This window comes from Panthera onca, chromosome C1 (assembly GCF_046562875.1).
Source record: "Panthera onca isolate mPanOnc1 chromosome C1, mPanOnc1 haplotype 2, whole genome shotgun sequence".
Classification (NCBI taxonomy): domain Eukaryota; kingdom Metazoa; phylum Chordata; class Mammalia; order Carnivora; family Felidae; genus Panthera; species Panthera onca.
Genome location: NC_138346.1, coordinates 115,512,186 through 115,581,765, shown reverse-complemented (window position 1 = coordinate 115,581,765; position 69,580 = coordinate 115,512,186). Strand labels below are relative to the sequence as shown.

The 69,580-nt window shown below is 46.6% G+C and overlaps 2 protein-coding genes and 1 non-coding gene across 11 annotated transcripts in view; all 3 read left to right on the top strand.

Annotated features, from left to right (window-relative positions):
- The window catches only part of CGN (cingulin), a 23,934-nt gene extending 6,471 nt beyond the window's left edge, over nt 1–17,463 (top strand). Inside the window, exons 2-21 of one of the 2 annotated variants that reach the window (XM_060622801.3) lie at nt 1–572; nt 1,254–1,354; nt 1,508–1,577; nt 1,700–1,792; nt 3,921–4,048; nt 4,648–4,780; nt 5,115–5,327; nt 5,776–5,924; nt 6,135–6,267; nt 9,222–9,422; nt 9,753–9,959; nt 10,318–10,575; nt 11,538–11,708; nt 12,980–13,141; nt 14,584–14,673; nt 15,131–15,214; nt 15,325–15,443; nt 15,747–15,855; nt 16,244–16,407; nt 16,717–17,463. The exon at nt 1–572 is cut by the window's left edge and continues 305 nt beyond it. In XM_060622801.3, coding sequence (XP_060478784.1) covers nt 1–572; nt 1,254–1,354; nt 1,508–1,577; nt 1,700–1,792; nt 3,921–4,048; nt 4,648–4,780; nt 5,115–5,327; nt 5,776–5,924; nt 6,135–6,267; nt 9,222–9,422; nt 9,753–9,959; nt 10,318–10,575; nt 11,538–11,708; nt 12,980–13,141; nt 14,584–14,673; nt 15,131–15,214; nt 15,325–15,443; nt 15,747–15,855; nt 16,244–16,407; nt 16,717–16,855 — 3,296 coding nt within the window. In that variant the 3' untranslated portion in view covers nt 16,856–17,463. The remainder of the gene's footprint in view (nt 573–1,253; nt 1,355–1,507; nt 1,578–1,699; nt 1,793–3,920; nt 4,049–4,647; nt 4,781–5,114; nt 5,328–5,775; nt 5,925–6,134; nt 6,268–9,221; nt 9,423–9,752; nt 9,960–10,317; nt 10,576–11,537; nt 11,709–12,979; nt 13,142–14,583; nt 14,674–15,130; nt 15,215–15,324; nt 15,444–15,746; nt 15,856–16,243; nt 16,408–16,716) is intronic. The other variant, XM_060622802.3, reaches the window with a different exon arrangement.
- Nucleotides 17,464–19,687: 2,224 nt separating this feature from the next.
- TUFT1 (tuftelin 1) lies at nt 19,688–69,039 on the top strand. 8 transcript variants are annotated; one of them, XM_060622807.2, is made up of 13 exons: nt 19,688–19,835; nt 41,559–41,633; nt 42,028–42,129; nt 45,724–45,810; nt 46,352–46,441; nt 47,936–48,010; nt 50,501–50,614; nt 54,139–54,267; nt 54,850–54,944; nt 56,675–56,780; nt 58,308–58,391; nt 59,444–59,544; nt 68,767–69,039. In XM_060622807.2, the coding sequence occupies exons 1-13, from the start codon at nt 19,776–19,778 to the stop codon at nt 68,789–68,791; spliced, it is 1,143 nt and encodes a 380-aa protein (XP_060478790.1). In that variant the 5' UTR covers nt 19,688–19,775; the 3' UTR covers nt 68,792–69,039. The 8 variants fall into 8 exon arrangements, with proteins under 8 accessions (XP_060478790.1, XP_060478789.1, XP_060478792.1 ...); XM_060622806.2 differs by lacking the exon at nt 68,767–69,039 and adding an exon at nt 60,114–61,683 and having other exon boundaries at nt 45,724–45,792; XM_060622803.2 differs by lacking the exon at nt 68,767–69,039 and adding an exon at nt 60,114–61,683 and having other exon boundaries at nt 19,689–19,835.
- Nucleotides 23,438–23,542, top strand: LOC132674007 (U6 spliceosomal RNA). The gene has a single exon (XR_009608335.1). It is a non-coding gene; the product is annotated as a U6 spliceosomal RNA (small nuclear RNA).
- Nucleotides 69,040–69,580: the final 541 nt, after the last annotated feature.

Here is a 69,580-nt window from a genome sequence, read left to right as displayed (position 1 = left end):
CGGAACCCCCGGAGCACTCCTACTCTCACGCCAAGGAGTTTCCTGCACGCTCACAAGGCAGCGTGTCTGATGAGGAGTCTGGGGACCACTGGAACGGAAGGCTGCTCCGATCCCGCTCCCAGGCTTCACTGGCAGGCCCTGCCCCTGTGAGTCCGAGCACCCGGAGCACCAGCCTGCTGGAACTGGCCCCTCAAGGAGCTTCCGCAGAGACCATCGACACCGCTCCCCTGTCTTCAGTGGACTCTCTTATCAACAAGTTTGACAGCCACCATGGGGGGCAGACCCGGGGCCGGACTGGCCGACGCATGCGGACACTGCCCCCCGAACAGCGCAAGCGGAGCCAAAGCCTGGACAACCGGCTCCCACGGGACACCCTTGAGGAACGGGAGCGTCGGTCCCCCAACCACTGGGCCCCTAGCACAAAGCATGACAGTCACATGGGCAGCTCCAAACAGTCGGTCCAGAGCCAGAGCCCACTTGGTGGCTTTAGCCGTTCCCGTCAGACCCAGGACTGGGTTCTTCAGAGTTTTGAGGAGCCACGGGGGAGAGTCCAGGACCCTGGCATACTACAGGTCAGACCCCAGTTCCCTGTGGCTTCTGCTTCCTGACCCACTAGCTGCAGGACCCATTGCTGATTCAAATAGCTAAAGGCAGAAGGTTTCTACTTTTGTCCTCCACTATATCCTTCTACTAAACAGATGATATTCTCATGAAAATGGAACAAACTATGAAGTCAGCCTTCACAAGCATGAGAGTTACTTATTACTGCCTGGCAATTAACTGTGCTCGGCCACTAGCTTTTGCTAGGTCTGCAGAGTTAGTAAGGCGGGCCTGGTAATCGAAGCAGCACCCAGTGCTCCTGTCACAACTCCCGGCTTTGTCTCCCACTCAGGAGTGCAAGTGAGTCGGGGAGCAACTTCGTGCAGACGCAGTTAAGCCTGTTTTAAAAGTAACTCATTTACAAATTCTAGACCTGAACTATCATTAGTGACAGATAACTTGTGACACAGTTCACAGCTGGTTGAGGTCTGCTTGTCAAGGAAAATGTGGCTTGTGGCAGTAGTGAGAGGCATACTCTGCTCAGATGTCTCCTGGGCTTCCTGCTCAGGCCTCAGCAGTCTCCTCTTTTCCCCACTTCAGGCTTGTTCATCGTAGTGGAGGGCCCCGTCTCCCACCTGCCGCTGCTGCGCCATCTGAACGCCACACACGCTCCTGGCTTAATCTTCCTATTTCTCTGGGTTTATGTTTTGCAGTTCAAGTCAACTCCAGACCTGCTCCGAGACCAGCAGGAGGCTGCCCCACCAGGCAGTGTGGACCACCTGAAGGCCACCATCTACAGCATCCTGAGGGAGGGGTGCGTGGGGGCCCTCCCAGCAGGGCAGTCACATACTTCCCTGCTCCTCCTTCTAGTTTCGTTCCCCATCTTCCTTGCCCTTAGCTCCCCTTTCCCTCATCTCTGCTGCCTCTTCCCTCCCTTAAGCTTTGCTTCTGTTCTTTCATCCTCCAGAAGTTCAGAAAGCGAAACGTCTGTGAAGAGGAAGGTCAGTTTGGTGCTGGAACAGATGCAGCCCCTGGTGGTGAGTGGCTGCTTCCTGGGGGGGGGGGGGGGGGGTGGGGGGGTGGGGGGTGGACAGGGCTAGGGCCTTTGGGGACTGGGGTCTGGATGTGGACTCATCCCTTCCCACCATATCCCTGGCAGATGCCTTCTGGTTCCACTAAGGCCCTGGGCGGGCAGAGGGAACTCACCCGAAAAGTGGAGGAGCTACAGCAAAAGCTGGATGAAGAGGTGAAGGTGAGGGGAGATTGGAGACGCAGGGGGAATGCGGGACACGGGAGAAACCGGGGCCTGGGCTGCTCTTCCAAGCAATGGAACAAGCATTCGTGTGTTCTGTGACACCAGAGGCAAGAGTGTGTGCTGGGCCCGCCAAGGACGTCTGGGGTTCTCTGGAGCTTAGGGACAGGGGTGCAGTCATCAGGGCTCTGACCACCTTCCACCCGTTTCCTTTGGAAGTTCCTGTCCCGGCTTTGCTGCGCACTGGCTGTGTATGCCTTGAGCAGATTACTTACCTGAATCCTTTCCATTGACATTATAATGATGGCAGTATGCAATAGCTGTCATTTATTGAGGATAACTTCTTGTAGTAGGTACTGTCCCAGGCAATGCGTCGTAATTATAGGGATCTCGTAAGGTAGGTATTGTGAACCCTTTCATGATGAGAAAACTGAAGATCAGAGAGGTTAAGTGTGTTGTTCAAGACAGTAAGTTGCAGGGGCGCCTGGGTGGCGCAGTCGGTTAAGCGTCCGACTTCAGCCAGGTCACGATCTCGCGGTCCGTGAGTTCGAGCCCCGCGTCAGGCTCTGGGCTGATGGCTCGGAGCCTGGAGCCTGTTTCCGATTCTGTGTCTCCCTCTCTCTCTGCCCCTCCCCCGTTCATGCTCTGTGTCTCTCTGTCCCAAAAATAAATAAAAAACGTTGAAAAAAAAAAAATTAAAAAAAAAGTAAGTTGCAGAGAAGAATTTGAAAATTCAGGTCAGTCTTATGCTAAAGGTTATGTATTAAAAAAATATAGACTGCTTCTACCTCTCAGGGTATTGCCCTGAATGTAGTTGGTGCTCAGTAAGTGTTGGATTTTAATACCCCTTGTTTCCTGGAAAGCAGTATAGTGTCCTGGTTAAGTGGTCAGCTGTGGAGTCAAACTGAGTTCAAATCCTGATACCTTAACTTGTTGGCTGTTACCCTGACCTTAGGCAGGTTCTTTAAATGTTCAAAGCCACTCTTTCCTTAACTGTAAAGTGGGAATAATAATTGTACTATATTACTTACCTATGGCTGTGTAACAAATTACCTCAAAACTTAACAGCTTGAAATAATCATCTTCTGGTGTCTGAGGGCCCAGAATCTGGAAGCAGCTGAGCTGGGTAGTTCTGCCTCAGGGTCTATTATGAATTTCCTGGCAAGGTATTGGCTGGGGCTAGTCATGAGAAGACAGTGGGTGTTGGTTGGAGGCCTCACCTCCTTGCCATGTGGACCTCTTCATGGGGCCACTTGAGCGTCCAATATGGCAGCTACCTTTCCTCAGAGTGAATGATTAAGAGAGAGGGTAAGGATTGGAGGCTGCAATGCCTTTTTAGGACCTGGTCTCAGAAGCTACACATCACGTCTTCCTTTTCTGTTTGTTAGAAGAGAGTCCTCAGAGTGCCTGGGTGGCTTGGTCGGTTGAGCGTCCAACTTCGACTCAGGTCATGATCTCACTGTCTGTGGGTTCAAGCCCCACGCTGGGCTCTGTGCTGACAGCTCAGAGCCTGGAGCCTGCTTCGGATTCTATGTCTCCCTCTCTCTGCCCATTCCCTGTTCATGCTCTGTCTCTCTCTCTCTGTCAAAAATAAATAAACATTAAAAAAAAAGAGAAGAGAGTCCTCAAGTCCAGCCCATACTCCAGGGAAGAGGCTTCACCTTTTTTTAAAAAAATTTTTTGTTTTTTTAATGTTTATTTATTTTTGAGACAGAGAGAGACAGAGCATGAACGGGGGAGGGTCAGAGAGAGGGAGACACAGAATCTGAAACAGGCTCCAGGCTCTAGGCTCTGAGCTGTCAGCACAGAGCCCGACGCGGGGCTCGAACTCACGGACCGCGAGATCATGACCTGAGCTGAAGTTGGATGCTCAACCGACTGAGCCACCCAGGCACCCTGAGGCTTCACCTTTTGAAAGGAATGTCGAGGAATTAGTGGATGTACTTTAAACCATCGCAAGTCCCAAGGCTTGTGAAAAGTATTAAATGCAGATAATAAGCACAGGGTCCCTAGTACAGCGCCTGTCATTTAGGGAGTGTCATTAAATGTTAGACGTTCCCATTACTCCTCGTCCTTCTGAGAGGTTTTTCCTACTCTCCACCTGTTTTTCTCTCCTTGCCTTTTCCAGAAGCGACAGAAGCTAGAACCCTCCCGGGTTGGGCTGGAGCGGCAGCTGGAGGAAAAGGCAGAAGAGTGCAGCCAACTGCAGGAACTGCTGGAGAGGAGGAAAGGGGAGGCCCAGCAGAGCACCAGAGAGTGAGTGCCGCCAAGTATGCACGTGGGGCTGTTTGGGGACCAAGGCCAGATGGAGGTTGCCCCTGGGTGAGAGAGACAGGGGGAAGTCTCTAAAAGCAGACAGAGACAGTTTAAAGATAGGACCTTTCTCTTTACGTTATTGGTCATGGTGGTGGTGTCTGAGTTGGGTTACCTGGATTTGCCTCTCTGCTTCAGGCTCTAAATCTGTAGAATGGGTTAATAATAGTACCTACCTCACAGGATTGTTCATTCAGCACATGTTTTGCCGTGAATACTGTGTGGCAGGCAGTGATCTAGATTCCTGGGGTACATCAGCGAACCGTTCAGATGAGGAGCACTGCTCTCCAGAAGCAGAGCTTCTAGTGGGAAACAGGGCAGACCGTAAATAAAGAACATATTAGGTAAGTACATTTGCAGCATGGGAGAAGGTGATAAGTAGAAAGGTTAAAGCAGATCGGTGGGCCGAATGGTGGAGGCACAGTGGAGGCCTCATTAAGATTTGAACAGAGACTTTAAGGAGGTTTAAATGAAACGATACACATAAAGTATTTAGAAAGCTGGCTGACACCTAGCTTGATAACGTTATCTATTGTTATTAGGCTCCAGAACATGAAGCTCCTTGTGGACCAGGGTGAAAGGGTACGACACAGGCTGGAGACCCAAGTGATGGAGCTGCAGGACAAGCTGAAGCAGGCCCAGGGGCCGGAGCCTGCTAAGGAGGCGCTAATGAAGGTGGGGGCAGGATGGCTCCCCCTGCCTCTTCTTCCTGTCATCTGGAGCACCTTCAAATCTGCTCACTCACACTTTCCCCAACGCATGGGCAGTAGGTAGCTGATTACAGGTACCCCTTAGCGTGCTTTCAGACAGACTCAAAGGTGGGCTGGGGTTAGATCCCAGAATGGTGAGTTTCCTTTTTCCTAAATAGGCATCTCAGAGGCCCCTCACACCTGGTACTGAGTCTAACATGTACAAGGTGCTCAGTCAGTGTATCTGATCGGCTGACTGAATGAATAGCAAGGCAGATCCTATTACAGTCACCCCTGTACTTCCACCCTCATTTCCCCAGGACCTGCTAGAGACCCGGGAGCTTCTGGAAGCGGTCTTGGAGGGCAAACAGCGGGTAGAGGAGCAGCTGAGGCTGCGGGAGCGGGAGCTGACAGCCCTGAAGGGGGCCCTGAAGGATGAGGTGGCTTCCCGTGACCAGGAGGTGGAACAGGTCCGGCAGCAGTACCAGCGAGACACGGAGCAGCTTCGCCGGAGTATGCAAGACGCAACCCAGGCATGTGGCCAGAGCAGGGGCCACCAGAAGTGGCCACTCCCCGCCCCAAGAGGGGCTGCCGTGAGGCCTTGGTATTTTGAGACTTTTCTAGTTGTAACTGCAACTCCTTCTAAAAGATACATGTGAGGTGTAGTGAAAACCTTGGCCAGGAAACCTGCAAGGGCAGAGAGAGGGAGTGCAGGGCAGGAGTACTGTGAGGGTGTGTGACCCAAGTCCCATGGGGAAATAACTGGGGGGAAGGGGGGGCTTCATCTAAACAACAGTGGGGTGGACTGTGGCTTGGGAAGAGCTTTCTGCTAGCATCACATCAGGCACCGCTGGGGGACAAGGGTGTGCAGCTGGTGTGGTGCCCTGTGTGCCCAAGCCTCCCTTTCTACACACTTACACTTTGATCTGAAGTGCATTTTTCCCTCTGAGCCTCCTGGCCCCCAACTGTCCCCTTCTCTAGGATCATGCTGCATTAGAGGCTGAAAGGCAGAAGATGTCAACCCTCGTGCGGGAACTGCAGAGAGAGCTGGAGGAGACATCGGAGGAGACAGGGCATTGGCAGAGCATGTTCCAGAAGAACAAGGAGGAGCTTAGAGCCACCAAGCAGGAGTGAGAACTTTGCCTCTTTCCCGGGAATGCTTATCCATGATTCCTACATCCTGCTTCCTTTCTACCCCTGCTGTGCCCTTCACTCTGCTGACAGTGGGTGCCCAGGCTCCTGGCCCCTGGGGAGGTGGTTTGCATTGTCCTGCTAACCTCTCCCGGGCAGGTGGTCTGAACTTGTTCCTTTTCCCTTTTCATTCACCTGACTGGGCTCAGACTCCTGCAGCTGCGGATGGAGAAGGAGGAAATGGAAGAGGAGCTTGGGGACAAGATGGAGGTCTTGCAAAGGGAATTAGGGCAGGCTCGGGCTGGTGCTGCAGACACTCGCCAAATGGAGGAGCTCAGGAAGGTACTTGGAGGGGTGCCTGGGTGGCTTAGTTGGTGGAGTATGGGACTCTTGATCTCAGGATTGTGAGTTTGAGTCCCATATTGGGTTCAGAGATGAAAGAAAAAGAAAGAAAGAAAGAAAGAAAGAAAGAAAGAAAGAGAAAGCAAGCACTTGGAATTGGAGTGTGGAAGGGCAGGTTGGGCTGGCAGACACTGACCGGGCCTCTACACTGTTGTGGCTGCCTCCTATGTGCTTGGTTTTTAGGACCTGTTTGGCCGTATCTCTGCCCCACACATTCTGATCCAGCCTGGCTGCTCTCATTAGATATACAGGTTTCTAATGTAAAGGACTTTTGGTGGCCAGATTGGTGGCTGCTGGCTACCTCCCAAGAGACCTCGTGGGGAGCAGCATTTAGATGGATTTGTGAAACTTCAGGGTCATTTTTGCAAGCTTGGAGTTTGGTCAGATAGCAAGAGTTGCTCTGTTTTGGAGCAGTGGGGGGTGGGGGGGGTGGGATATGGACTCTTTACCTACATCTATGAAACAAACATTTATAGTTAGAATGCCAGCTTATTAACTCGTAATGTGAAATGTTGTCACACAGACTGGAATACTTGTATTGGCATGGCATGCTGGCCTACTTGGGAAGCCAAGTTGTAATTTGAAGGCTGCTTAGAGAGTATAGCATCCAGACCAAGGGAATTAGATGTTTTATCATGCACGGATGTTTTATAAATGATAAAGTCACCAAATTGAAGTAAATATAAATAATTTCTTCATATTCTTTGTATTAGTTTATGAAGGACAAGAAAGCAAGTAATTATTTTGGATGATTTAGAAACTTAGAAAATATTTTTGCTAGTATAGAGAACTGGCATTTATGGCCTCCTGAAGATTCTTCTAGGTTTATAATCTTTGATGCACTATGCTTGATATGTAGTTGGTGCTTACTTAACAAGTATTAATTGATCAATGCTTGTGTATCATGCCTTTACCGTAAGACTGCCTAATTTTAACCAAAGTAACCGTATTAGAGTAAAGAAGTATAGTTGTGATGCTTTTCCAGGTAAATAAAAGTCTGAGCTTACACACATATTTGGTAGAGAAAAACATAATAAACCAAAACCAAATATACTTCGGTGGCTGTGAAATGAAAAGTGCTCTTAAATTTTTACTGTATTAATATGAAGTTAACAAAAATTAAGGATAGTCTGAAGTCTATTTGCTATATTAGTCTACATAATTCCTCTGGACAATCTCAGTTCATTGATCATGCTAGATAAAGCTAAAAAGCTAAAAAGTAATAACCAGAGCTTCACTTACTCATATGTGAAGTATGTTTTATCTGTACTTAATCAATAACAAAGTATATACATTAGGAAAACAGACCTTGTCCAATGTAGACCATACACTGTGCTGTTTTTCTCTTTTTTTCAATTTTTTAAAGTTTATTTATTTATTTTGAGAGGCAGAGAGAGACAGAGAGAGCGAGTGGGGGAGGGGCAGAGAGAGAGGGAGAGAGAGAGAATCCCAGGCAGGCTCTATACTGTCAGTGAAGAGGCTGACGCAGGGCTCAAACCCACAGCCTGCAAGTTCATGACCTGAACTAAAACCAGGAGTCAATGCTGAACCGACTGAGCCACCCATGCGCCCCTGTTTTTCTTTTCCTTTGTAGTTTTGTTAGTGTCTTACATTGAAAACTCACAATATATTATATAACCTTTCAGCCTAATTATGGTAATTTCTGAATTTCAGAAGTAACAGCTAAAGAACTAGAACCAGAGTTCATATTTTAATTTTTTTCTCCCACCCCTCCTAATTTTTTTAAAGATTTTTATTTTGAAATAATCTCTGTACCCACTGTGGGGCTCAAATTTACAACCCCCAAGATCAAGAGTCACATGCTCTGCTGACTGGGCCAGCCAGGTGCCCCAATATTTTAATTTTTTAAAAAAGAAGTAGGGGCACCTGGGTAGCTCACTTGGTTAAGTGTCTGACTCTTGGTTTTGTCTTAGGTCATGATCTCACAGTTTGTGAAACTGAACCCCACATTGGGCTCTGTGCTGATAGCATGGAGCCTTCTTGGGATTTTCTCTCTCCCCTCTCCCTACCCCCCCCCCCACTTGTGCTCTCTCTCTCTCTCAAAATAAATAAACCTTAAGATTTTTTTTTTAAATAAAAAATAAATAAAAGCAGCCCCACTATTTATTGTGTTGCATTTTTTGGTTTTCAGTATATTTTCTTTTGTTTTTGAAACAGCCAATCCTGTTTTGTTCACACCCTCATCTATTCCATGTAATTTTTTTTATGGAGATTTATTTCACATACCATAGAATTCACCTTTTAAAGTGTATAGCATAGTAGTTTTTAGTGTGTACACAAAGTTATACAACCATATTACTATCTAGTTACAGAACATTTTCATCACCTCAAAAACGAACCCCATATCCAGTCACTTGCCCCAGCCCTTGGCAGCCACTAATCCATTTTCTGCCACTATGAATTTGCCTCTTCTGGCAAATCATATACATTACAAATCATATACATATACATTGCATGTCTGGTTTCTTTCACCTAGCATAATGTCTTTTAAGGTTTACCCATGTTGTAGCAAGTGTCAGTACTTCATTACTTTTTATGGCTGAATAATATTCTATGTGGATATACCACATTTTGTTTATCTATTTGCCAATTGATGGACATTTGGGTCATTTCTATATTTTTAGCTCTCATGAAATAATGCTGCTATGAACAGTCATATAACATGTTTTCCCAAAAAATGTTTTCAGTGCTCTTGGATATATACCTAAGAATGGGATTAATGGGTCAACTTTTTGAGAAACTGCCAAGCCACTCGGCCAAGCGGCCACACCGTCTTACGTTCCCCCAACAATGTATGAGAATCCTGGTTGCTACACAGTGTCCTATCCAAGGGTGGCTCTCTCTGCCCTGTCACCGTTCCCCTTCCCTTCTAGGAGCTGCGCCGGACACAGCAGGAACTTAAAGAGCTAAGGGAAGAGCAGCAAAGCCAGGAGGTGGCTGGGCGTCACCGAGAGCGGGAGTTGGAGAAACAGCTGAGGGTTGAGGTTGATCGAGGCCGGGAACTGGAACAGCAGAACCTCCAGCTGCAAAAGACCCTCCAGCAGCTGAGACAGGACTGTGAAGAGGCTTCCAAGGCAAGGGGAGTGGGCACAGGGCTTAGGAGGTGGAGGCTGAGGGGTCTGGAGGGCTGAGGAGCCAGAGGGCGAGGAAATTACCTACCCTGGGTATGTACAGACCAGATCCTTGGTCATAAGTGTGCGGTGAAAAGCAGCCAGGGGTTGGCAGGGGGAGGCAGGGCTGCACCTGATGGCACACACCACGTCTCCGTAGGGGTGGGGTTCTCAGGGGGCACTACCACTGTTGAAATCTGGCTCTTGTGGGCTCTCTTTGGGGTGGCTTTCTTGGTGATGGTCGGTGGCCTTGAGCCCTGGGGTCTGAGCTGCCACTCCCCCAACTGGCCGCAGGCTCAGAAGGCAGCAGAGGCAGAGGTGGAGGTGCTGGGGCAGCGGCGGGCAGCAGTGGAAACGACGCTTCGGGAGACCCAGGAGGAAAATGACGAATTCCGACGGCGCATCTTGGGTCTGGAGCAGCAGCTGAAGGAGGCCCGAGGCTTGGCGGAGGGTGGGGAAGTGGCGGAGGCAAGGCTTCGCGACAGGGTGCAGCGGCTAGAGGTCAGTGCTTCTGCCCACCTTGGAGGCTTCCTCCTGGCCCTCTCTCCCCTCACCCCTGGCTAAACACTCCCTAGCAAAATCCTCAGCTACCAGTTTTCTTTTGCCCCGAGCATGCTGGTTTTTGCCTTCCCAACAACCCTCTGTTAAAGTTAGGTTTATTTTCTGGAGTGTGCTTTGGTATGAATGTCTTGGCCTTTGTACTAGTATTTTTGTCTCTTATCTCTCACCCTGTGCTTGTCCTCTGTGTCTTAATTCCTTTGCTGGTTCCTCTGAGCCCGTTTGCATTACCCACCTTTTTCATAAACCTCTTTTTCTTCCCTCCTATCTACTCCTCTCCAAATGGCTTTCCCTCTCCCAGGCAGAGAAAACGCGGCTTGAGGAGGCCCTGAACACAGCTCAGGAGGAGGAGGGGAGCCTGGCAGCTGCCAAGCGGGCACTGGAGGCCCGGCTGGAGGAGGCCCAGCGGGGGCTGGCCCGCCTGGGGCAGGAGCAGCAGGCCCTGAAACGGGCCTTGGAGGAGGAGGGGAAGCAGCGGGAGGTGCTCCGGCGGGGCAAGGCTGAGCTGGAGGAACAGAAGCGCCTGCTGGATAAGACTGTGTGCCAGCTGAACAAGGAGGTGCGGCACGGGGTGGCCCAGGCTCTTAGGAAGAGGCGCAGCTCTTTCAGAAGCTTGCCTGAGCAGGGGAGGAGGTCAGAATGTGTGGTTTTGCTTTCCTCAAGTTCATTGCTGGGGAGGCCAAGGCCAAATCTTCAGAGAGGGTGTCCTTTCTACTCTTTCTCTGTGCCCTCGACCTCCCCTCTATGTCCCATTTCATTGTGGTCTTGATCCTTGGAGAATGTCTCCTGGGATTCTCCCTGAGACATCTTTAAGACCTGAACATAACAATCTTCATTAGTAGAATTTTCTATTTGGGGTAGGGAAAGGAAAGCTCTATAATCCCTCCCTAGATGTCTTTAAGACCTAAATACAGGAATTTTCGTGGGTGGGATTTTATATTCGGGGGAGGGCAAGGAAGAAGGAAAAAAAAGAAATAAATAACTTTTTTTCAGGTAAGGTTCTCTCCTAATCTCTTTGTAAAGCTAGAGCAAACACCTAATATATTTCGTCAGCTCTAAAATGTACTCTGAAGTTGATTTGCATTGTATAATTTTGATGGGATGTTACAGTTCAAGTGGCAGATTTTTCTTCCTTAGTCGTATATCTTGTAATCATTGGCCTCTTGGGTTTGTTGAAATATGGTCAATTAGGTTTACTCTGTGTCAGACACTGTTGTAAGTACTTTACATAATTAGCTATCATAATTCTCACAACTTTGTGATGTAGGTACTATTATTTTCCCATTTTACAGATGGGGAACTGAGACCCAGAGAGGACGAGCTGTGGTCACACAGCTAGTAAGTGGTAGAGCCAGGATTTGAAGCCAGGCAATCTGTATATTACTACTAGCCACTCTAGGGACCTAGGGCCCAGGGGAGAGCAATGGAGGGCTGCTTCGGCAGGAAGGAGGGTCTGGGGTGTTTGGGCCCAGAGAAGGGACAGAGGTGCAGTGCTGAAAGGCTGTTTTCTTTGCATCTCAGCTGGAGCAGATTGGAAATGACTCTAAGCAGGCCCTGCAGCAGCTCCAGGCCCAGCTGGAGGATTACAAGGAGAAGGCCCGGCGGGAGGTGGCAGATGCCCAGCGCCAGGCCAAGGAGTGGGCCAGTGAGGCTGAGAAGAGCTCTGGGGGGCTGAGCCGGCTTCAGGACGAGGTAGGGACAGAAATGGCAGGAGGGTGGGAACTCTCCCAATGTCCTTGATTTGCAGGTCATTGCCTCTTAACTAAACCTGGGGCCAAGGGATCCTGGGACCCCGGTTTAGGTCTAACCACTTAGAGTGACATAGTGAGGTAGGGAGTTGTCCACTCTAGGTACCAATAATGATAGGAGGTGCCTTGTCTGTAGAGCAGTGACTTTTTTTTAACTCTAATTTTTTTTATTTTAGAGAGAAACAGGGTGAGAGAGAGTGTGAGTGGGGGATGGGGCAGGGAAGAGAGAGAGAATCTCAAGCAGACTCCAGGCTCAGTGAGGAGTCCAACGCGGGGCTCCATCCTACAACCCTGGGATCATGACCTGAGCTGAGATCAAGAGTCAGACTCTCTGACTGCTGAGCCCCCTGGGCGCCCCTGTAGAGCAATATTTAAACTGCTGCACATTAGAATCATCTGGGGAGATTAAAAAAAAAAATCCCAGTACCAAAAAAATTTCAACACTGCAATGTTAGTGGAAGTATGGTATCAATACAGAGGCATGTTTGACGTACAGTAGATGCTTTAAATATGATTGATAGTTGTAGGGGCGCCTGGGTGGCTCAGTTGGTTGAGCGTCTGACTTCGGCTCAGGTCATGATCTCACAGTTCAGGAGTTCAAGGCCTGCATTGGGGTGTATGCTGACAGCTCAGAGCCTGCAGCCTACTTGGGATTCTGTGTCTCCCTCTCTCTCTGCCCCTCCCCCACTTGTGCTCTGTTTCTCTCAAGAATAGATAAACCTTAAAAAAAATGTAAATATGATTGCTAGTTTTAATGCTTCACAATCTTTTACAGAAACAATGTGTTATAAACTTGTGTTTTGTCATGACATTAAACCTTTTTGGTTAAAATACCTAAAATCCCAATACCCAAGCTGCAGCTCGTATCACTTAAATCATAACCCCTAGGGCCAGGACCCGGGACGAGTTTTCTAAAAACCACTTAGGTGATTCTAACTTCTGTAGGGCGTTAAAACAATAAAGAAAACGGACCAGGAGCTCCTTTCTGCCGGCTAGATAGGATGTTGCCCGGATCCCTGAATGGTTGAATAAAACCCACCAGATCTTCAAAGAAAAGAAAACAAACTATAAGTCAGGCTGCTTTTGATTATCACCTGCTCTGGAGGTTCTAAAGAACATCAGTGATGAAACATTTCTCTCCGCAGGGGCGGACTGCTCCCACCCCTGAGTCCCCACCTTACTTCTCCGGGCTGTTCCATTTTTCCTTCTGTCCAGACCCAGAGGCTGCGACAGGCCCTGCAGGCATCCCAGGCTGACCGCGACACGGCCCAGCTGGACAAGGAGCTGCTGGCCCAGAAACTGCAGGGGCTGGAGCAGGAGGCAGAGAACAAAAAGCGCTCCCAGGATGACAGGACCCGGCAACTCAAGGGTCTTGAGGTAATGACATGGGGGGGTGGGGGTAGGGGAGGGGTGTCCAGGTCCTGGAGCTGGGACTTCTGTGGGGAAAGGAGCCGGGACACGCCAAGCCCCCTTTCTTTTTTAAAAAAAATTTTTTTTTTTCAACGTTTTTTTATTTATTTTTGGGACAGAGAGAGACAGAGCATGAACGGGGGAGGGGCAGAGAGAGAGGGAGACACAGAATCGGAAACAGGCTCCAGGCTCTGAGCCATCAGCCCAGAGCCTGACGCGGGGCTCGAACTCACGGACCGCGAGATCGTGACCTGGCTGAAGTTGGACGCTTAACCGACTGCGCCACCCAGGCGCCCCAAGCCCCCTTTCTATGCTAGGGATCGAAAGCTGGTAGCCCACTGCTGATGGAGTTTGACTAAGGTGGTATTCATTTTGTTTCCTTTCGTGTTTTCTTTTGTTGTTGTTGTTGTTAAACATTTTTAAAGAGAATTTTTTTTTAATATTTTTTTTTGTTGTTGTTGTTTCTAAGGGGTCTCTATACCCAGCGTGGGGCTCCACCTCCCAACTCCTGAGATCAAGAGTTGCATGCTCTCTGTGCAAGCCAGTCCGGTGCCCCTGACTGCAGTGTTTTAAATGGCTTTGAATTAATTGCCAGTGTTTAGAAATGTACACGTCACATAAAACCTCTGGCTTCGTTTATACGTTTGGAAAATTCTGTAGCAGCGAGCTTCTGATCCTGAGTTATCTGCATGGCAGCAGTTGGCTGGAGGATAGCAGTGGCTCCTCTTTAGAGGCAATAGTGCTCTCAGGTTGCCATATTTGGCAATAATAATAATAACAAGACAATAACAGCAGCAAACACATATTATGCTATGTGCTGGGCACTTCAGACTTATTTAATCTTGAGGATAAATAACCCTGTGGGATAGGTGGTCTTGTTTTCTCCATTTTATTGTTGAGGGAAGCTGACACACAGAGAGGGTAAGCAACTTAGCCATGGCCCCTCTGCTAGGAATCTGATTTTCAGACCCAGGCGGTTTGGCTCCAGAGACCATACCCTTAGTATCTACATGGGACTGCCTGGCTTGAGCATGCTTCCTTAGTCTGTACCCTGGCACTTTGGTTTCTGACTCTCTCCATCCCAGCCTTGGCTCGGGCACTTTGCTTTCTGTCTGCTTTCCCATTAGGGAAACAGGGGTACCCCAGTGAGGAATAGATTCTGGGGTTTGTCATCTTGCAGGGAGACCAAGGCTAGAGCAGGTGCCCTCTCCTTCTTTCCCTTGATGCCATGCCTGGTCAGCAGAGGGTGATAGCTTTATGGTGGCTCTGGGCAGGGGCAAGGACCAGCTGCTTATGGGGACATGTGAGACAGGTCTGTGGAGGCGGGGCCTTGAGAGGGTCCTGGTTGGGTTTGGTATCCTGGTGTCCAGCATGTGGGGCAGAAAGAACCTGTTGTTCCTCTGCCACAGGAAAAAGTCTCTCGGCTGGAAGCAGAGTTAGATGAGGAGAGGAGCACTGTGGAGCTGCTGACGGAACGCGTGAATCGTGGCCGGGACCAGGTAAGCCCTTCCTTACCCGTCCCCTGCATCCATCCCTGACTACAGAACCTCTCGGCCCTCTCAAAAACACCTCCACCCTCCCATGTTTCATAATCTGGAGAATTCTGGCTGCAGAATCTGTGCATGGCTGGTGCTACTTCAGGGTCTCCTCTGCTTCAGGACGGGTGGAAAGAATCCAGGGATTTGAGTGGAAGAAGGAATCCTGGTGGCCTGGGATTACTCTCTGCCCTGAATCCAGGCTACTTCCATTCAGAAGGAATGCTAATTCCTGGTGTGATGGAGGAGGCCCTGTTTAAATTCTGTGGCTCGTCCCATATGAAAAGGCTGATTTTTTAGTCGCCTGAGAATTGTGGGGATTCAGAGAGCATCCTGCAGTTTACTCTGCTTCATGTGGTTTAGCTGCCTAGTTCATTGTGAGCGCTCCCCAAATCTGGCTCCTCTCACCCCTTCCCACCAGGTGGACCAGCTGAGGACAGAGCTCATGCAGGAGAGGTCAGCTCGACAGGACCTGGAGTGTGACAAAATCTCCCTGGAGAGACAGGTGAGCTGGGGAGTGGGGAGTCTTGGGGACAGACCCCAGGAGGCAGGTGAAATGGCCATAGGAGGGGTTGGAAGTGGAATATGACTGTGAAGATTTTCTGCCCCTTTTAGAACAAGGACTTGAAGAGCCGGTTGGCTAGCTCAGAAGGCTTCCAGAAGCCCAATGCCAGCCTCTCTCATCTTGAGTCCCAGAATCGGGAGTTGCAGGAGCGGCTGCAAGCTGAAGAGAGGTGACGTGAGCCCTTCTTCTCTCCTTCTGGGCTTTTCTCCTCTGAGGTTCCCTCCATCTTGCACTTCAGACATGGCCAACCTGGCCTGAAATTTAGGGGGAACTTTTTTCCTTGGTAAAGAGCAAGAGAGTTGCAGGCCTTCTGAAATATGAATGACCTCTTCTCTCCTGGTTCTTTGGATCTGCCCTGGATCCTTTCCAGTGTGATGTGACTGAGAAGAGCTCATGGAGGCCAGAAGGGGCCAAGCTGGTGTTCCTTTAGAAATGGTGACAGCCATAGACACCCCCTTCCACACCCTCTTAGGGAGAAGACAGCTTTGCAGTCCACCAACCGAAAACTGGAGCGGAGGGTTAAAGAGCTGTCCATTCAAATTGATGACGAGCGGCAGCATGTCAATGACCAGAAGGACCAGGTAAGGAGGGCAGCCAGGGCCAAGCAACCATATGGCAAGCATGTATGGAGCATTTGCTTGAAGGCCAGGGGAGGACCTATCTCAGAGGTCTTCCCAGCTTCGACTCTCCTTGTATAAGGGTGGAGATGAGACTGGAGGGATTGGATCAGAGCAGTCACAGTAGCACATGCATCGAGTGCCTGTGATGTGCTAGGTTCTCTTTCTAAGTGTTCTACATGTATGAACTCATTTCATCCCCCCAAGCAAACCTGTAAAGTTAGGGAACTTACCCATGGCCATAGCATTTTTCTAGGGCAATGATCCCTTGTCAAAATTGCTACAGGGGAGGGTCCCAGCCCACGGTAGCAGCAGATGCTTTTCTAATGTGGGGACTTGGTATCCTGTCCAGCTAAGCCTGAGGGTGAAGGCTTTGAAGCGGCAGGTGGATGAAGCAGAAGAGGAAATTGAGCGACTCGATGGCCTGAGGAAGAAGGCCCAGCGTGAGCTGGAGGAGCAGCATGAGGCCAATGAACAGCTCCAAGCCCGGATCAAAACCCTCGAGAAGGACTCCTGGTAATGGCTGCTTTTCTGACCCCTGCTCATTTGGGGTTGTGGTGCAGGAAGGGAATGGGGTCTCCTGGATAGGGAGGAGGATCCCTAAGGTGGTACTTGGCAGTCACTCCTTCTGTCTGGAAGCCTGTATGATTATTCTTTAGTATCCAAGCCCCTGGTCTATATCCCATCTCCCCAGATCTCAGATTAGTGGGCGATCTCGTGAGTACCTAGAGGCCTTAGAACAACTGGGAATTTCCTTAGCATGATAAGTGTGGCTGTCTCAATCTTTGTCTCCCTCCCTTACAAGTATTCCTCTCTCTGACTCAGGCGCAAAGCCTCCCGGTCAGCTGCTGAGTCAACCCAGCATGAAGGGCTGAGTTCAGATGAGGAATTTGACAGTGTCTACGACCCATCCTCCATTGCATCACTGCTCACGGAGAGCAACCTGCAGACCAGTTCCTGTTAGCTTGGGTCCACAGGGGACCAGAAACCACACTTGAGGCCTGCCCTGCCATCCTACTCTGCCCTGCTAAGCCTCAGATTCCTCATTCCTGTGGGGAGAGAGGGGGACACCCAATTATTCAGCCCTAAGACTGGGAGGGGTGTGAGTGATGGTGATAAAAAAGTCATTAGCACTAAGCTGGTGCATGGGCTTTCCCTCTCCTCTGGAGTAGTGGGTATTTTAGGCCAACTGAGCCCTTCCTTTAAGTGCCGACCCTCCCTCTTCTCCCTCATAGCAACAGGATGGTCAGCATATGGACCAAAGAGGATTGAGCAGGATAGGAAGGAATAGATGTTGCCATGTATATAAAGCTTTATTTCTTTAGCCCTTAACCTTCAGGCTCAGGGAAAAATACCTTTTGCAGTTCTGCTCCCTCGACCCCTGCAACATGTTTTCCTCCAACTCTGGAGCAGGGTGGAAGGAACATTATGGGTAATGTACACACTAGTGTGGCTCTACCCAGTTCTTGGATGCTTCTCTTTGCACAGTCGTGGGACCTATATGGTAGTCCCCACCTCTCTCCACTCCCATGTATTTTGTCTTTCCTAAGCCAGTGGATCCAAGGGATCTGTTCTCCCCTCCCATCTTCACCATTCCTACCTTCCTTCTTTCCTTTTGGTGCCTTAGCCAGGGTGAGGAGATAAGGATATTCTTCTTGCCTTCTATACCCACACATTCATACCTCTCCAAGGGCCAACCTTTCCCCAAACAGGGCCCTCAGCCTTTCCTGCTGCCCCAGTGAATGGTCTAGAGAGCTGCCCTGGGGGAGGGACTTTGGTAGGACCATGATAAGGTGGTGGGGCTTGGTTCTGCTCAGGGTTTCCGTCTTTCCTCCTCTCCCTCTGTGACTATGCATGTGTTCATAAGGGGGTTGCATCTGGGAACCCTGATAACTGCCTACATGAGTCTGAAAAGCAAAGGTCTTCCTTGTGGTTTCTCTGACCCAGATGTGCCCAACCTTAGTAGGGAACCAAGGGACCCTCATTATCTCAGGAGCTTGAACCTGATACAGGGCTTCCTGCCTAGGGCTAAAGACTGACTCTTGGTAGAAATGAGAAGAGGCAATGGAGGATTTATTCCTCCCTTGGGTCCTGGGGAGAGCCCAGCCCTGGTGGGGAAGAGGTAAGGGAGATGATTCACCTCTCTAATTTCCTAAGCAGGCTCTGTAAGGAGCCTGGGGGAGGGAGAAGGCTGTTTTCACTAATGACTTATAATTTCACGATTAAAAAAAAAAAACAAAACTTCTATTCTGCAAATTAGATATTTTCCCCCGAATGAATCCAGCCTTGATTTTATTTTAAATTAAATATTAAAATGATATATCTATACCAAAATCCTTGACTTCTCATTCTTTTTCCTGGCTTATTTGGAGGTCTGTTTTATGAAGAAACCATTTTAATTTTAGAATTTAGAGGCTGAAGCTGGTGTTTTCTTTACCTCACTTTTTAGAGGCCTTTACAACAGGTCAGATGGAACCCAGGGAACCTATGTTTCTAGCACCTCCATTCTCTCCTAAACAATCTTCTGGGAATAGAAGGCCAGTAAATGCCATCTCTGAAGGTTAAAAGAGACAGACTAGAATTGGGTTTTATTCCCTTGGGGCCCAGGGATAGCCCCACCATTCACCTCCCAGGTACAAAGTCACTCATCCCTTCCACCTGGTATGGGACTCAGTCCCTACCTGGGAGGTAGCAAAGTTTCTGTCATTCCTGCTTTTGTGTTGCCTTGAAGAGGGACCTAGCTGTTCATCAGAGCCTGTTGCCAAATTCAGGGGTATTGAGTGGGTCAGACCTCCCGCGTGATTTCCATGTGGACCACAGCCCAGGGGAGCCGCCAACCTGAAGAGAGAAGCTGGGCTGGAAGAGACCCCATCCTTGTCCATCCTCTCCTCTAGGTCCTTAAAATGCTAGTCTGGGCTTTGGGAGCAAATGCCACTGGAGAAGTTGAGGTTCATCGTTTCTCAAGAATACAAAATCCTTTTTTTTTTTTTTTAATTTTTTTTATTTTTTTAACGTTTTATTTATTTTTGAGACAGAGACAGAGCATGGACAGGGGAGGGGCAGAGAGAGGGAGACACGGAATCTGAAACAGGCTCCAGGCTCCGAGCTGTCAGCACAGAGCCCGATGCGGGGCTCGAACCCACGGACCGCGAGATCATGACCTGAGCCGAAGTCGGCTGCCCAACCGACTGAGCCACCCAGGCGCCCCTACAAAATCCTTTTAAGGCAACGTGTCCCGCCTTTCCAGACCATATAAGGGCAGCTTTAGTATAATAGCTTCTACAAAACAAGCCCCACCCAGAGCCAAGCTGGCTTTGACTTTGGCCTGGGCCTCCTGCCAGGGCAGGGCACCTGCCAGACTGGCTTAGGCCAGTCTGAGTGAGTTGGCCTTTGGTGCCTGCATTTCTACGGTGATGGAGGAAAGGTTTGCTCAGCTACACTAAGGTAGCCTTATATATGGGGAGAGGAGAGTGTAAGGGAAGTTTTTTCCCCAACTATCCTCTGAGGGGCAGACAGGGTGATTCTCTTTTACCAACACTGACCTTGCAATTGAAAGAGAAGTGCAAGACTAATGCATGTTTGAGGTACAGCCACGCAACGCTGGACAAAATTTCAGTCAAGCAGCCTCGGGTAGCCTCCAAGCCCCACCTTTATGTAAATCTAAGCGAGGGCCGGTGGGCGTGTCCCGGTGCTTTCTCGGTAACGCCCACCCTGCTCTTTAGCTCACTCTCATTGGCGAGCGGCATCTTGGGGGCGTAACCAACTAGTAGTCCCCGCCCTCGACGCTCCTATACAGGGGAACGGTTCCGCGCGCGCCTGCCTAGTAGGAGCCAGACCGCGGGGCGGGTGGTGGGTGTCCGCGCTGCTACCGCCGCGGGAGTAAGATGAACGGGACGCGGAACTGGTGTACCCTGGTGGACGTGCACCCAGAGGGGCAGACCGCGGTAAGACGGAGCGGCTACGCAGCCTCCCCCGCCCGGTATCCTCGCTTCCCAGTCCCGCCCCTCCCGTGCCCCGCGCCGAGTTCGCTGACATCACCTGGGGCCGGCTGGGGGCCGTCGGCTCCTCGCCGCGCTCGCTCCCTTTTTTTTTTTTCTGCCGTCTGGTGGCGGGCAGCGGGGGTCCGCGAGGGCTCGCGGGAGGAAGGCTGTTCGGAGACTCGGGGCGTACCTGCCCTTTAGGAGGACACTGCGGCTCCTGCCGGCGACTCCGCGCGGCTTTCCAGGGCGCGCTACTCGGGCGTCCTGCGGGCGGTGGACTGGGTGGGAGGAGAAATGAGCTCCTGGGACAGGATCCCTGCACTCTTGGGACTCTGGGTCCCCGAGGAGGGGCTCAGGCATTTCTGTGGGTCCTGGTTGGGTCTCCGACGAGGGGCTCAGGCTTTTCTGTGGGTCCTGGTTGGGTCCCCGACGAGGGGCTTAGGTTTTTCTGTGGGTCCTGGCTGGGTCCCCGACGAGGGCCTCAGGCTTTTCTGTGGGTCCCGGTGGCTTCAGAGGCCCTTCACAGAATTTACTGATGCTTTGGTGGTCGTAAGAAGACAAAGTGCAGCCCAGGGCTTGGACGGGGTGGGATGGTAGGACGCCAGGCACGCCGAGATTGGCCCGGAACGCCACCTTTCGCTGGAGGGAATTAGGGCTCTCCGCTTGGGGGTCACCTCTCGGCTCGGATTTCTCCTTCCCCTATCTCCTGGCTTCCCTCCCCCATCGGCCGATGGGTGGCTTCCTGGGACTGTTTTATTCACGTTGTTTCCGTGTCCAGCTTCCAGGCTCCGGAATGAGGGAGATGCTAGAACCTAGGCTGAGAAGGGAAGGGTCGTGACCCACGCGAGGGCTTCCGGAGAAGTGAGGGTGGGGGAGAGAGGGGCGTTCCCCAGGGCTAACACATCTGTCTTGCTGCCCTCACCCCCTTGGCTCCCGGTCCCTATTCTTCTCCTCACTCGGGTGACCATATGATTTTCCCTCTTCACAGACCGAGGAGGGTAACTTGTGTCTGAATGTTTCTAGGCTTTGCTAGGGAACTTGACCCAGAACGGGTGTGTACTGTTCCATCCATTTTTCAAGCTATTGTGGGTGAGAGTGAAATGGAGCCGAGGTGATGGGGAGTTTGTATCCCTCCATTCCTCCTCCCTCCACTCTGTATCTGTTTCCCTTGCTCCCTTCCACTCCCAGCATGCCCCCTGGGGAGCTAAGGCCCCTGGATTATGGCTCTTCCTCACAGAACAATTACCTAGAATAGTTTCTCATCTCAAGTACAGACCATCAGTTGTGTTCCCAGTCCCCTCTCCGTTTCTGTCCAGTCCGTTAGTATTTCTGCCATATTTCAGGTCTGGCTACTGCCCAAGCCCAGTCCCTCATTTTCTGTAGTTTCTTACTCCCCCAGCTATGGAACTCAAGAGATAGGGAAGAAATGGATCTATTGTGTCAACCCCAAGTCCTACTCCATTCTCTTGCTCACTGTTTTGGAATGGTTGAGGCAGGGAGAAAGAGTATGAGGAAAATAAAGGAAAGGGGTGTGCTGGGCTTCTTTTTGCTTGCTGTGAAAAAGAGATCCAGAAAGATTTTAAGACCAAGATGTTGGTACTGTTCAGAATGATTTTGACGTATTCTTTTGTCCTTTGATATTTTCTTGCTTGCCTCGAGGGATAGAAAGAAAGAGTCAGTAGGAAAATAGTGAGCAAGGAATTCAGTCAGTTTCCAGCCATGGATTAGTTTGAGGCTAATCAGAAACTTCTAGAACAAGGGGAGACAGAAATTCCCTTTATTCTTTTTTCCTAGGCTGGACTTGAGAGGTATTTTACTTCAAAGGTGTGAGTGAAATGACCATTGCCTGTATCTGTTCTTGGAGACATTCCTGAGCTCTTACGGAGGGGGAGGCAGTAGTAAACAATCAGTCGGGGACAGGCTTTGTCTTGGGATTCCTCTCCTCTGAGCCAGCCTGAAGCTAGAATTTACTGCTCTGGACAGTCACCAGGAGGCTGTAGTGTATGTTCACACCATCGAGTGAGTGCTCAGTGCATGTGCAAAGTGAGTGGATGAGTATATAAATGAATGGATGTGACTCCTTGTGTCAGCAGTGTAGACAACTTAACCAACTAGTGTGTCCTAGTGTGAGTCAGGACCCTGGGACTCTGTTGGTGTTTCCCGACCAGCCAGGCTGTGTGCCTCGTGCATCACACTTGGACATGGAAGCATGGCTAATGCACTCTGGATTGTCCTTGTTGGAGGCAGACGGAGCAGGTGCAGTGAGCCAGTGGTTTTCAAACTGCAGATCGCCACTATGACCAGTAGGCCTGAAATCAACTTAGGGGGTTGGACCCGAGCATTAGCAAATAAGTAGATTCCAATTAGATGACATTCTGGAACAGGCAAAACTGTGGAGACAACAACAACAAAAAATTCAGTGGTTGCCAGGAGTTTTGAGCATAGAGGGGAGATGAATAGAGCACAGAGGATTTTTGGGGGGCAGTGAAAACACTCTGTGATAGAAGTCTTTATCCTTTTGTCCTAACCCACAGAATGTACGGCATTCACTTTACTTGAGTGAGCCCTGAGGGGAATGATGGACTTTTGGTAATTATGTTGTGTCAGTGTAGGTTCATCCTTGGTTTAAAAAAAAAGAAGTACCATTCCAGTGAATGATATAGATAATGGAGAAAGCTATGCATATGTTGGGGCAGGGGGTATATGAAAAATCTCTGTATGTTCTGGCTGATTTTGTTGTAAATCTAAAAATTCTCTAAACTAAATAAGGTCCTTTAAGAAAAAGAAATAGAATTAGTGCTATCACAGTGTTAACAGTGGACATTTTTGGCAAAAGTTTAGTTTCAGTTATATGTATGTATACACATTATATATATGTGTGTGTCTGCTTATTAGATCTTCAGGTAAAATTTGTTTTAGGTCAGAGAAGCTTGCAAGCCACTGTAGTGAGTTATGCTGGCAAGGAGAAGCACAAACAAACCTCAGACATATTTATTAGACATTCGCATTAAGTTCCTTTGGTTGTAAGCAACAGAGACTATCCAGCTAACTTAAGCAGAAGACGAATTTATTAGAAGGAAATGGGCAGCTCACAGAAATTAAGGGAAAGCTTAAAAAGTGTGAACCAGGGGCACCTGGGTGGCTCAGTTGGTTAAGCGTCTGACTTTGGTTCAGGTCATGATCTCACAGTTGGCGAGTTCAAGACCCATGCCAGTCCTGTGCGGACAGCTCAGAGCCTGGAGCCTGCTTCGGATTCCGTGTCTCCCTCTCTCTCTGTCCCTCCCCTGCTCTCTCTCTCAAAAATAAACATTAAGGGGCGCCTGGGTGGCTCAGTTGGTTGAGCGGCCGACTTTGGCCCAGGTCATGATCTCACAGCCCGTGAGTTTGAGCCCCGCGTCGGGCTCTGTGCTGACAGCTCAGAGCCTCGAGCCTGTTTCGGATTCTGTGTCTCCCTCCCTCTGACCCTCCCCTGCTCATGCTCTGTCTCTCTCTGTCTCAAAAATAAATAAACTTTAAAAAAAAAATTAAATAAATAAATAAACATTAAAAAAATGTGAACCAAGGCTGTTCACATTGGCAGCACATGTACTAAAATTGGTACACTACAGAGAAGATGAGCATGGCCCCTGTGTGAGTGTGACACGCAAATTGGTGAAGTGTTCCCTGTGTGTGGTGGTGTTATAATAGCATTGTATGGTGACACATGGTAGCTACACTGTGGTGAGCACAGCATATTATATGGAGTTGTCAAATCACTATGTTGTACACCTGAAACTAATAGAACATTGTGTGTCAACTGTACTTCAGTTAAAAAAAAAAAAAGCGTGACTCTGGGTCTGTATAAGTGGAAGGAACTAATGGAGGGTTTCTACAGGTGGTTGAATTGGTTCCAGACCTTTTTGCAGTTCTGCCCAAGATCCCAAGGAGAGGGCATCATTGGCCTCTCACCTGCCTTGGCCAGGGCATTATGGAGGTCCTTGACGGACAGGTGCACCAGCTTACCCAGGAAAGGAGAGAGGTTCTCCAAAGCAAAGCCCAAGTGCTGTTATCAGTAGAGGAGGATGGAAACTGTGTGGCAAAATCAGCAGATGTTCAGGGGCGCCTGGGTGGCTCAGTCGGTTAAGCATCTGACTTCGGCTCAGGTCATGATCTCACGGTTTGTGAGTTTGGGCCCCGCGTCGGGCTCTGTGCTGACAGCTCAGGGCCTGGAGCCTGCTTCTGATTCAGTGTCTCCCTCCCCTCAGCTCCTCCCCTGCTCACACTCTGTCTCTCTCTCAAAAAAAAATAAAGATTAAAAAACAAAAAAACAGCAGATGTTCACTACATTAGACTTCGGTTCGAATGATCTCGGTTTCTTTCTTTTTCTTTTTAAATCATTTTTCAATCAAAGGAATATATGTTCATGATTTCTAAAAGATCTAATAATGTCAAAAGGCTTTTTAAAAGAACATAGCAGGCAGGTTCCTACCCCAAGCCCTGCCCCATGGAAGTAGCCACTTTCAACTCTTATCTCTTTTGTTGGGGTTTACCCCCCTTGTTTCTAAATAATATGCTTATAGTGATACTTCTTGATTTGTCAGTTTTAGACGTCTGTTGACTTCCTGCTGTAGGAATTCTAGAAAAGTTTATGCTCCCACTCCTTACACGTTCCCTTTCCCTTCTCCCATCCTCCCAGTGTATTTACATAACAATTTTTGGCTAAACTATGATTTCTGTTAATAGCATTGTGGTTAAGAGCCTGGTCCTGGGAATCTGACCTTATAGTGGGCTGGAGTCGGGGCTTTGATGTTTGTCTTGCCCAAGATCACTTCGGTAAATTACTTAATCTCTTGCATCTTGGTTTCTTCATCTGTAAAGTGGGGATAATAATTTCACCCTCTTCATTAGGTTGTTATAAGGATTAAATAAGATAATGCATGTGAAACATTAAGCACAAGGCCTGGCACATGGTAAGTGCTCAGATGTTGGCTGTTATTTTCTGCTTGCTCTACTTAATGGCTTAGAGGAGACTGTATTAGCCTCTCATGAGACCCCTGCCCAAGGGATGGAGGGAGAGTCTGAGAACTTTCTGGTCTGGTCAAGGTTTGCTCCTTCTCATTATGTTAATATTTATTCTTATCTGTTCCTTTCCCCTTTCTTGTACCAGTGGAGGGTCTTAAGGATGCGAAGGGGCCTGTAGTAGTGTAACTACTCTCTTACCCAGAGTAACCTTTGCTAGCACCAAGTCAGCTAGGACAGGTTTTAGACGAGTGATGGTCAGCGTTTGTATCTTGGCATCCTGCTCTAGGTCCCTTTCCTCCTCCTTCTTTTTCTGACTCATGGCTCAGGCAGCTGGTGTCCTATGATGCTCTGGGCCCCTTGGTAAAAGGATTTTAAGTAATCTATCAGTGTTACCCTTCCTTAGAATATTCGTATTATTTTCATCTTCTCTAATTTTTTTGTCTTGATCAATCTTGGCTAGAGAGTTTCTCTCAATGCCTGGGTGGATTTGGAATTTTTTCATCACCTACAGTCTGAACCTTTGTCTTTACCCTGGACTAGGTGTTATGCCTAATTTAGGATCTCAGAAGCTGAGTTAGTTTAATACCAAAGTCTTTCCTGAGCTCCATTCCTTAAAAAAAAAAAAAAAAAAAAAAAATTTTTTTTAAACTAAAGTTGTGATTTATTGAAGGCTTACTATGGGCCTAATTTTTCTGTAACCACTTTAATTAGGTATAACTCATGGACTGCACAAATAACCTATTTAAAATGTACAATTCAGTGGCTTTTCGTATATTTACTGAGTTATACAGTCATCAACACAATCAATTTTAGAACATTCTCTTTACCTATAAAGAAATCCTGATCCATTAGCAGTCACTCTCCATTCTCTCCCAACCCCTTCAGCTCTAGTCTCCTTTCTTTGTCTGAGATTTCCTGTTGTAGGTATTTTATGTAAATGTAATCATATAATATGTGATCCTTTGTGACTGGCTTCTTTCAATTAGCATGATGTTTTTATGGTCGATCCATGTTGTAACATGAATCCGTACTTCATTCCTTTTTTTTTAATAATTTTTTTTAGTGTTTATTTATTTTGGGGAGAGAGAGAGAGACAGAGTGGGGAAGGGGCATAGAGAGAGGGAGACACAGAATCCGAAGCGGGCTCCAGGCTCTAGGCTCTGAGCTGTCAGCACAGAGCCCGATGCGGGGCTTGAACCCACAAAGTACAGGATCATGACCTGGGCCAAAGTCAGACACTCAACCGACTGAGCTACCCAGGTGCCCCTCATTCCTTTTTATAGCTGAATAATATTCCCTTGTATGGATATATTTTCAGATATGTTCTTCATGGATAAATGTTGGTAGACACTTGGGTAGTTTCTGCTTTTTGTCTATGATGACTAATGCTGTTGTGAACATTTACTTACACATTTTTGTAAGTAAATATATTTTAAATTCTCTTGGAGAGACATACCTAGGAGTAGAATTGCTGGGTCAGAATATTTGCATTTTGAAAGAGGATTCCACTGGAGTCATTGATGCTTACTCCAAAGGAATGAATAAAGTCTAAAATGGTGAAGACCCTGTCTCTCTGACACCAGGGCGGGGAAGAAGCTCCCGGGCAGAGGAACCTTTCAAGTTTGGTGGCCGCCTGTTGCTTCCACTCCTGACACCTGGCCCAATCTCAGTCTGTAAATTCCTCCTCACACCATTCCAACTCCCCATTCATTGCCAGATTCTTACTTTCCAGAGCACTATAGCTCACGTCTCCAAGCCTGCCAGGAATTTGGGGAATTCTGAGCTCTACCAGGGGATCTGGAATAGGAGGCTTACCCAATCACCTGGCATTTAGTGCCAGCGTTTGCCATATTTTTCTGGGGTGGGAGGTGGGGTGTTCACCCAGATGGTTTCGGTTCCAGACACATGTGCTCAGAGAATGTGAGATGAGCTTCCCCGCCTGCTGGTAATTATGGTACATGCCTCTTTGGGTCACAATGCAGAGTTGTGAAATACCTTTGTTTCCTCGGGGTGGGGAGGTTTAGTTAAGGGAAGAGGTATGTGCCAAGGAGGCTGGTGGCCTAGATTTAAGCCTGGCCAGCAGAGGCAGGAAGAGGAGAAGAAATATAGGGTACGATGGGGATGGGTAGATGAAGGAAGAAAAAGGAAATGGTCTTCTAGGATCTGGGGGCACAAAAGCAAAAAAATGACAAAATGAAAAGTGAGGGGAGGGGGCGCTGAGGAACTGCCCCTTCATTCCAGGCTGGCTGAACCCCTAGCGGGTTTCCTGAAAAGAGACTGGCTCAGCAAAAGGGTATCTCCTTCAGAGTTGGGCATTCAGGAGCCCACCTCCCTCCTTGTACACACTCACTGTTAGGCCTCTTAGGCCACAGTGGTTCCCTGTGCCGGGTGTCCGGGTGATGAGAAGGGCTGCCCTGTTTAGGGTCCACCCTAAATCCTTTTTCTCGTTTCACCTCCCAATCACCCCTTTAGCCCTCTGCATAGTGCTTGTCCAGCCCATGCCTCTGGGCAGGTAGCCAGACAAAAGGCAGACACCTGTTTTGTTGGCTAATCTGTGGGGAGGAGCGAGAATAATTCTTTGTGTCATACTCAACAGAAGGCCATTTCTGAGCTTGAGAGCCCTGTAGAAGGCAGGACCAAGGCTGCCATATACCTCTTAGTGGAGGGGCTTGGGAGCCTCAGCCAAGAGAGGGGAGGCCCCAACCACCCCCATCTGGCCCTCTTTGACATTTCGGGTCTTTCCTTGTCCTGGCCTCTTGGGAACCCATGTTTAAGTGGCTGGCTATTCCCATTTCTCAGAGGGGAACCGTGAGGTCCAAACCTGCAGTGGTTTGAGAGACCACATACATTTCAGGTGGGAGAGGGGACAGGACTGAAGGACCAGGAGATGGGGGAGTGGTTTATAGAGTGCAGACGTATTGAGGATGCTGGTTTCCAGCTCAGGGATGATCTCCACTGTGCTTACTTCCTCCTGGAAAGACCCTGACCCTCACCTGCCACCCATCTCTCGTGGCCGCCAGAGCAGCCTGGGGAGTGGGAGCAGGGGAAGCTTATTTTCCCATAGATCCACAGATCTTGGACAGATCTGCCCCTTTCCACAGGAGCCTAGAATGTGAGAACCTCTGGGGCCTCCCTCTCTATCTCCCTTATCATTTCTCCCCAGTGTCTTGATCTCTAACCCCTCAGCTATGTGTTTATCCCCTCCCCGAACTGAGGAGTGACTCACAGCTGGAGATTTGTTTGAACAGAGGTGAGAGGCTGCCTATAATTTGGAGGTGGCTGGGCTTCTCCCCAAGAATGTTTATGAGGTTAGAGGCTGCTTACCTTGTGATTACCTGTTTCTTTTTCTCTAGAGAAGAAGGCTCTACTTCTGTTGTGACTTTTAGGGAGTCCCCAGTGGGACTACCCTGCTAGACATTTTGGGGCATTCCTCCAGCTCCCCGGAACCTGCTCACAGCTCTGAGATTACTCTGGCTCCAGAAGACAACCAGAGGCGCCAGACAGAGAGGGGCCGGGTTTTCCTCCTGGCCTCTGGGCTGGGGCTGTGGGTTGAGGTTCGTGGCCTTGCAGACTGGATTCTCCGGTTCTGGGGGCTTGAGGTGCCAGAGAGAAATCTAGATTTGTTCACGGGCTTCATTTAGACAATTGGGCTCCCCCACCCTCCCCGGGGCTCCTCAGGAAAGTAATGCTGTCTCACTTTTGTGAAGTGATTTATGGTTTGGAAAGCACTTTCACACTATCTTACATATCTACCTACCCTGCCTTAAGCGTAGGCAGGGTAGGTTATTATCACCTCTATTTTGCAGATAGAAAACTGAGGCCCTGAGAGATAAAGTGATTTGCTCAAGGATTAATAGGTGTCAGTTGGACTCAGACCCCACCTCCAACTCCAAGTTTAGCACTTTTTCTTGCCTTCTCTTCATTTACATATGAGACTGGTGCTGCACAAATACATTTTTGTTGCTAAAGTTTAAAACACTGTGCAAGTATGGACTGAAGGTCCCTTTACTCCCCTGTCCATCTCTCGTTTAATGTGTATAAGCGCAGTGCTTTTCCCATGTACTTGTATTCTGGAAATGCTCTGTGGCATGGTGGTTGGGAGCAAGGACTCTAGAGCCACAGGGCCTGGGTTTGGATCCTGGCTCTGTCCCTTACGAGGTATATGGCCTTAGGCAAGATACTTAATGTCTGTGCTTCAGTTTTCTCATCCATAAAAGGAGAATGTTGATAATAATATTTACCATCTAGTTTTATAGTGAGGATTACATGAGTTAATATATATAAAGCCCTTAGAATAGAGGCCAGTAGGGCTCAGTACATAGTAATTGTTATATATAGGAATTGGCAATTACTGTGAATGTACATATTATGTAGTTAAATAAATAAGAAGTCATTTTTTTTATGAATTGCCGACTTGCTTTTTTCTGTACTATCTTGAAGATCATTTTCTGTCAGTTCATAGAAGTTTATTTGTCAGCAGTGTAGTATTCCGGAGTATGGATGATACTTTATCCATACTTTTCTACTAGAGGGTACTTATGCAGTTTCCAGTTTGTAACTATTTGTAAACAGTATCATAGTCAACAGTTTTACACATATATCTTGGGACAAATGTGTGTGGATTTTCATAGAACATATTCCTTTTTTTAAAATGTTTGTTTATTGATTGGGGGGGAGAAGGGGGGGGAGAGAGAGAGAGAGAGAGAGAGAGAGAAGGGCAGAGAACGAAGAGAGAGAATCGCAAGCAGGCTCTGGGATGCCAGTGCGGGAGCCTGACTTGGGACTTGATCTCATGAACTGTAAAATCATGACCTAAGCCAAAATCAAGAGTCGGACACTTAACCAAGTGAGCCACCCAGATGTCCCTCATAGAGCATATTCCTAAAAGTGGCATTACTGGGTCAAAGGGCTTACAAAATATACAAACACTTTTCATTAATATTGCCAAATTAACTCCCAAAAATACTTGTATAAACTTACACTCTAACAATATATGAGATTACTTTTTTTCTCTGCACCCTCACCAATCCTGGATATTATCAGGATCTTTAATATTTGCCAATCTGTTGGTCTAAATATGATATTTCTGCAGGATTTACATGAAGAAAAGTACATTGCTTTATGAAAAGCAAGAAAGAAGGCTTGTATGTATGGGAAGTTTTAAAGCATAAGCAATAAAATGGACAGCTGTGCACTGAACTCTCAGTTTAAGAAATAGAACATTACCGATCTTTCTGAAGCCCCTGGGATCCCTCCTAGTTCATAACCCTCTGCTTCCTTCACAGAAGTGATCGCTGTCTTGAATTTTGTGTTTATTTCCTTGCTTTTTGTTATACTTTTCCCACATGCACAAGTGATATAGTGCTTGGCTTGGCATGTTCTGAACTTTACATTCATGGTATTGTCTGTGTTCTATAGTTTTTTTTTTTAAGTTTATTTTTTAATTGTGAGAGAGAGACAGAGAGAAAGCGAGAGCAGGGGAGGGACAGAGAGAGAGGGAGACAGAATCCCAAGCAGCCTCCACGAGCCCATCACAGGGCTCAATCTCATTAACCGTGAAATCATGACGTAAGCCGAAATCAAGAATCGGTTGCTTAACCAACTGAGCCACCCAGGCATCCCTTAAGTTTGTTTGTTTGTTTGTTTGTTTGTTTATTTATTTATTTATTTAAAGTATCTACACCCAGTGTGGGGCTTGAACTCATGACTCTAACATCAAGACTCCTGTGCTCCTCCGACTGAGCCAGTCAGGTGCTCCTTCTGTAGCTTAATTTTAAACTTACATTAATTTGGAGATTCATGCATCATTCATTCATGTCGATGCATGAAGCTGTAGTTCAGTTATTTTCACAACTGAATACTAGTTCATTGTTCTAATACGCCAGAGTTTATTCATCCATGTTCTTATCAGTGGACCATCTGGGCTGTTGTCAGTGGTTAGCCATTACAAACAATGCTGGCATGAACAATACCTCTGCATGCTTCCTCTCACCCTTCTTAAATATGTGAGTCTAATGAAATTCTCTCCAAAGATAACTCATTGTTTTGTTTGTTTTTAAAAAATTTTTTAAGTGTTTATTTCTGAGAGAGAGAGAGACAGAGAGAAACAGAGGGCAAGCAGGGGAGGGGCAGAGAGAGGAGGAGACACAGAATCAGAAGCAGGCTCCAGGTTCTGAGCTGTCAGCACAGAGCCTGACTGGGGGCTCCACCTCACAAACCGAGAGATCATGACCTGAGCCGAAGTCAGATTCTTAATCAACTAAGCCGACTAGGTGTCCCGATAACTCATTGTTTTAACTTACATTTCCCTGATTACTGGTGAGGTTGAGCATCTTTCCTGTATTTTTAAATTTTACATTAAAATTTTTTTCGAATAATAGATTTTGTCTAGCCCAGTATAGGCAAAGGTTATCCTTCCAACAAGTGATCAGCATAAAAAGAAATTATTTGATCTTTATGTACTGTGTCTTTGTACAGAACATCTCTATTTGGACTGGCTACATTGAATCTCAAGCAGGCTCTGTGCTATCAGCACAGGGCCCGATGGACTCAAACTCATAAACTGTGAGATCATGACCTGAGCTAAACTCAAGAGTCGATGCTTAACCGACTGAGCCACGCAGGCACTCCTCAGTGTGTATTTTTTGAGAACCTACTCTAAGCCAGGCACTGTGCTAAATAAGCTAGCCATGTCTTCAAGGAGCTTATGATTTTACTGGGGAAGTTGCATAAATAAGTAGTTATAAAGAAATGAGGTCAGTGTTATAGTGTAGTATAGGGTGCAGTGGGTGCAGGGAGAGGCTCTGACTGAGGAGTGCTGGGGTAAAACCCTTAGAGAAAGGATGCCCGGGCTGGGAATTCTCCAAAGAGGAAAGGGAGGGGAAGGGACCTGGAAAGAGAAAACAACATGTGCATTTATGGGGTGGTGAAACATGTATTACATTGGAAGACTCGTCAACAAAAGAGATGTAGATTTGGATACAACTGGATCAGGAAAGTTTGGGATAATCAGAGTGTAGGGTACAGGTAGGATAGTGGGCGATGTCCACATGTTATGTGGTATAGATAATGATAGGCCTAATCCTGAGGGGATTTAATACCATGAGGAGTTTTAATCCTTTTTAAAGATTTTATTTAATGATGACATATATACAGAAAAGTGCATAGATCATAAATGTACAGTCAAGTAATATCACAAACTGAACACATTCCTTTATCCCACATTCAGATCAAGAAACAAATCATTACCAGCACCACAGAAGCTCCTGCTTCTAGTCATTTCCCCCTTCTAGTTGTTACCTACCCCCATCCTTTGGGGGTAACCACTACTGTGACTTCTAAAGCATATATTAGGTTTGCTTGTTTTGATACTTTTTATATAAGTGGAATCATTTATAAGTGGAACACATTTTGTGTTGGAATTCTTTTGCTTAACATTTCTGTGACATTTATCCATATTGCATGTACAGTAGTTCATTCTTTTTCATGGCTATATACTGTTCCATTGCATGACTATACCACAATTAATTTGTCCATTCTACTTTTTTTTTTTTTTTTTTAAATGTGGTTTTAAGGGTGCCTGGCAGGCTTCATCAGAAAAGCATGTGACTCTTGATCTCGGGGTTGTGAGTTCTGGCCCCACTTTGGGTGTAAAGATTACTTTAAAATCTTTAGGGGCGCCTGGGTGGCTCAGTCAATTAAGCATCCAACTCTTGATTTTTTGCTCAGGTCATGATTCCAGGGTCGTGGGATCAAGCTTCACCTCAGGCTCTGTACTGAGCATGGAGCCTTCTTGAGGTTCTCTCTCCCTTTCTCTCTGCCCGCCCCCTCCTCAAAAAAATAAAAATAAATAAAATCTTAAAAATAAAATGTGGTTTTATATATGTATGTTTATAATCTCTATACCTTCATGGGGCCCAAACTCACGACCCTGAGGTTAACAGTTGCATGCCCTGGGGTGCCTGAGTGGCTTACTCTTGATTTCAGCTCAGGTCATGATCTTTCAGTCATGAGATCGAGTCCCCACCCCATACCCCCCACCGTGAAGCCCTATGTGTATCAGGCTCTGTGCTGAGCTTGGACCCTGCTTAAGATTCTCTCCCTCTGCCCCTCCCCTGCTCCCTTGCTTTCACATGCTGTCTCGCTCTCTCTCTCTCAAAAGAAAAAAAAAAAGTTGCGTGCCCTACAACTGAGCTAGGTGCCCCTATTCATTGTATTCTTGAACATTTGGATAATTTCTAATTTGGGGCTACTATGAAAAATGCTACTGTGAACATTCTAGCATCATTTTTTTATGAGAATTTTTTTGGGCGGGTGGTGGGGGGAACATAGGTATGCATTTCTGTTGGGTAGATAACTAGGAATTATAGGGTTTGCAAATGTTCATCTTTGGTAGATATTTCCAAAGAGATTATGGTAATGAGCAATCCTGCCATCAGTGTATAAGAGTTCTGTTCCATAGCCCCCAATGTTTATTTTTTATTTTCATTTGTAGTCATTCTGATGGGTATTTTGTAGTATTATTGCCTTGTGATTTTAATTTCTAATTCTTTGTTGATGATGACTGATGAGACAGAACCCTTTTCATATGTTTATTGACCATTTGGATATCCTCTTATTCTGTGTCTCTCTCACTCTCAAAAAGAAATAAACATTAAAAAGGTTTGCCTTTGCAAAATTTTAGTTTTGCTCTTTACATTTAAATCTGCAATCCACTTGAAACTGACACTTGTATACAGTGCAAGGTAGAAGTTGTACTTTAACTTATTAGCGTATGCTTATGGAAAATATTTTGAAGAGGAGCATTATGTCAAATTTTGAGGAACTGACACTTTTGTGTATCTACATGTTTTAGTCACTGTGTTTTCACTTAAGCATAATACTGTCCATCTTACCAATGAATACACTAAGGCTAAGGGAGAATAAATCAATACACACAACAAATAAAAGCCAGAGTCAGTGTTTGAGCCCAGGTCTAACTGTTCCAAATACGATTCTTTTTCTGCAAAGAAGAGAGAAAGTCAGTTGGGCTTGAGGGGTCATGGACCAGGCAGTAAATTTGGGGGTGATCTAGGCACTGTTGTATATCATCTCATTCTGTCAAAATAAATATATTTTCTAAAATACAAAAATAAATATATAAGAAATAAAAAGAGAATTTGACAGTAATCTACAAAAGGGAGAGCAGGGAAAGGGGCTTAGGTTGAATACCTAAGTTTAATTAGTTTAATCTATTCAATGGAGTACTGGTGGCCATTAAAAGCCAATTTTGAAGACTGTTTAGTGTGATGGAAATTAAAGATGAAATATTAAAGGGAAAAAGAATCTGCCCCTTGCCCACTCACACTGTTTCTCTCTCTCTCTCTCAAAATTAAATAAACATTAAAAAAAGAAAAGAAAATAGAATTTTTTATGTTCATGAGAGATATTAGTCTGTAGTGTTTTCTTTTCTGTCTTTAAAAAAAAAAATTTTGTTGGGCCACCTGGGTGACTCAGTCAGTTGAGTGTCCGACTCGATTTTGGCTCAGGTCATGATCCCAGGGTCGTGGGATCTAGCCCTGTGTTGTCCGTGTGAACCTGCTTGAGATTCTCTCTCTCTCTCTCTCTCTCTCTCTCTCTCTCTCTCTCTCCCTCCCTCTCCCTCTCCCTCTCCCTCCGTCCCTCCCTCTCCCTCTCCCTCCGTCCCTCCCTCTCCCTCTTCCTCCGTCCCTCCCTCTCCCTCTTCCTCCGTCCCTCCCTCTCCCTCTTCCTCTTTCTCTATCCCCCCTGCCATCCTTTTCCCCTGCTCACATGCTCACTCTCTGTCTCTCTCAAACTAAATAAAACAAAGAAACACATAATAATAAAATGGTCTTTGTCTGGTTTTGGTACCAGAGTAAGACCAGCTTCATGAACTGAATTGGAAAGGGTTTTCTCCTCTTCTGTTTTCTGGTTGAGATTATGGGCGCCTGTGTGGCTCAGTCTGTTGAGCATCCAACTCTTGATTTTGGCTCAGGTCATGATCTCACGGTTCAGGGGATTGAGCCTCATATCAGGCTGTGCACTGGTGGTGTGGACCCTGTTGGGGATTCTCTCTCTCTCTCTCTCTCTCTCTCTCTCTCTCTCTGTCTCTCTGTCTCTCTCTGCCCCTCTCATTCTCACACACACTTGCACACTCTCTCTCTCTGAATAAATACATTTTTAATAAAGTCTTTTTTAATCTGAAAAGAGATTATGTAGAATTAGTGCTAATTTTTTACATATTTGGTAGAATTCTCTAGTGGAAGCACCTGGGTCTGGGTATTTCTTTTTTAAAAAATTTAAAAAAGGGGCACCTGGGTGGCTCAGTCGGTTAACCGTCCGACTTCAGCTCAGGTCATGATCTCACGGTTTGTGAATTTGAGCCCTGCATTGGGCTCTGTGCTGACAGCTCAGAGCCTGGGGCCTACTTTGGATTCTGTGTCTCCCTCTCTCTCAGCCCCTCCCCTGCTCACACTCTGTCTCTCAATAATAAATAAACGTTAAAAAAAATTCTCTAAAAAATTTAAAACGATGAATTTAATTTCCTTAAAGTTACAAGGCTATTCATATTACCTATTTTATATTAGGTAATTTGTGTTAGTTTGTGTTTTTTGAGGAATTGGGCCATTTTGTCCAAATTGTCAAATTTATGTTCATAGTTGTTTTAGTGTTGTTCATTGTGTTGTTTGCAGTCTTGTTCATAGAGTTGTGCATAGTGTTCGTAGAGTTGTTCATAGTGTTCATGGTGTTGTTCATAGAGTTATTCATAGTGTTGTTCATAGTATTCTTAGAGTTGTTCACGGTGTTGTTCATAGAGCTGTTTGTAGTGTTTGTAGTTGTTCATAGAGTTGTTCATTGTGTTCATAGAGTTGTTTGCGGTGTTGTTTGTAGAGTTGTTCGTGGTATTGTTCATAGAGTTGTTCATAGTGCTTATAGAGTTGTTTATGGTGTTGTTTGTAGAGTTGTTCGTAGTGTTGTTCATAGTATTACCTCATGCTTTTGATATCATGCTAGAGGTTTATCAATTTCAATGATCTTTTCAAAGAACCAGCTCTTCATGTTGTTTAGCTTCTTAGTGTTTAGAAATTTTCCTTTTATCTTTCTGTTATTTCTCTCTTTTAAAAAATGTTTTATTTAGTTTTGACAGAGAGAGAGAGTGCACATGTGTGCAAGTGGGGGAGGGGCAGGGAGAGGGGGGAACAGAAGATCTGAAGTGGGCTCTGTGCTGACAGCAGTGAGCTGAGTGGGAGCTTCAAGCTCATGAACTGTCAGATCATGACCTGAGCTGAAGTCAGATACTCAATCAACTGAGCCCCCCAAGCGCCCCTCTTTCTATTATTTCTCATTTGATTTCATTGTGGTCGGATAACATGCTCTAAATGATTTCAGTTCTTTCAAGTTTGTTGGTTTGTTTTATGGCCCAAATTATTGTCTATCTTTATGTTCTATAGGTACATGCAAAGAATGTATACTCTGCTATTGAGGGGAGTGTTCCATAACTGTTGATTAGATCCTGTTAGATTTTTGTCTAGTTTTATTAATTTCTCAGAGACAGGTGTTGAAGAAGTCTCCAAGTATAATTGTGGGTTTGTTAAAAAAAAAAAAAAAGAAGGGAATGCCTGGGTGGTGGCTCAGTTGGTTGAGTGTTCGACTCTTGATTTCCACTCAAGTCATGATCCCAGGGTTGTGGGATCAAGCCCCATGTTGGGCTCCGAGCTGAGCATGGAGCCTGCTTGGGATTCTCTCTCCCTCTCTGCCCCTCTCCTCTCCTTATGCATGCTCGCTCTCACTCTCTCTCTCTCTCTCTCTCTCTCAAATAAAAAAAAATAATAAAAATTTAAAAATATATTTAATTGTGTATTTGTGTATTTCTCCTTTCAGTTCTTTGGGTTTTTTTTTTTTTTTAAATAAGATTTTATTTTTAAGTAATCTCTTCACCTAATGTGGGGCTCAAACTCACAACCCCGAGATCAAGAGTTGCACATTATTCTGACTGAGCCAGCCAGGCACCCTCAGCTCTTTAGTTTTTGCTTCACGTATTTTGCAGCTTTGTTGTTTGGTGCATATCCATTTGGGGTTGCTATGTCTTCTTTGTGGATTGACACTTTTACATGATATAATATCTCTGGTAATATAATATCTATCTGGTAATATATCTGGTAATATAATATCTCTGGTAATTCTCTTTGCTCTGAAGTTTACTTTATCTGATATTAATGTAGCCACTTTTGCTTTCCTTTAATTAATGTTTGTATAATATACCTTTTCCCATCCTTTTACTTTTAACTTACCTATATGGTTATGTTTAAATATGTTTCTTGTAGACAGCATGTATTGATTCATGGATTTTTTTTTCACTTTTTTTTTTTTTTTTTTTTTGAGAGAGCGAACACATGAGTAAGGTACAGGGACAGAGGGAGTGAGAGAGAGAATGTTAAGCAGGCTCCATGGCCCACCCAGAGCCTGACGTGGGGCTTGATACCATGACCTGAACCAAAACCAAGAGTCAGACGCTCAACTGACTGAGCCACTCAGGCACCCCTGATTCATGTTCTTTAATCAACTCTGCCAATCTCTGTTTTTTAATTGGTATATTTAGACCACTTACATTTAATGCAATTATTGGTAAGTCTGCCATTTTATTTTTGGTTTTTGTTCTCTATTTTTCATTAATCTGTTTTTTTTTTCTCTCCCTTCCTGTGGGTTACTTGAAAGCCTTTTAGGATTCCATTTTGATTCATTTGGATTTTTTTTTTTTTTTAATTTTTTTTTTTTCAACGTTTTTTATTTATTTTTGGGACAGAGAGAGACAGAGCATGAACAGGGGAGGGGCAGAGAGAGAGGGAGACACAGAATCGGAAACAGGCTCCAGGCTCCGAGCCATCAGCCCAGAGCCTGACGCGGGGCTCGAACTCACAGACCGCGAGATCGTGACCTGGCTGAAGTCGGACGCTCAACCGACTGCGCCACCCAGGCGCCCCTCATTTGGATTTTTGAATGTTATCCCTTTGTATAGATTTTTAGTGATTGCTCTAGGTATTACATTTGTATAAATATAACTTATCATGGTCTACTGGTGTTGTCATTTTACCAGTTTGAATGAAGTATAGACACCTTACCTTCCTTTACATCCCTTTATCCTCTCCCATTCATAATATAATTAAATATTTCCGGGGCACCTCGTGGCTCAGTTGGTTAAGTGTCTGACTCTGGCTCAGGTCATGAGCTCATAGTTAGTGAGTTTGAGCCCCACGTTGGACTCTGCTCTAACAGCTCAGAGCCTAGAGCCTGCTTCAGATTCTGTGTCTCCTTCTTACTTTGCCCCTACCCCACTTGTGCACGTGGTGTCTCTGTCTCTGTCTTTCTCTCTCATAAATAAATAAATAAATAAATAAATAAATAAATAAAGTATTTCCTCTGTGTATACTTAGAACCAAATCAGGCAGTGTTCTAATTTTAGCTTCAACCATCAAATATACTTTAGATTACCCAAGAGTAAAGAGAAAGCCTAATGTATTTATCAATATTTTTGTTTTCCATGTTGTTTCTTTTTTTTAAAAGTTTATTTATTTATTTTGAGAGAGAGAGAGCGTGTGCACACACGAGCAAGGGACAGGGAGAGAGAGAATCCCAAACAGGCTCCATGCTTCAGTGTGGAGCTCACAAACCATTAGATCATGATCTGAGCCGAGATCATGATCTGAGCTAAGATCAAGAGTCAGAAGCTTAACTGAGTGAGCCACCCAGGCATCTCTATCCATGTTGTTTCTATCTTTCTAATGTTCTAAGGTTCCTTTCATATTGTTTCCTTTCTGTTTAAAGATCTTTTACAGCCTTTTTAATGTAGCTGTATTGGTAAGAAATTCTTAGTTTTTCTTTACATGAGGACATCTTAATTTACCCCCTTATTCCTGAAGGAGAATGTTTTTTGGTCATAGGATTATTGATTAAGAGGTTTTTTTCAGCACTTGAAAATAATGTGCCATTTCATCCTGGCCTTCCTAGCTTCTGATGAAAAATCTGCTGTTTAATGAAAGTGCTTCCCCTGTATAGGTAACTTATCATTTTTCTCTGATGTGAAAAGATGTTTTTCTTTGTTTTTAGTTATCAGACATTTAATTATGTGTTTTGGCATGATTTGGGGGTTTATCCTATTTGGGATTTGCTCCTTGAATCTCTGGGTTTATGTCTTTTGTAAAATTTGGAAAGTTTTCAGACATTATTTTTTTTAGTACTTTTGCAAGTTTCCCACTTTTTCCTGTCCATCTGGGATTCTGATGACATGTATGGATGAGATGATCCCTCATTGCCCCCATCTAGCCTGGTTGTCCATGTTCTTCCAATTAGAATGCCTGGGTCCATACAATAAACTAGACTTGATGATCTTCATTGGCTGATAACTCCTTTATTTTGGCTGAGGGATGCCCCAGCTTTCCCCAACTGCCTCCAGGTATGGAAGGATGTTGTTTTAACCAAAGTGCACGTCTGTGTCCTGGGGAGAAGAGTTGGCAGCCGCTCTGGCTATTTTGAAATCCTTTCCTCTTCTTTCTGGTGTAATGTTCTCTTGAACATTACATTGAATGATATCTATATCATGGAGCACTCGTATTTGTTCAGAAAATACTTAACCCGGGTAGAGGGCTGTGGCACAGCAGCCCATGTGAGTTAACAGAAAGGGCAATTCCTCGTGGAACATAAGTAGCTGAGAGGCAGGTACCATAGGAGGCCCTGTGATGCCAAGGGAGCTCAAGGAGGTGAGGGTATGTTTCCCACAGGATGTAGGGACGTGTCACAAATGTGGCATTTGAATGTGAACTTTTGAGGGCCTTAAAGATGCCCAATGGGAAGAAAGGACATTTAAGGACATTTAAGGACATTAAGGACATGTAAGGCAAAGGTGGGAAAGCCTGGGAGGTATTGGACAGGGAGCAATGAGGAGCAGTAACAGAAGTGAGTTGACCCAGACTCTGGAGGGCCTGAACGCCTCCTCCCCCCCCCGCCCCCCACTGGGGATCTCTCTTGTATTTGGTAGGAATTGAGTGTTTTGTAAAACCAGCTACATTGCCAGAGTTAGGGAGGGTGAAGGGCCATGTGGGAGTGTCTTCCACCTGTCCCAAATTTGGGTTCATTCCAAGAAGTGGGAGGAGGCTAATATTTGAGTACCTCTCTTTTATGTGGCAGAGACTTCCAGACACTTTCCGTTGATCTTCAACGAAAAGCCCCCATGTCGGATGGTAATGTTGCCATTTTACAGTGCGGTCTTTGAGAGTTAAGTATCTGACCACAGAGTCTGATTTCTTTTCCACCAAGTTCTTTTCCTTATTTAGGAAGGACTGTTCCCTTCCCAGAGAACCTTCTCACAACTCCCTGGGTGGGACACATTCTTTTCTTCCTGCTCCTTCCAACAGCCATTTGGAATATTAGGAGAGTTCCTTAAAACCTGTTAAGGGTAAGATGGCATTTATACTCCTGGACCTCAAGGTCACTTTTGTCCTTGGGTAGTTCAGCATCCATCTTCCCTTCATTGCCTGGGAGAAGCACATATTCCCTTTTTATGCTCTCATAGTGTTAAAGCTGGAAGGAGCCTTAGAGATACTTAGTACAACCCATTATTTTTCTGGTGCAAGCCAGAGGCCCAGTGTACCTAAACCTCTTGTCCAACTCTACACATAACACAGGTTATTGGTAGAGTTTGGTTCTCCCTGCCCTGCTTATCTTCCCTCAATGTTATCTCTCCAAATCTCCAGCCCCACTTTTTCCTTTTACCATATGATTTCCCCCTCAATGTGTTCTATTTTCTCCACTGTGTGTGTGTGTGTGTGTGTGTGTGTGTGTGTGTGTGTGTCAGTCACAGTGTATTTTTTTTAATTAAAAAAATTTTTTTATGTTTATTTTTGAGACCGAGAGAGAGCACAAGTGGGAGAGGGGCAGAGCACGAGTGGGATAGGAGCAGAGAGAGGGGGAGACACAGAATCCAAAGTAGGCTCCAGACTCTGAGCTGTCAGCACAGAGCCCGATGCGGGGCTCTAACCCATGAACTGTGAGATCATGACCAGAGCCGAAGTCGGACGCTCAACCGACTGAGCCACCCAGGTACCCCTCACAGTGTGTTTTTTAAACCTTCTTTGAGTTAGGAAAGAAAATGTGCTTCTTCCTTTGAAATTAGGCTCATCTATAGATAAGTACCTATTGTCTTGCCTTCTTTCATTTGGATAATTTCTGTATGCCTTAGAGAAGTAGGGGTTTGGATTCAAGTACTGTCCTATAGTTTGGTTCAGGAAGGATATCCCAGTCTTGTGAAGTGCATCGGTAACTCCTGGTTGCCTGTCAGGTGCAGGAACCCTACACTGGGGATGAGGGCATCCCCCTCTTCAAGGCTGGGGAGAGGGGAATCCACGTAATGTGCTTCCTGTAATGTAAGGACCAAGGTGGCTAGCCCCTCTGGAGCTACACAGAGCAATAGTCTCTGGTGTGGTGTAAAGAGCACTGTCAGAGGATCCCGAGACCTCCTGCCACCCAGGAATGACGGATATTGGGCAAGCTAATGTCACCTTTTCAGACGTCAGCTTTTCTTATCTGTTAAATGATGATAATAAGGACCACCCCACAGGACTGGCAAAAGTGCACTGGTACCGGTAGTGGACTGTAAAGGTAAGGGGTGATTGTTGCTGTCATTGTCATTATTAGGGGTGCGTGGACATTCTAAGGCTGACTCTACAGAGTGAACTGACAGGAGATGAACTTGAACACATAGCCGAGAAGGTATCGAGGTTTCTGGTGGGGTGAGGCCTCTTCCCCTCAGCCAGTTCTCCCTCCTTGCTGCTGACGCCTTACAGTGCTGTCTGGAGCCATCCCTGCTGCTGCTCAGGGTCACTTCCTATCAGACACACCCCCTGACCTCAGCCTTGTGCACTGCTTTGGGGGTGGGGAGGCCCCACTAAAAGTAAAACTAACCTGCAATTTCTGCTAATTTTCCCTGTCCGGTGTTGCTGCTGTGTGGCTTCTGGTAGAGGTTGAAATGAGTTTTTGGAGGGAAAATCAGACTAACCCTTTAAATCTTTCGAGGAGCAGGTGTTCTGCATTGGTCAAGGGACAGAAGAAGTTCTGGGCTTGTCATGATTTCTGAGCCATTTCTCTCTCTCTTTCTCTTTGACAGGCGGGTAGGAGGACTTTTGCCATGGTGTCTGGCCGCTCAACCAGCCATTCGTTGGCCTCAGAACTGGTGAAGTCCAATGATGGACACGAGGAGATCATTAAGGTAAACTTTGCTCACTTCCACTGTTCCTCCCTCCCCTCTTTCTCCTTACAGGCATGTGACAGGCGGCAGCTGACTTTGCCACAGGGACATTGTGGTTTGACTTGGAAGAACCAGACCTGTAATGCGAGTTCCTGGTCATTTCCTGAAAAGATCTTAATTAACACCAGGAGACCACAGTCAGTCTGTAGTGACTTTGGTGCAGTCCAGACCCGGGCATGAAAATGGATGTGGTGATCTTCCTAGGTGCCTATCCCACTGGCCATATTTAGCTGCTGGAGTTTGTGGAGTCAGGTGGGAGGTGTGTTTATGGAGCTTTTTTTAAATAAAAGAATGTTCATTATTTCTTTTTTTTAACATTTATTTATTTTTGATACAGAGAGAGAGCATGAACAGGGGAGGGTCAGAGAAAGAGGGAGACACAGAATCTGAAACAGGCTCCAGGCTCTGAGCTGTCAGCACAGAGCCCGACGCGGGGCTTGAACCCACGGACCGCGAGATCATGACCTGAGCCGAAGTCGGACGCTTAACCAACTGAGCCACCCAGGAGCCCGTCATTATTTCTTTTTTAAAGCTCTTTGAGGGGCGCCTGGGTGGGTCAGTCTGTTAAGCACCCAACTCCTGATTTCACCTTAGGTAATGATCTCATGGTTTGTGAGATTGAGCCTCGCATCAGGCTCAATTCAATTGTGTTTTGAGAGTTTATATGTAGGTATAACGGATGAATGTGACCACACTTTCTCCATGGTGTTATTTTTGCTGTATTTGAAATTTAAAAATAAATAAATAAATAATGTTTATTTATTTATTTATTTATTTTAAGGTTTTTTTTTTTTTTGTTTGTTTTTTGTTTTTTTTTACATTTATTTATTTTTGAGAGACAGAGCACAAGTGGGAGGGGCAGAGAGAGAAGGAGACAGAATCTGAAGCAGGCTCCAGGCTCTGAGCTGTCAGCACAGAGCCCGACCCGACGCAGGGCTTGAACTCACAAACAGTGAGATCATGACCTGAGCCGAAGTTGGATGCTCAACCAGCTGAGCCACCCAAGCACCCCAATGTTTATTTATTTTTGAGACAGAGTGCAAGCAGGGGAGGGGTACAGTGAGAGGGTTCTGCGCCGACAATAGCTAGCCCCCCGTGGGGCTCAAACTCATGAACCATGAGATCATGACCTGAGCTGAAGTCGGATGCTCAACTCACTGAGCCACCCAGGTGCCCCTATATTTGAATTTTAAAATAGCAGTAAATAGTCCAAAAGAATTACTCTTCTTTAAAAAAAAAATTTTTAATGTTGATTTTTTTTTTTTTTTTGAGAGGGGTGGGGAGAGGCAGAGAAAGAGGGAGACACAGAATCCCAAACAGCCTCCAGGCTCTGAGCTGTCAGCACAGAGCCTGGCGTGGGGCTTGAACCCATGAACAGAGAGATTATGACCTCAGCCAAAGTCAGGTGCTTAACTGACTGAGCCACCCAGCACCCCAAAAGAATTACTCTTGATGATTAATTAAATTTACCAAAAAGATGATTTTAATTTTTGAGATATAAGGGTTCCTTATATGTTCTGGATAGTAATTAGACCCATATTAGATATATGATTTGGAAATATTTTACAAAATTTTGTCCTTTCTGTATTTTGTTTTTTACTTTCTAAATAGTGTCCTTTGAAACAAAAGTTCTTAATTTGATGAAATCCAATTTATATATATTTTTCTTTTGTTGTCCTTCTAGTGTCTTATCTAAGAAGGTTTTGCCTAGCCCAAGGTCACAAAGATTTATTTCTATATTTTCTTCAAAGAGTTATAGTTTTAGCTCTTACAGATAGGTCTATGATCCATTTTGGGCTAATTTTTGTATATGGTATAAGGAAGGCATCCAGTTTCATTCTTTTACATGTGGATATCCATTTATAGCAACATCATTTGTTGAAAAGACTGTTCTTTTCCCCCATTGAATTGTCTTGGCACCCTGTCAAAAGTTAGTTTAGTGTATTTTTATTGTATTATTGTTTCTGGACTCTCATTTGTATTCCATTGAATTATGTCTCTCCTTATGCCAGTTCCACACTGTCTTGATTACTGGCTGTAGCTTTGTTATTTTTGTTAACATTTTGTTACTATATTGTTGAGATTTATATTTCAAGATTGTTTTAGGGACTCAGGGTCCTTTGTATTTCCATATGAATTTTAAGATCAGTTTGTCAGTTTCTGCAAAGAAGCTAGCATGGATTTGATAAGAATTGTGTTGAATCTGTAGATTGATTTGGGGAGTATTGCCGTCTTAACAATATTAAGTCTTCCAATCCATGAAAATGGGATGTTTGTTCATTTTTTTAACAATGTTCTGTAATTTTCAGAATTCAAGTCTAGAACTTTGTTAATTTCTAAGTGTTTTTCCTTTTTGTTGCTCTTGTAAATAGAATTGGTTTTATATTTCATTTTGGATTGTTCATTGCTAATGTATAGAAATACAACTATTTTTTGTATATTGATCTTACATCCTACAACCTTGCTACAATCTCTGATAATTTTTTAGTGGACTCCTTAGGGTATTTTTATATACATGATCACTTCTGCAAATGGTGATTTTTCCTCTTTCTTTTCAATCCAGATGCCTTTAATTTCTGTTTCTTATTCAAAGTCATTTAATGGCCCTTAAAGAAAGCAAAACTACCCTATAATTCTGTCAATGTAATCATTGTTTTTAATACTTTATTGTGTATCCTCCCAAACATTTTCCTACACATATGTATTTTTTCAAAAGTTAGATCATATTATATACCCTCTATTCTACAATTTGCTTGTGCCCCTACACTTTAATGTTGGTTTATAAATCTTCTGTGTCCATAAATGTAAGTGTCTAGTATTCTCATGACTGCACAGTGTTCTGTTATAGACATACCATAATTTATGTAAGTAATCCCTCATTGTTGGACATTATGCCTATTTCATTTTTGCAGTTATAAAGAATATTTTGCTGAACATCTGTTACTAAATTGTGTATGTGTTTTATAATACAGGTAATAAATATTTTTAAACTTTTTTTTAAAGTTTATTTTGAGAGAGAGAGAGAGCAAGTTTACATGTGTGAACACACGTGCATGTGTGAGCAGAGGGAGGGGCAGAGAGAGGAAGAGAGAGAATTCCAAGCAGGTTCCATGCTGTCAGCAAGAAGCCTGATTTGGGGCTTGATCCCACAACCATGAGATCATGACCTGAGCCTAAATCAAGAGTCAGACGCTTCAGCTTAACCAACTGAGCCACCCAGGTGTCCCAATAAATATTTTCTTGACTGTAAAAGATTCAAGCATGTATAGAGAAAAATGTGTAAATCCCTTGTTACAACTTCTTTGCATGAATTTACATGTACGTGTGAGGGCTTATGTCAGTTTGGCTAAATTTATTTCATTAGGATAAAGTTCCAGGAGTAGATTTGATAGGTCAAAGAGCAAGCCTAGCTAGTTCTAAGCCTTCTGATCTGAATCCTCCAAGTGCCACCCAGAAGGCAGTAGTGTTTTACCTTTACCAGTGGATGAGCCTGCCTAGGTGGAATTAACTTATAAGGAGCTTTCTTAATCAGTAGTGTTGTTCTCCTTGTTGAAGGTGTACCTGAAGGGGAGGGCTGGAGATAAGATGATCCATGAGAAAAACATCAACCAGCTGAAGAGTGAGGTGCAGTATATCCAGGAGGTGGGCACCTCTCCCTTGGTGGGAAGCTCACATTTTTTTGGCTCCCTCCTTTTGTGGGGTCTGGTCTTCTCCCATCTGCCACCGTCCCCCATTGAGTCAGGTATCATTTCTGACCCTCCTGTTACTCAACCAATCCATGAATCAGCAAGTATTTATTAACTCCCACATGTCCTCTGTACCCATTGTACCCCAGCCTCCTCTCTAAAGCTGACAGTCTCTTTTCCCTAACTTTTCTTGACCCTCTCCCTGGCCTCAGCTGCTCCTTGGCACTTGTCACCATGTAACATATTACATGTTCCACTTGTTTGCCCTTTGTGTCGTGTGTCTCTGCAGCAAGAGTGTTAGCTCCAGCGGGATGGGGTTTTGTTTCCTGCTCGTGTAGGAGGGACTGTGCTGCAGCCCCACTTGCCTGGGGTCCCTCCTTCCCCCAGCCAGAGCTTGGCTCACAGGAGTACGGGTCAGGGATGGGCACAAAGCTGGGTGAGTCGGGCCACTCTCTTTCCTTGTCCCAGAGCTAAGGCTTCTTGCCATCCCTTCCCAGGCCCGGAACTGCCTACAGAAGCTGCGGGAGGACATAAGTAGCAAGCTTGACAGAGATCCAGGAGACTCTCTCCAAGGACAGGAGATACAGGTAATAGGAAATGGTCAGTGGTTGGGTCCTCAATGAGGAGGTTGTGCCGGGCAGTCCCCTTTGCTGGTCACGCTGTGGGTGCCGAATCTCCCACCGCTGCCAGAAAAGGAGGGCATACAGGCAGTGCTGGCTTCTCGGAGCACTCCCAGCCTTACTGGGGCTCTCCAGCAGACGAGCACTGGCATTGACATGGGTCAGCCTAGGTATAAGGTATACTTGTTCCCACACACTGCATAAAAGTGGAATTCATGTGAACAAAATGACCGTTATTGGCAAAACCTCTTCTCTGTAAGGATTCTGGGATCAGTATTTTTGGAGTACAGTCTTACAAAGCAGACAGTTACCTGTAAATCCAAACTTCTCATAGTTGGTCTTGCGTAATTGGGGTAACACCCGGGCTGTGAATTGGAAGTCTCGGTCCTGGTCCATTATTTGTGTCAGTAGCTGTCTTTGCCCCGGCGTCAGAAGCTCCTTGAGGTTAGGGTTCACCCCACCCCTGTGTCTGGGATGCAGAAGGTCACCAGTAAATGTCATAGCGAACCTACTGAAGAGTACTTCTTGGGACGGACGGATAAGCCTGGGATCCTGCTTTTCAGCTTTTCTAAAATTGGAGGCTGGAAGGGTCCTCAGGGGAGAACAGTCTCTTCCATTTCACCTTTGTCCTCCTTTAGATTCAGAGTTATATCTCCTTCACTTGCACTTGGCTGGAGTCGGGGGGTGGGGGTGGGAGGAGTTGTCTTTCTCTAGTAGCCCCTGCCCTCGTTCCCCTGAGCGATTTGGCAGCTAGTGGCAGCAAGGTTCCTCTTTGGCGTGAGCCCTTACTAGGCTTGTGTGGCGATTCCCCCTAATTCACTTTGCTGTGGCTGAAGGTAGGACTTTCCCCGCCTGAGCTCCCATCTGGCTGCTGGGAGGTGCTTTGCCAGGTGGCTGAGGAATCTGATCTGCTCAGAGACCGGCCCCAAAGTCCAGGGCCCTTGTTTGCACAGACCAGCGGTGGTATGATGAATAATCAGGCTTTGGGTTGGAAAGAATTGCAGCAAAACCCACTTCACCTTTTGCTTTATGCTTTGTCAAACCTTGTCAGGATCCCCAAGGGGCAAGGCAGACTCCTTGTTGGTGGCAGGCAGCTGCTTGTATCCCCTGGGCTTCTGGGAGTCAGCCTGCATGTTTTCCATTGGGCTGAAAGGCTCCCTTCAGCACTGCCCCCCCCCCCCCCCCCGCCTCCACAGCCATACACATTCTCCACGCCTTACCTCTCCTCTCCATTTCCCACCCAGCACTTGAAGTCTTTTTTTTCCCTTGCTGTTTTCTGTTTCTCTTTCTTTCCTTTTCTTCCTCTTTCTCCTCCATCACCTCTTCCTCCTCTTCTTCCTTCTTTCTCTGTCTTTTCCCACCTCTTTCTTTTTTTCCTAAGAATGAGATCTTAGGAAATTAATGTTTCGAAGTTCGTTGTTTGGGCTGTGTTAACTACCGATTTTATTTTTCTTTGAACAGGTGGTGCTGGAAAAGCCAAATGGATTAAATCCAAGCCCCACAACACTGTATAGCAGCCCACCTGAGGTAAGTAAGGTAGGTAACGGGGAAAGCAGTGGTAAATATGTCTTTGCCAGGAGGCAGGGTATCGTCCTCCCTGATCTCTTTATTATCTTTATTATTGTTCTTTCTGTCTTACTAAATAGAAGAGTATCATTTGCTGTAAAAATTCAAACAATGGAGAAACATACAAACCCAAATCCTCCTTCTCCAATCTTTTTCCTTCAAAGGATCCACTGTGAATGGATTGAAGTAGGTGGATCCCTTTAGAGCAGTGCCCTTAGCCTTCACTACCGATTGAAATAGGTTTGGAAGCTTTTTAAAAATTTAATTAAGTTTATTTATTTTGAGAGAGAGAGAGAGAATGAATGAGTGGAGGAGGGGCTGGGAGGGCGGGGACAGAGGATCCAGAGCTGGCCCCACGCTGACAGCAGAGAGCCCAATATAGGGCTCACTCCAACTCACAAACTGCAAGATCATGACCTCAGCCAAAATTGGACCCTTAACCAACTGAGTCACCCACGTGCCCCAGCCTTGGGAGTTTTAAAGGAGACAAGCGTGGTGCCAGACCTAGAGACTGTAATTTAAAAAAAAAAAAATTTTTTTAACATTTATTTATTTTGAGACAGAGAGAGACAGAGCATGAACGGGGGAGGGGCAGAGAGAGAGGGAGACACAGAACCGGAAGCAGGCCTCAGGCTCTGAGCCATCAGCCCAGAGCCTGACGCGGGGCTCGAACTGACGGAGCGTGAGATTGTGACCTGAGCTGAAGTCGGACGCTTAACCAACTGAGCCACCCAGGCGCCCCTAGAGACTGTAATTTAATTGATCTGAGATGTGGGCTGGTCGGCAGGACTTTAAAAATCTCTTCAGGGGGTGCCTGTCTGGTTCAGTGGGTAAGGGCGTGTAACTTTTGATCTCGGAGTTGTGAGTTCGAGCCCCACATTGAGTATGGAGAGTACTTAAAAATTAAAGAAAAAAAAAACCCTTCAAGTGATTCTAATATTTAGCCAAACCTGAGTAGCAATGTTCCAGTGTATTTTTCTTTCTTGCTTTTTTAAAGATTTTATATTTTTAAAGTAATCTCTTAAAATCCAGGGTACATTATCATCTCTGATCTAGTAAAGGCCTCTCACTGGATTTACTGTTTGTTTTGTTTTTGCCTCTCCCCTCCCCAACTCTAATATATTCAGTGTATGATTTCAGTATGCCTATAAGTGTGTTTTCAATTTTCATAATGAATTTGTGCTATATTTTATCTTTTCCCTTTTTAGCCAACACCATGTTCCTGGGGTCTATCCACATTGCTATGCTTAAATCTAGTGTGTTTCTAACTTCTACAAGTTCTAATAACTACCTTTTTTCTCTTCATACGACACTGAAAATTTTCCATGTCATTAAATAGTCTTTTAAGAACGCCATCTGAAATAAACACGTAGTAGTTATGCTTCCAGGAGCCTTTGAAATCGTTCTCACCTGCCCAGCAGCTTAGGTACAGATAGAGGGGAGGTGACTGGGTAACTTTACGGCTAGGTTTTGGCATGTTGTGATGATCCTAACTACTCACTTTAGATGTGCAGTTTGGATTTTTTTCCCTTCTCCTGAATTACCATATTTGGCAAATGTGCTTCTGGCACCACGTTACAATAACACCTGGTACTGTTTGTTCAACTCTGTCTTCTCACAAGCTCTAAGCCCAGCGGATATTATCGTAGTTTTGAGGCAGCCTGTAAGGCGGGGTGTGGTCTGGACTCAGTGATAGCACAGCTACTGGGACCCTGGCACCGTCCTCCCAGCTTCGAGCTCCGAGCTCCGTGCTCTGGTTTAAAGGTGTTGCTGCTTCCCACTATGTGAGGCAGAGAGAGATTTTTCTGTCAGACTTGCTGGGAGCTGGTAACTGAAGTGTCTGGTGCCTGTGCGGCAGAGGTGGGGGCAAGACCCCACATGCCAGCTCAGCGCTAACCACCAACCCACAACTGGGTGTGTCTGGGGAGAGACTCACAGTAACCTCAATGAAGACACCTTTTTCCACATTGAATGAGATTCCTGGACTCGTTGGGTGCTTTTGCTCATTCATCAGTAACCCTGTAGCCAGATAACCCTGAGCCAGATGCAAAGACAAAAGATGTGCCTTTGGGAAGTGCCCCTCGTGATGGGTGTGGCACTGTCCTTGCCTTGGGATGCTGTAGTCTAAAGGGGAACGTGGTCCCTGCTCTCAGAGAGCTCTGGTCTCACGGAAACAGGGCACACATTTGAGGATACCCATTAATGAGTTGATACATGCATAAAAATTATTGAGTGTGTCCTAAAATCCTCAGATGACTTGAGGCTAGTTGAGTTCCTTGAAATATGAAGAGAGAGCATTTTTGTGTGATTAACTCATCGCTCCTGGGTGCCTAAGACTAGCTGTCCCCTTGAGTGATATGAGAGGGTGGTCTGAACAGGAGGGCCCAAGTATGTGTTGTGGGGGACCTTCTCCTACACAAACACAGTGGCTTCACCTTCTCTTCCCTGTTCTGACTGTAGGCAGACACCTATATAAATGAAGATGTCGAGAGCCTGAGGAAGACCGTGCGGGACCTGCTTGTCAAGCTGCAGGAGGCCGAGCGGCAGCACCAGTCAGACCGTGTGGCTTTTGAGGTGAGATTTGGGATTGGGGGAGAAAGTGCCCCAAGGGTTGGGCTGCCAGATACAGATGCCAGTGACTTAGCATGGACTTCATGTCTTCTTGGCCAGGTGCCATCAATTGGAAAGGCTGGGCTTTGAGGCCTGGGCACTTTCCTGTCTGCTTTTCCCATTCCTGGACTCTTAGAGTTTTTGCTGTTCAAGGCTAGGCCATAGTTTGAAGATCAGCACTGGTTCTCTGGTGAAGTTGGGTGGTGGTGCTGGTTTGGGATAGCAGGAAGCTCAGTCGTTTCTCTGAATACCACAACAAGAATTACTGGGCTCTGGGCACCATGCAGGCAAGGACTTTGCTGTCAAGGTTACCCTGCATCCCCATGTCTGGCATAATGCCTGGCGTAAGGTGGTGGGCACTTCTTAAGTGTGGACTGGGTGAGTGGATGGAGCATTGTGGTTGTAGAAAGATCTGTGCCCATGGAGTCAGAGGACTTGAAGTCAAGTCTTGACTTTACTTTGAAGAACTTTGCAATCTTGAATGAGTATCTCAGTTATTGTTACAAAAGTAATACTGAATTATTATGATAGAAGATTTAAAAAGTACCAACGTCTGTAGAGAGTGAAAGTCCTCCACTACAGAAAGCGTGAGAAGGGGCACCTGGGTGGCTCAACCAATTAAGCATCCAACTCTTGATTTTGGCTCAGGTCACAGTCTTACAGTGGTGAGATCGAGCCCCGCATCTGGCTCTGTGCTGAGCATGGAGCCTGTGTAAGATTCTCTCTCCCTCTCTCTCTGCCCCTCTCCTGCATGCGCTCGCTCTCTCTCTCTCTCTCTCTCTCTCCCCTCCCCCCCCTCCCCGTCTCCCCCTCTCCCTCTCTCTTTGCCCCTCTGTTTGCCTCTCTTTGCCTCTCTGTTCTCTCTCTCTCTCTCTCTCTCTCTCTCTCTCTCTCTCCCCCTCCCTCTCTCTTTCCCTCTCTCTCTCTCTCTCCCTCTCTCTTTGCCCCTCTCCTGGGTGCGCTGTCTCTCTTTGCCCCTCTCCTGCATGTGCTGTCTCTCAAAAACAAATAATAATAATAAATAAAAAATAAATAAAAGTGTGTGAGGTCTTCCATACTTTATAGAAAATTCTTTGAGTATAAAATGAGGTACACTGGGCAAACACTAGGCTTCTATCTAAGATTAACCCTCTGTTATTATCTGCTATTGTTCATCCACATGTAAAGTATTTCTGTATCATAAATATGTAATGATAGGATTATGCCCTGCCCAGGTATGCCGGGAGCCGGTGGTAGGAGGAAGCCCAGCCTGAATACTTCTCTTTCATGGGACTAAGAGAATTTTTGAGAGAGATATTGAGGGGGAGGAAGAAAGCACAGGGAATGATCACTCGCCTTTAGAGATGATCAATTATTTGAGCCATTAATTTGACCTCTCTAAGTATCGGTTCCAACTTTTGTAAAAAGAGTCATGGAATATACTTCACAAGTGTGGTGTGTGGATTGAGTGAGGTAAGATATGTAAGTCTATTTATTGTTTTGGAGGGTTTTAGAAATATAAGATAACCTATATTTTTCTTAGTGATCCATTTAGTGAGTTTTCCTATCCTAAATAGTTGGGACTTAGTGTAATACTGAGATTAGTTTGGTCTCAGAACACAGTGGCTGTGCAGTAAAGGAGTTTGCTGCATCGATTTCAGATTCCACAATTTGGGTAATTTGGCTGATGATGTATCAGTTTGGTGACCAGCTATTCGCTACAGGAGGAAGGGGATGTTGAGGCTGTAATGCTGACCGGACTGTGGATTTTGGAAAGAAATTTCTACATTGAGAGGCCTTGTGAAGTACTTGTTGGTCTTGGCCATACATGGAAGGGTCTATTAGCTCTGGGTTTCAAAGCTTGAATGAAGAAGTGTCTTGAGTAAAAGCCTGAGGCTAGAAGGTCCTGACAGCTGTAGCCCCCTGCCCACAGTTTCTTAGAAAGGGCTGCCCTTGGTCCATAGCACCTGCCTGGGTTGTTCCCACCACCAGGGTAGGTTGGCACCCCATCTTATGACTAAGAGGGTCCTTCAGGGAAGTGCTGACTGGAGCAACAGGGACAGATGTGGCAGAGGAGAGTGTGATCCTACAGCAGAGTGTGAGGGTCAGGGCCTGGCCCTCTATGCCCTGCTCTGAGTGCACATCAGCCTGGGTGCAGTGTTGTGTACAGATAGGAGAGGTTTTTTTTCCATGTTCTTGCCTGTAGGGCTGGCCTGTTCCAGGCTAATATGGGACATCTGGAGGATTTTCTCATCTTTGCTAGTAAACTTGACTCTCCAGTCTACTTTTCTGAACCAGGGATCAGCAGGGGGAAAGATTGCCACTTACTGTGAATACAACGTGCCCATAAGCGTGGGTTTTCTGCTCTACTAGCGGCTTGCTGTCAGGGTTTGCAGTGGGTTTGCTCTGGACAGGGCTGGTGTACAGCTTGGATGCGTCCACCACATGTCTCTTCCCCGATTCTGACTTTGGGAGGAGTCGGACAAACTGCCTACTTTAGTGTTCTGTTTCCCCAGGGCTGCCTCTTTGAGAGGTTATGGGGATTCTTTTTCACTAAGTGACTAGGGAGTCAGTGTGGGGTAGCTGGGAGGAATTGAAATGGATGATGAGGTCACTGTTCTAGCACTGGCTCCATCATTCCCTAGTTGTGTACCTCAGGGAGATCGGTTGGCTTTCAGTTGCAATAGGAGAGGGTTGGACAGATGGATATGAGTTCCATTCACAATGTCATTGAGCAGTGACTGTGTGCCAGGTGCTGTGCTGAGCTCTGGAAGTGGAATGGTGCTCCAGTTCCCTGCTAGTGGCCCACTGGGGGGTGCACACGAGTGACTGGGCCAAATCCACTCAGTGCTACAAGAAAGAAAGGCACACAGGGGAAGGACCCCTCGCCTGGGTGTGAAGGCTTCTGGAAGAAAGGGCGTCTAAGCTAAGACCTGTAGTTGGCATGTGGAGGATGGGAGGCGAGTTCTTCCTTTACTTTCCTTCTCAAATTCTGCCTCTGTCCCTCCCAAACTGGCTTATCATCTGTGCTAAAGAGCAGTTCTCTCTGGTGCTTACTAGTTGCCCTTCCAGGTGCCACATTGTCCTTTATATGCAGGCTGCAGGATTGCTTGATGGGAGGAAGAGTGGGGACACCGAAGGAAGGAAGTGTAAGATGTGCACCCCCAGATTCTTTGTGTTTGCATTTGTAGGAAAGCCGTGGCACGGGGTTAAGCTTGGGTGGCACTGGAGGACTGGTGGGGGTGTCGAAGAAGTCCTCCATCCAGAAAGTGCTTATGGGTTCCAGGTGTGACTCTAAAGTAGTGCTCAATCAGTCCTGTGCCGGTGAGCCCTGGAAACAGAGGTACCCTGCTAGTTTCCCAAGTCATCCTAGAATCTCGAATGGGAAAGAGAGAGTTGCCTCCCTTCTCCTCTCACTGTGCCCAGGGTCCCGGGGTCTCTCCTGAGGTGTTTTACCCATGTTTGCTTGTTGTCCTCCGCCCCCTTCACCCATCCCTGTCCTGTCTTAGGTCACACTCAGCCAGTGCCAGAGAGAAGCAGAACAGAGTCGAGTGGCCCTTCAGAGAGCAGAGGACAGAGTGCAGCAGAAGGAGGCAGAGGCTGGAGAGCTCCAGAAGCGCTTGCTGGGCGTGCAGGAGGTGACTGGGAGTCTCACCTTCAGGGCCTGACTCCCGTGCTGGGGAGTGGGGGCCCCGGGACTCGCTGAGATGGCTGCAGTCTCCTTTTCTGACCAGCTCCAGAAAAGCACACTTCACGGTTTCCTCAGCAAATACCCTCGAGAACCTTTTCGCCTTTAAGGAACAAGAGGTCTTCCTCTCAGCTCAGCTCAGCCCTCCCTAACAAGAGCTGAACCCGTTTCCATTTCATTCGGGTTCTTGTACAGCTGCCCTTTATGGGCTTTTGAAGACTGTTGTGAAGGAGCCGCTGGGCCTGGTTTCCCAGGGACCAGCAGCCAGAGCCAGCAGGTGGGCCTGATAACGCAAGGCCGGGCTCTCCGTCCGGGTAGCTGGGTGAGGCTGGGAAGTTTCTGTGTGCTGAGGGTGGGAAGGGTTATCCCTGACAGGGGAGGGCACCCCATCAAACCAGCTTGGCCTGCTGCTCTTTGGCAGCTGTCCAGGCCCGGCAGGGACTGAGCTCGAGCCCTCGGGCCCCTCTCACCCCAAACACAGAAACCGCTTTCGCGTCCTCATCCTAGATTTTCTTCCCTTTGGCCCGTCCAGGAGCATCAGGCCTTACTGGTGAAGGTTAGGGAGGGGGAGACGGCCTTGGAGGAACTGCAGATCAAGAACACTGACTGCCAAACAGAACGAGAAAAGTAAGGGCCCTTGTTCACTGTGAAGCTGGGGTGCAGGGAGAGGAGGGCGGGCCATGCTGCCTGCAGCTCCCATGGTGGCCAGACCTGGGGAGGAAGCTAGTGCTGATGTCAGATCTTCCAGCCGTGACTCACCATGTGGCTGCTCCGGATGGGGCCCCACCCAGGGAGATACTGTTTGGGAGGCTGCCATCTCTGGGGAGTTCATTTTCTGTGGAGTAGGAACTAAAGAAAATGCTTTCATGGTGTCAGAGCCAAGGTCAAGTAAGCTGGTAAAACACCTGCTGTTCGCCATGGCACGTTATTCCACCGCTTTTCACACGGGGTATAGATGTGGTGTTATGGCTCCACAGTTCCCTCCCCCCAGAATGGAGAACAACGGTAAATTATTTGAGGGTAAAATCAAGTAACTTCCTCACTCGTCATTTCATTGAGAGATACAATGAACAGCCTCGTGAAGAGATGCTGAACGTCCTGTCACTTGAAGCTCAAACTGAGACCCACCTGTCAGCAGCAGCATGTAGGGGATCTCTGGGATCCTTTCCACTCCAAGTTAGAGGGTTTTACAAATTCCCTCTGATCACAGGGGATCAGAGGCCCCAGACTAGTGAAACCTACAGGGCAAAGTTTGGGTCATTCTGGACATTTAAGAATTTGGAAACTCTTTATGCTGCTGGCAATTAATAAATAAGATCTCAAATGATAAATCAAAGTTAACATCAGCATATGGGGTCTATTCTCCATGGTATAAGTTGGATCTTTTTAAGTTCAACAGCCATCACCTGGAAGGCCTTCCAAGGACTTCCATGTCTGTTAAGACATGATCCTTGCCTTCTTGGGCCCCTCAGTCAGCGGGGGACATAGTCTCTTCTAACCTGGAGGAATAACCTCTAGGTTTACTAGTCTGGGCATGGAAAATTGCAGACGTTTTATTGTAGCCTCCTTTGGGCTCGATTTCATAGAATTGTTTTAAATTACTCAGCACTCCGTCTTTCTCAGTGGTGCTCGTGGGTAGGCAATTGAGAGGAAGCAGCAGGAAAAACAAAAAAGACCCAGATAATCCAAAACAGAGGCTTGGGAATGGCAACGATAGCTATGCATCATAAAGGCTGATTTTCTCAATAAAAAGAGCCTGAGAAATAGGGTATTGGAGAGCTGAGGGTGGCTCAGATTGTTTGAGGCGAAGGGAGGATGTGAGGGGGCTCGGATTGTATGGTACCCCACCCCCACCCTCAGAGGCCTGAACTCCTAGACACCCTGCCCGGTCGCCTGACCTCTGGGGATCTTGGGCCAGTTTAGAAGAGGCAGAGGAAACAGCAATGTCTGGGAATCAGGAGATTTAGGAACACACAGCTCCCACCTGAATCTTTCCAGGAATGAGGAGCTCCTCACACCTGAGGCAGTCCACTTTCCGGCAGCTTTCATGCTGAGCAAGTCCATCCTGTGTTGTCATAAGGACTGCTTCCCTGGACATCTACCTGTCGGTTCTAGTTGTGCCATCTGGAGCTTTCCTGTGTAACCTCCCCTTGCTGAGCTTCCTAGCTGATCTCTAGTGGCGCCTCTGCTGTGCCCTTCCAAGGTGTCCCTGCACCTTGTCCTCATGGCAGAGCACCAGGGAGTTGGGCAGAGGGAACCCAGTTCATAGAAGCCCCCAAGCCTGAGGTTGTCCCTGTGCCTGGGTAGAGAGAAAGCATCTTTTCCCTCTGCCTCAGCTTCCTGGTCTTGATCCCCAGGGTGGCTAACCTGGAAAAGGAAGTGGCCGGCCTGCGGGAGAAGATCCACCACTTAGATGATATGCTCAAGAGCCAGCAGCGGAAAGTCCGGCAGATGATAGAGCAGGTAAGCAGGGTCTGGTCTTCTGCGGCTTCAGCTGCCCCCTTGGGAGGTCATCACATGGAACTCAACCCCGGTTTCCTGTCACATCCACACTTTTGCTGTTCATTCTCCTGGGGAGCCTGGTTTATATTCCTACATGTCCCATAAAACATTTACGGCTACCAATTACGAGGTTTGAATGATTGGGATTCGCTTTTCTCCCATCTTTCCCCTTTGATTTTGGTCATTTGCCTTCTGCTTTCCAATGGGGAAAAAAGGAAGAGGCTTGTCACTTGTACACCTTGAAGAGTGCTGGTAAATGAATAATTAAGTCACAATATACTCACTTATCTGTGTGTGGATTATCAACCTTTGTACCTCATGGCAGATTTTCTGCCTTCCCCTACCTGAGCTTTAGGGTAGCACAGTCAGGATGTGCCATTTTGCGGGGCGCCTGGGTGGCTCATTCTGCTGAGCATCCGACTTCGGCTCAGGTCATGATCTCACAGCTCGTGCACTTGAGCTCCACGTCAGGCTCTGTGCTGACAGCTTGCAGCCTGCTTCAGATTCTGTGCCTCCCTCTCTCTGCCCCAACCTACTCACATTCTGTCTCTGTCACTCTCAAAAATAAATAAACATTAAAAAAAAATTATAAAAAAAAAAAAAAAAAAAAAGATGTGCCATTTTGTGGAATTGTTTTGAGAACTTAAAACCCCCTAACTGGGAGGATGAATTTGCTGCATGTCTACTCCATTAGGGCCAGGATTTTTCTGGTTAGTTCATTACTCCTTCCCAGTGTCTAGGACAGAGCCTGTCACACAGTAAGGCCTCGACAATTGTTTTTTTTTTAAGTAGGCTTCATGCCCAGCGCAGAGCCCAACACAGGGCTTGAACTCACGGCCCTGAGATCAAGACCTGAGCTAAAATCCAGAGTTAGAGGCTCAACCGACTGAGTCACCCAGGCGCCCCCAAATATTTCTTGAATGAATAAGTAATTTGTATTCCCCAACATCAAATGGAATGGGTTTTGAGCCATTTATGATTTGGGATCATCAGAGTGGTGTTCTCCTCGCCACAACCCCCCCCCCCCCCCCACACACACACACACACACCTGGGATAATCAAGAGCTCAATATTGACTGAAATGAGGCTTTTATAGAAAAGCAAGTGGCGCCTAGGTGGCTCAGTTGGTTAAGTGTCCGACTTCAGCTCGGGTCATGGTCTTGCAGTTCACAAGTTCGAGCCCCACATTGGCTGTCTGCTGTCAGTGCCAAGCCTGCTTCAAATTCTCTGTTCCCCTCTTCCTCTGCCCCTCCCCTGCTTGTGCTCTCTCTCTCTCAAAAATAAAATAAACATTAAGAAAAAAAGAGAGAGAGAGAGAGAGAAAGAAAGAAAGAAAGAAAGAAGAAAGAAAGAAAGCTAAGCAAGTCATGGGAGAGGTGCAAAAGACTGCCTTATGTCTCTGCTGGCTCCCCAGTAGCAGGGTGAAGTTCGATGAGTGTGTACTGAGTCATTTCAAAATGAGCCCCATGGTCCCCCACATCTTTGCAGCTCCAGAATTCAAAAGCTGTGGTCCAGTCAAAGGACAGCACCATCCAGGAGCTCAAGGAGAAAATCGCCTACCTGGAAGCAGAGGTGTGTGCCCTGAGCAGCCCTGGGAAGGGAGCAGGCTCTTGAAGACAGGACTGTACCTAGGGAGGGAGAGATTCTGGAGGGGTCTTCGTCCTGTCTGGCTGCCTGCTCGGAAGTGAGTATCTGGGATGGCCGTTGATGTTCAGTTCAGCCAAGTCAAGTGTTTTCTGAGAACCTTCAGGGAGTCACACCGGTAAGAGCTGTCCCTACTCCAGAGGGGTGCGTCATCACGGTGTGAGCCCCGCGCCATGAGCTGAGCAAAGGAGCTGACAGTAGAGCTGGGCTGTGAAGCAGGGGGCTTTCCGTAGGAGGAGTCTTCTCCATGCCTAAAGTGATGGTCTTGATCCGCTCATAAGTTCTTAGTCTAATTTCCGCCTTTCCTCAGAACCCTTCCTGCCTGCAGACTACCTGAAGATTGCTTTTCAGGCTCTGTGTGAAGGTCCTTTGCAGTGGAGATATAAAAAAAAAAAACGGGAGCCTGGGTTGTTTATCTCCAGAATTCGCACTCTAGATTTAGAGATAAAATATGTTAAAAAAAAAAAAAAAAAAAAAAAGACCTTATAGTATAAGGAGTATAGTCAGTGTTACTGTAATAACATTGTATGATGAGTATAATGTAGCAGGTAGAGTTGTGGAGTTACTGTGTTTTACACCTAAAACTAAGGTAGCCTTGTGTGTCAACTATACTTCAATAGTGAATAAACAAAGACCCAAGAATATCTTATATAAATGCATGTCAACAAAAGGCAAGTAAATATCTCAAGTGGCTACAAGAAATGGTATACAGGAAATGTATAGGAAGGACAGCAGGGGACGATCAGTGTTTCACACAGTTCTTGAAGGAGGGAGGTAGGATCAAGAACAGCGGGATGAGGGCGATCCGGAGTGGTGAAAATGGGGGGTAAGGGGGGAGAGGGCATGCCGGTGGTGGCACGCAGGGTCAGGGTGGCTGTCACAGTAGCACAAACAGGTGGGGAGAGCATAATGATCTAGTTAAATGTCACACGTGACAAGCCAGAAAATGGCCAACGCTGACTGCACAACTCGTATTACAGAATTTAGAGATGCATGACCGGATGGAACACCTGATAGAAAAACAGGTCAGTCATGGCAACTTCAGCACCCAGACCTGGGCCAAGACGGAGAGCCTGGGCAGGTGAGTGGGCATGCATGCAGTGGGGCCCAGGGAGGAAGTGAGGCAAGTGAGGACAGTGCTGAGGCCAGGGAGAGGCTTTTGTGAATCCATCTTAGGCTCTTGGTCTCTAATTTTACCTGTTCTCCACCAGAGCCATTCTCCACCCAGATCGGCGGAGAGCCTGATAGCACAACCCCAAGGAGGTCCATGAACAGCCTCTAGGTGTGAATGGACCCCCTGAAATTGTTTGTAAAAGTCATGAGTGTATAATGAGTACATTACTTCTAGGGAGAGGGCTTCTGTTTCCAAGAGATTCACGAAAAGATCGCACACTTTGAAAAAAACCAGAACCACAGCTGTCCCCACCTCTCAGCTGTGTAACTGCTCCTTGTTTTCTTATTGCCCCGCCCCCAAGCAGTACTTCCGCTCTCCTCATCTTTTCTCAGCCGGTGCTGACGGTCAGTGGTTCAAGGCATTAGAACCAAGAGATCAGCCAACACTGGAGTGTGGAACCCTAGAGGCGAATGTGGGGGGTGGCTGTGTGCAGGGCAGGCAACATGAAGCACTCAGCGTTTCCCACTTTCTTTCAGCATGAGGATATCCAAGCCCCCCAGCCCTAATAAGCCCATGCCTCTTATCCGAGTGGTGGAAACATGAGCGGAAGGAGCCAGATGCCGCTGTTGCTGCTGCCTCTTGCCTGCGGAGAAGCCCACCACCCCTGTAGGCCGTTAGCCCCAACTTTGACTTCCTGACTGATCCCTGGCTGCACTCGAGGCTTGGGGTTCATGTGTCCCACTGTTTCTAAACTCCTGACCCCTGGATGCTGGGTGGACAGAGGACAAGCACCTCCTGAGGACACTGCAGCCTTTTGGAGGATGCTGTCCTGCCGGCAAGGGCCAAGGCAGTATCCTTATCCCTGTAGTATTATTTCTCTGTAGCAGAACCTCCCTTCTCTTGTAGACTGGAGTTCAGCTGCCCCAGAGTCAGGGGAGGTGACAAGATTTGCCTCAGCCCTACAAGCTGGAGGCACAGATGTCCACAGCGATTGGAGGGTGTCCTGGGGGAATGAAGTTCCCTCTGCAAACACAGATCCATTGTTAGCAACACATTGTTTGTTTTTCTACTTGTTCCACTGCTGACCCGGGCCTCCTACAGATAGACACGGGTGACCTGTCAAGGCCTGAGCAGAGTCAGTGAGCCTCAGCTTTGGCCAGCCTTGTCTTCCTGGGAGAAGGAAATATACATTCCGGGAATAACTTTTAGTGTAAAGATTCTGTAGGGCCACAGATAGTTGCAAGTGACTTCTGTCTGCTGGGAAGGGTCCCAGCATGTCTTAGGGTTTTCCCCTAAGACGCAGTGCCAGGTAGACCTCAGTCTTCTTGACTCAGGAGCCTAAAAACTGTTTTCACTGGGTTACATCAATCTCAGCGAAGCTTTCATTGTATTTATTTTGCTAAGTTATTGGTGTTTTTCCTTTACATCTCACAATTGATTTAATACCAGAGTTTTACAGCCTTCTCTTGCGGTGTTTGGATTTGTTCCACACTGGGGAAAAATGTGTTCCCGCTGGACTTGTTAATTTCAGAATAAATCTTTTCCTCTTTTTCTTCTACCTGCTTCTTTCCCTTCTTCCTGGAAACATGATCTGAACCTCAGAAAGGCAAGCAAATTTGCCCTGAGGCGTTGGAGTCTTAGCGTATGCCTTTTGGGAGAAAGGGTGATCGGAACTCTTTGGGGGAGGGATTAAATTCTTCCCCTAAATGCTCTGCACCCTCTGCTCCACAATTGGTCAGTTTTCCTGGCTCTGAATGACCCTGACCCTCACCAAATTTTAAGGCTCTTCCTGCAGCCTCAAGAAGGAGATAAGTATCAGGATGTGGTACTATAGGGCACAGAAACATTAAAGATAAACATGGATCAAGTCTTGTGGTTCTAGCTGGCTCAAAGCCAGAAGGCTGAACTTGTGTGTGTTTCTGTGTATCAGGACTGGGCTGGTGTACCAGCGCTGTCCAGGTGTTATGCGTTCACTTTTCTCATTTGTAAAACCAGGGGGGCTCAGATCAGATGGACTCCATGGGCCCTTCCAGTTCTGATGTTTTTTTTTCCTGTGGCATATTCTTTGTATGGCTAATTGAATAAAATATGTTAATGTGTCTCTTTGAGCTGCTGGTCTGTTCCCCGCCCCCCCCCCCCCAGCACTTTTCTGGGAGGAAGAAAGAGGATGGTTTTAGTGTCTGTGAAAGATGGGCACCCCGCTGTCACATCTGGAAGGTGTGGTGCAGACAATCCAAACACTGAAGGACTTTGTGGCATTCAGAGGAGTTAGAATGTCCCCCTTAAGCAGCTCCGTTTCATGGTCTGGGTCTTCATTATTGGAGGTGGCCCCTAACTTCGACCCTATCTGGGGTGGTGGCCTGGTGGGACCCCCTAAGCTTGGCCAGTGTGTTTCCTCCTTGACTGGAGAAGAAGTGGTTACGGCCGAGGCCCTGTCATTACTTAGAGATTCACCAACCAGCACTGGAGGAAATGGGAGCAACTCTAGGTCCTTTGCAGAAATAGCAGGCACTCTGGAAATGCTGACTGCAGCTGTTCAAGGGTCTTGTTTCTGGCTTGCTCTGGGCTCTCTCTCATTCAATTAGTGCGATGATCTTTTTTTTTTTCCTTTATGCTAAGAATGCTGTTGAATGTACAACCCCCCCTTCCGCCCCGGGGCATAGCTAAATTTACATGAATCTTTTCTAGACCAAAAAAACTGGAAATACAGCCCCCTTTATCCCTGGCCACTTCCTTCTAGCTTTCTAGAAGCTTTCTCCTTCAATGGAAAGAATGGAAATTTTTTTTCTTCGGACTGTCCTTCCCCTTTCTGTTCGTCAGCTAATTCACACTCCAGGTTTCAGAATGCGTTGGAAACCTTCCATTCCAGACCTGGGTTTGTCTTCTGGCAGCCCAGGGCTCTCGTCTATCTTTGGCAGCCTTGCTTGGCATGGGTATAGCTAGACTGTGCTTGTTCACAGAATATGAAGAGGGTAGAAGCAGGGTGGGGCTGCTTATGGCGCCAAGACTCGCAAGGCTGGAAGGCAGGAGTGAGTGTACTGCCATACAGGAAAGGGAGGCTCTCAACCCAGGCCTCGAAGGCTTGGTGGGATGAGCGGAGACTTGGGTTGGAGATAATGAAGTGGTCTGGAGACTAGAACCAGGGCAGAAACATGCCCCTGCTGTGTATTTGCCACGGTCTAGTGGTATCATCTCTGAAAGGAGAAGGGGCTTGTTCCAAAGACTAAGGAGGGTCTATGGGAAGAGGAAGTAGTGGAGGGAAATGTCATTTCTATCTTGGCGACCTTTTCAGTGGAGAGCAGGGACTGGAGCCTGAAGAAGGGCGTGGTGAACAAGCTGCTCCTGATTTCTGCCTGTTATGTCACTTGTAAGGCAGCTCTGTGCTGCTTGAATGTTTTGTGGAGGGAAGATGGAGTCTGCCTGCCCGGGACCTTTGCCACGAAGGCCTGTTTCTTTGAGCTGGGTGCTAAGAGCCGCCTGGACACGCAGCCAGCGGCAGCCAGCTCCCTGCAGACCTGCTGCGTCGGCCCCAACGTGAGAAAGGAAGGTCGTAGGAGCACTCCTTGCCTCCCGAAAAGGGCCACTGTTCCTGCGTCTCTTCATGTGTCCCCTAATGCAAACAGAAAAGTCTGAGAGGGACATGGTATTTCAACCATGAGGTGCATGGCAACTCTTTAAATATTTAGTTAGTTATAGTTTTATTGAAATTCCAGTTAACATACAATATAATAGTTTCAGCATACAATACAGTGATTCAACACTTCCATACATCACCCAGTACTCATCAGAACAAGTGCCCTCCTTAATCCCCATCACATATTTCCCCCATCCCCCTGCCCACGGCAACTTTAATAACTGAATTTCTTTTTTTTTTTTTTCATGAAGTTTATTTTTTAAGTTTACTTGGAGAAGGAGGGAGACAGAATCCTGAGCAGGCTCCATGATGTCAGAGCAGAGCCCAATGGGGGGCTCAAATTCACGAACCTTGAGACCACTGACCTGAGCCGAAATCAAGAGTTGGACACTTAACTGATGAGCCACCTACGCACCCCTAAAACTAAATTTCTAAAGCGCAAAGTTGATTGGCACATTTTCATCTCTATTTAATCTTTTAAATCTTTTGGGGCGCCTGGGTGGCTCGGTCGGTTGAGCGTCTGACTTCAGCTCAGGTCATGATCTCGTAGTTCTTGAGTTCGAGCCACGTGTCGGGCTCTGTGCTGACAGACAGCTCAGAGCCTGGAGCCTGCTTCGGATTCTGTGTCTCCCTCTCTCTCTCCCCCTCCCCTGCTTGCACTCCATCTCTCATTCTCTCTCTCAAGAATAAATAATAAACATTTTTAAAAAATTGAATCTTTACGAAATGTTCTAAGATTTACCTTGGAAAGATGCTCTGCTATGATATGGCTTAAAGCAACTTAATTTGACTGAGGAGGGCAATGTCCCTTGGGGTTCCAAAACAGCTTTTCCTCTTCAGTGAACTCTTCAGTATGTATTGCTGTTTTGTATGGGGCCTCTACTAGTCCCCTGGGCTCCCTCATCCCTCAGAGCCACACGTGCCGGGGCTTGGGTCTGAGCTTGTTCAGGCTCTGACCCAACAGCAGATGTTAGCCCAGAGCCCTTGGCCTCTTTTCCATGCTTTGATTTAGCATTCTGGCTTTATAAGGAGAAATTGTGTCCTAGCTTCCCTGCCCCAGTTCTAAGCACCATGGCCTTGAAACTGAAAGTTGGAGACCTAAATATTCTCTAGACCCTCTTCCTCCAGGCTAAGGACAAAGGAGATGTTTTTTTACAGGTGAGTCATTTCTAGCTCCACGCGCTCTGCAGGTTGGTGGTGAGACCTTTTTTGAACTCTAAAATGTGTGTGGCCTTTCTACTGGAATCTGTCTTTTCCTGGAGCCTTCTGGGACATGGGACTGAGGCTAGATGGTGACAGGATAATTAATTTCCTGACAAGGGGTTGGTTGCCAAATCATAGACCACAGGATCTCAGCCAGCGGAGGGGTGAAAAACCAATGCTCATCACTTACCTACCCGTTCAGTGCTGCTTACATGCCTAGGCCTTTCCTTCCTGTCATTGGTATTCTGGGTGCTGTGTCTCTCTCTGTTTGTGTGAGCTGGCCTACGTAAAACATACTGTTGTGGGGGGACAAATTTGAAAAACACTGCTGTTTAGAAACAACTCAGTTTTCCATCTGTCTTTCTACTCTACTGCTCACACAGGACACGTCACTTCTGATGCTACTGGTCACCAAAAGTGTGAGATTTTCCCCACACCAAGCCACTGAGGACACCAGCTGGGTGTCCTACAATTTAACTCCCTTCTGACACCACCTACCTGGAGATAGCGTCAGATCCCTCAGGGTAAAAGCTCCGTCCACAAGCCTGTCCCCAACTTCAGATGCCAATCACAAGTAGCAGGCCCCCAGGCTCCCACTACTTCTGTCTGACTTGGATACAAATTGGAGGTTCCCACAACCCTTTCCTTGGCTTTGATTAATTTGCTAGAGTGGATCACAGAACTCGGAAACATTTAAGTTTACCAGTTGATTACAGGACATGATAAAGGATGCAGATGATGAAGAGATACCTAGGGTGAGGTCTGGGAAGGTCCTGACTGCAGAAGCGTCTGTCCCCATGGAGCTGGGGTGCGTCACCCTCTGGGTGTACATGCGTTTGCCAGCCTGGGAGTTTGTGGGACCCCATGCTGGTGAGATTTCACGGAGGCTTTCCCACATAGGCACGATCAATTCTTAACTCCATTTCCAGGCTCTCGCCTTATCCAGGGGCCTGCCCAGAGTTGCCTCACTAGGACCAAAGATGTTCCTGATGCTCTCATCACTTAGGAATTCACAAAGGTTTCAGGAGCTCTGCATTAGGAATCAGGGCCCAAGACAAATTTTAGAACAAGAAATGTTCCGATGCTCTTATCACTTAGGACATTATAAGCGTTTTAGGAGCTCTGTGCCAGGAACTGTGAGTATGTGTGTGTGTGTATGTATATATGTATGTGTGTGTATATATACACATATATACACACACCTCACAACTGGTATATAGGACAGACCTCTTTCCTTGGATATATTGTAATCCCAGGGTCAGGAGGACAGAAATAGACTCCCTTCCAAAATCTCTCCCCTATTCACTTTCTCTTTGTAAAGAGAGTCCCTCTCTTCAGTGATTCAGGCTAGAGACTTTAAAGCCATCTTGACCCTTCTTTCCATTTGTCTCTTGTGTCCAGTGGCCAACACGTCCTGATGTTTCCTCATGTGAAAAATCCCTCAGACTTTCCCCTTCTGTGTCCACAACCTTGTCTCAGCCAGTCTTGAAGTCTGGATTGCTGCAGAAGCCAGTGCCTGCTGCTCCCCTACCTTATAGTCTAATCTACCCCAAGCCCATCCTCCTTACCACCATCATTGGAATCTTTCCCCAATACTAGTTTCATCCTACCAGCTGGGGTTATTCAGCAGGACCAAAAAAAAAAAAAAAAAGGCTGATGGGAAACAGGACAGTCTCCAGAGATGAACATGTGTTCCATGGGAGGAGGGGCAGTTCTCCATCTGGCCCCAAAGGGCAGAGCTCAAATCTGTGGGTGGCTTTGGGGGGAGACAGCCAAGGAACAGAAAGAATGCATTGACAAGGAGAGATTAGGTCCAGTCGGCAAGTTTCCCCGCAGACACTGGTAATAGCCTGTTTGGAAAACACCCTGAAATACAATATACCTAGGAATCACCTTATTTGGAAATGTCAATGATCGACGTGAGGACAATGACCAAATTTTGTGGAGAAATACAGGAAAAGTCAATGAAGAAAAACCTCCCCAGATGGCAAAAGTAAAACTGTAAAGATGTCAATTCTTTCTTAATTTAATTTTGGGCTTTGTGTAATTACAGTGAAAATCCCAATAGAGTCCTTTTAGAATCGGATATAATTATTTTAAAATTTATCTGGAAGAGTAAACAGGGGAGATAGTAAAGAAAACATTGAAGACAGTGCTTGATTGGGAGGAGGATTAGCCTTGGCAGACAGTAAATCATGATACAGCTTGTACATCAATTTAGCAGACTGGCTAGGTGAAAACAGACCCAATTTTATTTAGCATTTAAAAAGGACAATGTGGGGGGGGGGGGAGCACCTGGGTGGCTCAGTCAGTTGAGCATCCTTGGCTCAGGTCATGATCTCACAGCTTGTGAGTTCAGGCCCCGCGTCGGGCTCTGTGCTGACAGCTCAGAGCCTGGATCCTGCTTTGGATCCTGTGTCTCCCTCTCTCTCTGCCCCTAACCCACTCGCATTTGTCTCTGTCTCTCTCAAAAATAAATAAACATTAAAAAATTTTTTAAAAAAAAAAGGACAATGGGGAGGGGTGCCTGGGTGTCTCAGTTGATTGAGCCTCCCCACTCTTGATTTCGGCTCAGGTCATAATCCCAGGGTCATGGGATTGAGCCCTGTGTTGGGCTCCACACTGACTGTGGAGCTTAAGATTCTCTCTCTCACTCTCGGGGCACCTGGGTGGCTTAGTCAGTTGAGCATCTGACTTCGGCTCAGGTCATGATGTCATGGTTCGTGAGTTTGAGCCCCGGGTCGGGCTCTGTGCTGACAGCTCGGAGCCTGGAGCCTGCTTCAGATTCTGTGTCTCCCTCTCTCTCTGCCCCTCCCACGCTCACACTCTGTCTTTATCTCTCAAAGACAAATAAACATCTTTTAAAAAATTTAAGATTCTCTCTCTCTCTTTCTCTCCCTCTGCCACTCTCCCCTCTCCCCCCACCCCCCACCCCCAAAAAAAGGACTATGGGCAGAAAGGCATTTGAACGGCTGGTTAAAATTTGGGGTGGAAGGATTCTATCCTTAAACAGTACACCCAAATTAAATTCCAAGTGAATTAAAAATCATAAGTTGACTTCAGAAAAACTACAGCCATTTGCAACTACATGGATAGAACTGAAGGGTATTATGCTAAGCGAAATTAGAGAAAGACAAATATATGACTTCACTCATATGAAGACTTGAAAAGATGAAACAGATGAACATAAGGGAAGGGAAACAAAAAGGATATAAAAACAGGGAGGGGGACAAAACATAAGAGACTCATAAATATGGAGAACAAACAGAGGGTCACTGGAAGGGGTGTAGGAGGGGGGATGGGCTAAATGGGTAAGGGGCACTAAGGAATCTACTCCTGAAATCATTGTTGCACTATATGCTAATTTGGATGTAAATTAAAAAAAACAAAACTAGAAAAAAATTTAATATCAACTCTGAGAGATCAATTTAGAATTTTAGTACTAGAGGTCATGAAGGAATATGTCAGTTGTACCTCAAAAATTTAATTCACAAAAATGTAAAACTTAAAATGTTATTTATTTGTTGATGTTTATTTATTTTTGAGAGAGAGGCAGATTGCAAGCAGAGGGAGGGGCAGAGAGAAAGGAAGACACAGAATCTGAAGCAGGCTCCAGGCTCTGAGCTGTCAGCACAGAGCCCGAGGCAGAGCCCGAACCCACAAACCATGAGACCATGACCTGAGCCGAAGTTGGTCACTCAACCACCCAGGCCAAGCCACCCAGGCACCCCCCAAAAATTTTTATTTTTGAGAAAGAGAACGTGGGCAGGGGAGGGGAGGAGAGGGAGGAGACAGAGTATCTGAAGCAGGCTCTGCACTGACAGCAAAGAGCCCGATGCAGGGCTTGAACTCACGAACCGTGAGATGGTGACCTGAGCTGAAGTTGGTTGCTTAACCGACTGAGCCACCCAGGCGCCCTTGTATGTATGTATTTTTAAATGCTTGTTTATTTATTTTGAGAGAGAGAGCAGGGGAGGGGGAGAGTGAGAGGGAGAGAGAGAAAATCTCAAGCAGGCTCTGCGCTGTCAGGCCTAGGACTTGAATTCACAATGACCTGAACTGAAATCAAGAGTTGGTTGTTTGAACCACCCAGATGCCCCCATATGTGTATTTATTAAGCTCCTACTGTGTGTAAGGCACGGAGACTTGGACCGGGGATTCGGGTTGGTGACAGCAGTGAGCTAGACCAGCATGGTGGATGGAATGACAATACGGGTTGCAAGTTCAACTGGCTTAAGCAATAAAGGATCAGTCCTTTCCGGCTCAGGTGACCAGAAGCTCAGGTGAGTGTTCATAGGGTACTTTGGGGTATCACTAAAGACGACTCATTCTATTTCTTCTCTCTGCACAAGAGTTGTGTTGCGGTGCTTCTTGTAACAGTGTTAAACGGGAAACGACACGTCCAACAGCAGAGACAGATTAAGGATGTGAGGACACAGCTACCCTGGAACATTATACATTCACTACAAATGGCCTTTACGAAGACGATGTCAAATCAGGGAGCAGTGCTCAGAATGTTAAGTGACAAAAAGTAGGACACAAAATTATATGGACACTTCCTACAGCTTTGCAAAAGAAAAAAAATGTTTCTAAAAAGACTAGAAATAAATACTCTGAACCACTTACCATGCTAGTGCCGTGTGATTTGTTTTTGTTTGGTTTTTGTTACCTTGACCCTTCATTTTCCAAGTTTCCTACGTGTTTGTTCTTTTCTCTCCAGCAAGGCTGCTTCCCATACTGCCTTCTGCTCAGGCTGGGACCATTCCTGTCCTTGTACATCTGTTGGTGTTATTTCCGTCACCTAGAATGCCTTTCTCTTTTGACCTAGTAACCCATTTGATGTTGACTGATAATTGATACAATGATATTGTGTAGTTTATAGAAGATGTACATGAAAACTTTTTTTTTAATGTTTATTTTTGAGACAATGCGAGAGACAGAGTGCAAGCAGTGGAGGAGCAGACAGAGAGAGACACAGAATCTTGAAGCAGGCTCTAGGCTCTGAGCTGTCAGCCCAGAGCATGACACGGGGCTCGAACTCACAAACCTGATCATGACCTGAGCCGAAGTTGGACGCTTAACTGACTGAGCCACCCAGGCGCCCTACATAAAAACACTTTGTAAAGTGCTTTATAGATGTCAGTTTTTACTGTTAGGAATTAAAAA

Bases quoted from the DNA above. Each gene is read 5' to 3' on its own strand.
- TUFT1 (XM_060622803.2), top strand. From the start codon at position 19,776: ATGAACGGGACGCGGAACTGGTGTACCCTGGTGGACGTGCACCCAGAG. The intron at 19,836-41,558 runs GTAAGACGGAGC...TGTCATTATTAG, and splicing joins ACCCAGAGGGGCAGACCGCG to GGGTGCGTGGACATTCTAAG. The intron at 45,811-46,351 runs GTGGGCACCTCT...ATCCCTTCCCAG, and splicing joins AGGTGCAGTATATCCAGGAG to GCCCGGAACTGCCTACAGAA.